The 66,173-nt window shown below is 27.8% G+C and overlaps 5 protein-coding genes, 1 long non-coding RNA gene and 1 pseudogene across 8 annotated transcripts; 5 read left to right on the top strand and 2 right to left on the bottom strand.

Annotated features, from left to right (window-relative positions):
• Nucleotides 1-5,997: 5,997 nt before the first annotated feature.
• On the bottom strand, nucleotides 5,998-26,770 carry LOC132917027 (uncharacterized). Of its 3 annotated transcripts, none has more exons than XM_060977537.1 (10): nucleotides 26,612-26,770; nucleotides 25,320-25,573; nucleotides 14,659-14,815; nucleotides 12,166-12,331; nucleotides 10,625-10,761; nucleotides 10,327-10,486; nucleotides 9,710-9,885; nucleotides 9,341-9,493; nucleotides 7,978-8,156; nucleotides 5,998-6,842 (listed from the first exon to the last, which is right to left on the bottom strand). In XM_060977537.1, exons 2-10 carry the CDS (start codon nucleotides 25,490-25,492, stop codon nucleotides 6,653-6,655), a joined length of 1,491 nt encoding a protein of 496 aa, XP_060833520.1. In that variant the 5' UTR covers nucleotides 25,493-25,573; nucleotides 26,612-26,770; the 3' UTR covers nucleotides 5,998-6,652. The 3 variants fall into 3 exon arrangements, with proteins under 3 accessions (XP_060833520.1, XP_060833522.1, XP_060833521.1); XM_060977539.1 differs by having other exon boundaries at nucleotides 10,625-10,758; XM_060977538.1 differs by lacking the exon at nucleotides 26,612-26,770 and adding an exon at nucleotides 26,422-26,572.
• A 3,760-nt stretch (nucleotides 26,771-30,530) lies between these two features.
• Nucleotides 30,531-31,520, top strand: LOC132918086 (uncharacterized). The gene has a single exon (XM_060979170.1). It carries the CDS (start codon nucleotides 31,017-31,019, stop codon nucleotides 31,434-31,436), a length of 420 nt encoding a protein of 139 aa, XP_060835153.1. The 5' UTR covers nucleotides 30,531-31,016; the 3' UTR covers nucleotides 31,437-31,520.
• A 1,849-nt stretch (nucleotides 31,521-33,369) lies between these two features.
• LOC132917986 (uncharacterized) lies at nucleotides 33,370-34,204 on the top strand. The gene has a single exon (XM_060979018.1). It carries the CDS (start codon nucleotides 33,529-33,531, stop codon nucleotides 33,949-33,951), a length of 423 nt encoding a protein of 140 aa, XP_060835001.1. The 5' UTR covers nucleotides 33,370-33,528; the 3' UTR covers nucleotides 33,952-34,204.
• Nucleotides 34,205-35,830: 1,626 nt separating this feature from the next.
• Nucleotides 35,831-38,316, top strand: LOC132917616 (uncharacterized; annotated as a pseudogene).
• A 2,246-nt stretch (nucleotides 38,317-40,562) lies between these two features.
• On the top strand, nucleotides 40,563-42,025 carry LOC132923669 (uncharacterized). The gene is made up of 2 exons (XR_009661238.1): nucleotides 40,563-40,829; nucleotides 41,627-42,025. It is a non-coding gene; the product is annotated as an uncharacterized LOC132923669 (long non-coding RNA).
• Nucleotides 41,859-44,018, bottom strand: LOC132923653 (uncharacterized). Its single transcript, XM_060987588.1, has 2 exons — nucleotides 43,284-44,018; nucleotides 41,859-43,224 (listed from the first exon to the last, which is right to left on the bottom strand). The coding sequence occupies exons 1-2, from the start codon at nucleotides 43,402-43,404 to the stop codon at nucleotides 42,899-42,901; spliced, it is 447 nt and encodes a 148-aa protein (XP_060843571.1). The 5' UTR covers nucleotides 43,405-44,018; the 3' UTR covers nucleotides 41,859-42,898.
• Nucleotides 44,019-45,076: 1,058 nt separating this feature from the next.
• Nucleotides 45,077-45,985, top strand: LOC132923637 (uncharacterized). The gene has a single exon (XM_060987587.1). The coding sequence runs from the start codon at nucleotides 45,360-45,362 to the stop codon at nucleotides 45,903-45,905; it is 546 nt and encodes a 181-aa protein (XP_060843570.1). The 5' UTR covers nucleotides 45,077-45,359; the 3' UTR covers nucleotides 45,906-45,985.
• The last annotated feature ends 20,188 nt before the right edge of the window (nucleotides 45,986-66,173 follow it).

Genomic DNA, 66,173 nt, shown 5'->3' with positions numbered 1-66,173 from the left:
GTGGTAGGGCGATATAAAATTTCTTATTTATGGAAAGTATTGAACACAAATAGTATTAATAATAGTTATTTAATTAAATTCATTTAATACATATATAATGATAATGAAATAATAAAATAATAATTGATTACGATGAGTTACGACGGCAAAATGTAAATAATAAACACACGCAAGTTCGGAATCCGTGCACATCGGGGCATCGGGCGATTAAAATCATCGCACTGGCGGCAGTGTTATTATTGTGTTCCCCCTTCTTAGTTTTTGTATTCCGATCATAGTTATGACGGGCGACTTTTAACATCGCCCAAGATCGCATTCGCTGCTCGCGGATTTCGGCAAATTGTTATTGGTAACCGTTTCTCAGAAATTGTAAACTCCCATTATCTGATAATGTTTTCATAATATTTATTAGTGTAAATATAGGAAAATTAATTTTTATTTTTGACTAATATTATACTACAATATAAATTTGAAATTTTATATCAAACTTATAAATTAGTAATAAATAATAGTTTTAGAAGGGGGACGACTGCCCCGTCGCCCCTATCTATGAGCCGCCACTGATTTTATACCAATGGTACGTGTGAGACAATTTTGACGGGGTTCCATGCGTCGGTTAGTTACTCATCGGTTATCATCGTCACGGGTTTTTTCCCGTCACGGATCTTAAGTAAATTGGACAAAATAATAATATTATGTACGTTGTACGTATATATTAGAACTGTATAAGTGTGTGATCTTATGACCGTCGTAACGGTTTTGTCGTTATTTATAACGATGAACTTATTCCACAACTGTACACAAAGGATCCTAGACTTCAAAGAAACATCGAACTTTATTTAAAAAAAATAAAATGATAATGTATAGTTTCCTTCGGTAATCCTCGTAAACGCGGTCGTTTCGATTTTTCCGTCCCACACAATGGGACAAACGACACAATATCTTGCGAAAAGTACGTCGTACACTCGTATTCTTATAGTTTTGAACACAATGAAAAAATAAATAAATAATAGCAGCACTATATATACATATAATATATTATATACGTATACAGGCGCGTCGGTTCTCAAAGGAAAGCGATTCTTCTTCGTATTTTTTCTTTGACTTAATTAAATTCCGTATAACCAACCTTTTTGCCGTAATTGTTGTACAATCGTATTTCGGACAACAATTGCGGTTTCGAATCGTAAAATGTCTCGAACGCCTACTCCCCGCGCTGCTACTACCACTGCGCTACGACCTTTGTCGGCTTTAAACTTTAAGCAGCTTTACTTCATAAACCGCTCGCGTTCAAAGGAAGATTATGTTTAGCCTATTAAAAGTTTCATCGTGATGGGTGGTTTTTAAAAATCGTCTTTCGACATACTTTTAGTAACCATTATTATTATTATCATCATTGCAACTTCAATAGTATTATTGCCAATAACCATATTGGGGAACGTAAAATTCACAAGATTACTACAACGTACTTATATTATTTTCTTGTTTTTATATTATTTTATATTGAGTTAAGCAAATAGGATCGTCAGGTTCGGCGTACAATTTCCTATAAAAATCCCGACCGATGATCGAACGCTATAGTGGTAGGTACATATAACATAATATTAAGCAGTCACGATGGCAGTTAATATGCGGATATAATATTATAATACATATTATTTGATGTTATAGGATATAGACATACACTATTGGCTAGTGTTTGTTTGGCCCAAGGGTCGAGAAAATCTTATTTTTGCAACAAACCGATATGTTTGACGTAGTGTTTTAGTTTATATGGACGATTCGGCGCATTTGCCATTTAGTCGTTCAACTGATTAAGTTTCGCATCAACGGTAACTAGTGACACAGACATGACGTACCTATACAACTCTTCCGGAGAAAATTACCTTCATGTATATTACTATATATTAGTGTTTACGGTGTATGGATCTTACCCTTAACAGGCTTAACATGAAATAGATAAATAAACATTATATTACGATTCTTTTCGTAAATCCTGCATAGTAAATAATAATATTAATAACACTCCTGTTCAGCGTTGGGTTAAATTTTTTTTTTTTTTAATAATATTAACGATACACTTGCGTCAAGAATTAATAAATCGATTAACAACTTTTAATTAAATTCCCCGCAACAATGTTGAACGGAATTTATGTTGGTCTTCTTCCGAGGTATGTGATATAATATTTAGTTATATGATTTAAATATAAATTTTATATATACGAGTGTCGAGTATAAACGAATATGACAGATGACATATGTTTAATCGCAGCAGCTGTAAGTATAGAACCACTGTTTGATTATTAGTATGGCATATAGTGAGTAATATTATAATATTGTGTATACTTATGTATGTGTAACCGTATATTTTTGTAAACCGTTGTCAATCTCACAGAATGTGCTGAATAAGTCTTACCGGGTCGCCTGCAGGCCTGGTCGTTCTGCATGAATAACGCGAGGGGCAGTTTGGTGTAAGTTCACACATTTCTTTTGGTCTTAAACTATTTTGGAATTTGGGTTATTTATAGAATTTCGAACTTTTTGTTTGAGTTAAGTTCGGTTTGATTTTTGATCAAGTACCTAAGTATGGTAATTGAAATGAAAAAAGTCTGAATTTTTAAAACTTCAAGAATTTTTGTTGAATAGGAAAATGATAAAAATGTAACTCAGTTGTAATGAATAAGTAGACAATAAAAGTAATAATAAAATATTAATGAGAGAGATCTGATATCACATCCAAGTGGTATAACGATTTGAATAATCGTTAAAAAAAACGTCGGCGTAAACAGTCCCAAATGTCTATATTTTTTAACGTTTCTCCAAAACTATTATAGCTAAAAAAATGGTTGATAGCTCATTAAAAAGGGATTATCAAGTAGATATAAAATGTGAGATTAAAAGATTTCAAAAAAAATTATTTAATTTTTCACAGTTAAAAAAATAGTTATTTTTTGCTAGATTTTTATTTAGCGTTGTAGATTACCTAAACTGGAGAACGAATTTTGTTATTTGGGGTCATGTTAGATTCACATTGGCTAGGAGAAATGCTGTGAAGATTTTCAGAACTTTATCTTCAATCATTTACTCACTACAAAGCTATAAAGCTGAAAACATAAAAAACGCCCAATAAAATGTGTTTAATGTTAATAATGTTTAATTTTTTTTATGCTCTGTAGTGAATTAACTATAAAAGATAAAGTTCTGAAAATCTTCAATGCACTTCTCCTAGCCAAAGTTAATCTACAAGACCCCAAACAACAAAATCCGCTCTCCGGTTTCAGAGATCTATCTCACTAAATGAAAATGAAAATAAAATACATTATACATACATATTGCATACAAATTCTTTAATTCTATACACATTTCTAAAAATTGAAAATCAAGAAAGTTTACATGCCGATCTCTGACTTGGCAAGCGTTTTTAAAACTGGATTCGATTCTTGAACTCGAATCAAACACTGAAAACTCAGTAAATATGTATGGATGTACTGGAAGATCTGTCCTTTTCAATGCAAATATAATATATAAAAAAAATGTATAAATAAATGTATCGATGATACTTTGATAATGTAGTGTGTATCTTATACCTTTGTATTATTACCATTTGTATATTGAATCCCGTCTTGGAATTATGCCAGCATTGTGTATAATATTATGTGGCACGTTTTCTCGGAACTTAAGAACCGTATACTGTATTAGCCTATTGTCTATATATTGAAGCAATATTCACAGCAAGTACAGGAAGTCGAACGAGACGACTAACCGGAATTCTTCAAAAATCAAGCAAAACGCAAGAAAAACCTTGTAAAAATTATACGTTTTTATATATTCCACTTACACGGACAATTTTAACTAAAAACAAAAATTTGACATCAAATATCTAAACGATAAATACATTTTTGAATAAATAAAATAAGTTTATTTAATAACAATGTTTACAGGCATAATCATGTCTGAAAAGAAAATATTAAAACTTTCAATGTAGGAAAAAATTTACATCATTAAAAATGTAATTTTTGAACTTTCCAATAATAATAATTATTTTTGTCCGTTACTTATAAATTAATTAAATCGTATGCTTGTATTATAAATTCTTAATTTTCGTCTAAATATTTGTTATGTTGTTTGCCTTCCTTATGAATGTTGTCATACTTTAAATGTGTTATTTAGTTGTTATTTTGTTCATAGTTAAAAAAATAATAATTAAAAAATTATTTTAAAAAATAATTCGAAACTTATTAAAGAATAATATATAGAATTTAAAAAAAGTGTATTAAAAATATTGTTATAAACTTATGAATTATTATGAGTTACCGGATAATGGCATGTACCTGATTTGCCTATCCATATTGCCGTGTTAACATTTTACGTTTTAACGGTTTATTTTATCAGCTACTCGTATACATCCTTTGAGATATCAGAAAAATGATGCTAATGATTAATTCCTAATAGTAGTGTATAAATTATACAACTGTAAGAATTTAAGGCACCACGAAAGCATGCAGTGATTACTTAAATATGGCTGTCGTGAAATCATTCATACATACCTTTCATTGTGGTTTATATTATTATAATATTAGTAAATACATGTATGGGTATACTCACTTATAAAGTATCACGGTATTAATATCTTAAGTTAATTTTTTGAATTTTAGCTTTAAATTGGAGTACAGGTAAATAATTTAAAATTACACTTAAGTCCATTTTTATTTAAATTTAATGAATTTACCAACTAAATCTACATTGCAAGTGCAAGTTCATACTTTCTATCTTCCCTACTAAATGGCCTAGACCTATGCATATTAACCTCCACTATAGAAATCAGTATAGTTCTTATTCATAATTAGTATGGTTAAATTCAAAATTAAATATTTAATAACGTGATATATTATTAAATATTAAACATAATATTTATTTTAAGGTATATTTTAAAAATAATACCAAAAATCAGTTTTTATTATGATTATTAATATAAAAAAAAACTTTTAGAAAAACGATTATCGTAAAATATTCAAGCCAAAACAGCTATGCATGCATTTCTAATCGATAATCTACTTTTATTTAATACTGGTATAAATGTACATCAAGGCCAAAGAGGTGACTACATTGATCGAATACCTAAAATATAAAAATAAATTACTAGAAAAATGAGGAATAACGATCATCAATACTACCTATAATATTATGAATTTACATAGAATTTGTGAGTTTTAAGAAAATAAATGAGACAAGTTTAATTTTCAGCAGTATTATGACGATGGCGAATATTCAGATAGCGCATAATGCATTTTATACACATTTTGTTATTGTATACGCATGAATTCAAAATAAGGATGTGGTTAATATTATACCCGCGTATACTTTCCAATACATCACTAACACACGCCTACATTATATTATTGTTATATTATTATGATAAAAATAAATTAAACATAATAACAATAACATATATTATGTTCACTACATGGCGAAATGATTTGTTTGGACGTCGTCGTCGTCGCAATACACGGAGCAAACTCAAAGAAATGCAAAATGACAGGTGATTTATTATTTAATTTGAATATACTTAAACGAGGGTTCGCGTCCCATGTCAGAGATTGCAAGTCTATAGTGCACACTTAAGGCGTTCGGGTTTAAGTATTCAATCTTACGGTCTGAAGGCTCCAAGACGGGCGAGAAATCCCTCTCAAAAGCGTAACAATATTTGCGAACGCATTTTCACAGAGTTCGTTAATGTACATGATGGCAAGAAAGGTTGACCTCTACTATACGGTTCGCATCAGTGGACGATCAGCGTTTTTTTTTTATCAAGTCGAAATTGTAATTCCAATATACCTATATCGTATTTTGTCGTGTCATAGTTTATCATTGCTATCTATGATATTATTTTGATATACGGCTTTAATAATATGCGTTTAAAAACGCGTAGTGATTGCATGTACTGACTACTGCTGGTATACGTACTACGAGAGCCGTGTGAGAGAGATTATAAAAAAATACTCTTTTGTAAAACTTGTTGTATTTATGCCTCATTTTTTACGCTATAATACATAGGTACTTATAGTAACTTTACATATATTTAAACAGTGTTCAAAGCGCGTAAAACTTTTAAAAATGTTTCCAGACATTCTGCATGGGGGTGGGTTCAGCCTACTTTACCAATCTTATATATTATGCTTCCAAGTTATATGAATACATATTGTATACGTTTGAGAACTACATAGTTTAACTAGTAAATCATAAAATATTGTATAATATATAATTAATGTTACTGGCTATCGATCGTTATATTTTCAAATGTTTATAGAACGGTGAGGGGAATCGGATGGAAAGAAATCATCGAATTGGCGGAGAAAACTTGGACGGAGAGACCTGCAGTGTGCTGAGGGTGAGAAATAAATTTGTCAGGAAATTAGATTGGGATGTAGTACATGTTAAGGTACAATAATATACTATCTGAATTATTAAGTAGTTATAATATTATATAATAGATACGTCTCCGTGATGATTTAATATTACAATGTTTTTTCATTTGAAGACGTAATTTTTATTTAATTTTTGATCTGTTAGCTCTTCTGATTTAGTATAATATTAAAACATGTATTATACAGTTGTCAATATCTGGTGGATAAAAACGCCCAAGCAGGTATGTTCATTTCGACGAAGAGACGGGTGTGAACACTTCGTAATCGGCCACGGTAAAATTGTAGTCGCCCATTAGCGAGTTGGTTGACGCGTTTTCACCGTCGTACGAGTGCGGCAGATTGCTGTAGCTGTCCATATTCGCGTTACAATTATTGGCGATCAGCAAGTCGGCGCCGGCCCCGAATATCGGACCTATTCTGTAAGCGTACGTGGTTTATTGAAATAAAATTATTATTGTACCCTATATTATAATAGTATTGTCATGCATTGTGATTGGTTATGATATATATATATACACCTTCTAACATTATATATTCGTTTAATAAAAAGGAAACAGTTTTTACCTTTTTTTGAAATACTTAAAAAAGATTAATATACTGGATATTATCCGTTAATAAATTGAATACCTACTGTAATTATAAAATTGTTTTCTTTGTTTGGAGTTTAGCATCCATTTTGTTTAATAAAATGCACAGTAAACATTATATTTAATAGGTATAAAAATAAAAACTAATAAAACATATTTTGGTATTTTGGTATTTTATATTAGTCGTACAGACGGTAATAAAAATATTCATTTATTATAACAAAAAATCTCAATTATTTTAGTTTATTTATTTAAGTATTTTCAATTCGATTGGTAAATTTAACCCATGATCATTTATGAAATAATCGATATTAAAATAAGCATGATTATGTATGTATTATTTATATCGTAAAATGTATTTAAAAAAAAATCATTCAAGTGTTTGTAATTATTATTTTACGATTGTAATAAAAAATTATATTAATTAATAGTTTTTATAAGAAAAATAATATAATTTTATAAATAATTAGATGATGTTGAATTTATTGTTGTATTAGTTAATGAAATAAGATATTCAATAAAATCTCAACTAGGATAATATTTAACTGAAATTATTTTAAGTGGCGGTGATATATTGTGTGAACATGAGGAATATAATAGATAATATAATATAAAGATATGTTATAAATTATAATATAATCGGTTATAAATTATAATCGAATATTGTGTATAAATGCATGATATGATATTATACATTTTTAAAAGTTAATAATTTACCGAAACCATTGCTTACGGTATTGTACGCGGTTTGCTTTTGCATAATGTTATAGATGTTGAAGACAAATTAAATTTATTGTTCACCAACATTTTTATCACCACTTGTTTTTTTCCTTGCCACCCCTCATTTAATTTTTAATTTTTTTTTATCATTATAACTTTGGACAGGAAATTATAATTTTTAAAGTGTACGGTAAAGAGTTTCAAATGCAACACAACTAGTATAGAAATTAAATATGTATACTTACTCTTGATGGTAGCATATAGCGTACGGTTTTTTAACAATATCGTATTTTATCGGTGGGGTTTCGTGAGTGGTGCTGAGCGAAAATAGGAAGCTCTTGTCGGACACCATGTAAGCACCCTTGGTGTGACTCTTACCCCACGGCACGTCACTGTATCCTCCGCACAGCCAGCCGTTCACGCCCTGTATATGGAAAATAAATAAAAATCCATTTAAAACTCGTAAGGGACGATGATTCTAGGGTGCACCTATATGTGTGAACATTTAAGACTGTACAATATATATGTATATTTACAATTTCTGTGTACTTTTAATACACACATCACGTGAACCACTTGGTGTCATAGATTTTAGAGACTGCAAACAACCCGAACTAATGGTCACACTATTGTATATTATACTATTATAATATATATAATATATCGAGTGTACAAAATGGGGTTAAGCGATATTCTTTAGAATTTTTTTTCCGATATACACTACAGATGACTATTAAAGAGTGGTTTTATTGAAATACAAGAATCCAAGTGACACGCACATACTTTATATAGATACCTACTATTTAAATTTTAAACTCGTACGGTTATATAATGGACCGATTATTGCTGCGGGGAAATATTGCTTTATAAAAACGAATTCCTCTCCTGCTGAACGAGTGTAGAAAGTATATTATTCTACTATAACTTACATAGAACGTAGTTAGTAGCACGGAACTTAATAATTTTACCCAGAGAACACAGATAATTAAATGTATTCCGTTGTTATTGATTTTAGCCGTACGACGCACAAAGAACGTGTTAATTATTTTCAGAGAAAAAAAATACTTTATGTTATTGATATTTTTATTTAATTGATAAATTTTAATTCTCCATTGTTTGTTTTAAAAAAGGAATAACGTATTTTTTGTTTTGTTTAGTTTTGTATTCTACAGATCAAACAAAAAACTAATGTGCAATGAAAACTCGTAAAAATCAAGAGACCATCAATGCATAAAGCAACGGGGTGCACCCGTTATGCGAGGGTGTAAACATTTATAGGGTGAAAAATTTAAAGTTTTTTTGTTTGTTTCTAGAAGCGTGATGACATTTATAATAACTAATAACATAATGAACACGGTCATTTGCGCGTAAAATTTGCATTTATGTAATTACCACGAACACGTTTCGACGAACTTTTATAATGATTATTTTGTTTGGTGGTGTATTAGAATAATTTATACGTGTGTAAAATTCGGAAGATATTAAATAATTTGTTTATTGTGTGAACTATAGAGCAGAACTAGAGTGAACATTTTCAAAGGGCCAATAAAAACATCATAATTAAAATGTTATTAGATTTGTAGTTGAATAATATGATATTATATTTACCAATACTAAAACGTAAGTGGGCGACACGCCATCGCAGTGCTTATGAAATGATTCAGCGGAAAACCCGTCGGTGGACGCTCTGTAGATCAACCTCCAACACTGTTTTACACTGCCATACCACTGGTTTAACACTCGTTGCAGATGGGTTTTATCCTAAACATTAAAACATACCGCATATTTTTATAATATTTATTAGTGTATAAGGAGGAGGGAAGAGTTTCACGATTTTGTATGATATATTGTATTTAAGACATGTAAAATGCCAAAAAAAATAAAAATAAAAATAAATTGTATAAACAATATTGATTCTTATAATTTTATTTTCAAAATGAAATTGCCAGCGACAGCTATTTGGTGACAAATACTAACTTGACTTAAAATATGAGACCCCGAAAAGAACTTGAGCATGACTCGCGGCTGCAGACGATGGTCGTCCGATATCTCTTTGAATTTGTTCGGTAACGCCGCGAAACGGTACCGTTCCAGAGACATTTCTATGGGCACGGCACCAGTCGGTTCCACTTCTTCGGCAAACACCTGTGAGTCTGTAAACCGTCAATAAAAACGTGAAAACAACCGCTTATAAAACAGATTTCAGCCACTAAAATGGCTGATTTTCGAAATACAAACTACGCATACAATGTATAGTATAATATAATATTTTATCGGTTTCGAGATGTTGAGAAACATGAAGTTACAATCACATTCACTGATAGTATTAAACAATACGCGAAGAATGTTTTATTTTTTATTGTATATTAACACAATACAAAATAATATGTATAATAATGATTTTAATTTTTCTTTAATAAATCACAGAGCAAAAACGACATTATTCGACGTTTTAATATTATAATGTACATCGATATCGCGTGAGTATATAATAAATGTCAGGTATCGTCGAAATTATTATTTATTATATTATTTTAATAATTAATATTTAACACGCATTATTATAATATCGTAAAACCAAATAGATATCTCACCTATCAACAATAATCTGACGTGATTGATGACTCCGGACAAATGTTGGCACACCCTGGCCCGTTCCTCTTCGGTCCAATGAGCCGTCCGTTGTACCACACCTGCGTGAAATTTCGCCCAGTTTACTACAGCTCGCCATACGTCCTCCTCTTCGAGCGCTAACTGTAAGCAGATCACACACCCATTATAATATCAGGCACTTCCAGGTGATACGCGATGGAGCGTCAGATAATATTTTATAAAAGGTTGAGAAAATATATAATAATATCGTCATAGTGTTTATAAAGTGGTTACGCTTACGCAATCTGACGAGATGAGTTTGATTAGCGATTCCTTGGGTAGATTTAGGAATGAGTTGGTTTTCACGCATTTCGCCGCGTTCTCGCCCACAAATGAAACGCATCGATCGACAAACGACTTTGCGCCTTTTCCACCTGCTAAAATTTCATCATAAGTATATGTACTACACCTTGTTTACATTATATACATCAGAGGGGGAACACCAAAAAATATGGTTTTTTTTTTAATTTTTGATAATTGTTAGTTTATTTAATTAAATTTAAAGAAATTTACTAATATTTACAAATCTAATATCAATGAAATCAAAATAATATACTCACAATTATAATATAGGTGTTAGCCTTTATTTTACAATATTATATCTAAAACTTTCAGAAATGGAGGTCATACGATATGATACCATTAAAGCTCGATCACAAAATATCAAAGGTCAATGATATTTTGTTAATTATACATGTGAAGGACTACTAATAAGTAATCAGAATCAGTGGAAGTTATATATGAACTCTGGAATGATTGTGTATATAAGCAGTTAAATAATCATGTTGTTTAGCTCGTTAACCAAATAAAGATGAAATAATTATGACCACTAAACCGAGTTCAGGTTTCTTGTAGTTAATGTCCAATGGGATTCGGGATTCGGTATCTAATTTAATATATTATCTATAGTCCTTACTACGGTTAAAGATAGTATTTATAGATGTGGTTCTTACCAACAACCATTAATCTCTTTAACCTTGTACGAAAGATGTCTGTACTTAGTATTATATAATATACATATTTGTACACTATACCTCTCATTAATATTGTTTATTTAATAATATTGCAGCACAACCCCCTCGTTATTTTAAACCAATAAGCAGCTATCGCCTATCGATATTTATACTAATGCGGTCCGCAATATAGTGAAAGTACTATAACGATCGGAACACCTTAACACTCCATCATGCCCAAATACGGCATAAAGTGTAATGCGATGCTCAGCATCACATATGAAGTACTTTCGGCGGCAAAGGCTGTCACTTTGTTTAGCGCCGTCGTATCGAAATCTACACTGTACGACACTGAACAATCATCATTCACCAGCATCCAAAAAATCAGGTGTTTCACTATTTTTTTTCAATTTGTCAAATATTCTTTGTAAACTGGTGGAACGCCAGTACCACAATAAACGTTAACAAAAAATAAAAAACTAATATATTTTTATGGCTTATAATATTAACTAATTCTCCCAACTCCACACTAGGACCGGACCATGGCCAGATTTACAGCAGAATCGTGCCTGCATCACTATCTAATCCTATTCAGTTATGAGTAACAGATGGTTGGCTATGACCACTATACTAATCAGGTTGTTGATTTATATAAATTTAGTTTTCTAAGCTATATTTTACTATATAGATTAAGTATATTCTAAGATTTAATAAACAATATCCCTATACTATTGATTGATGCATTTGCTGAAGACACAGACATTTACTATCTGTACGTGATATATAAAAGCACATGAAAAGATTTGTATAATAAATAGGTATATTTACTGGAAGCTCTGTCCTGTATGTCCATTGCCGCTGCCAAAAACGTACAAGCGTTCAACACGGACATGGTTGAAGTCACGTGCTCTTCGCAACTGTTTTGCAGGTCTTCTACACCCAGTTCTTGAGCCAACGTGAGCATTTCGAAAACCCCGCCGTCTTGTAAAACGATCTATATAAATAAACATACCGAGTATGATCAATAAACATGGAAAATAAATTGTTATTAATAAATAATAATATAATATTGTATACACAAGTAGTACAAGTCAACACTAAACACATTGCCCTGCTAGCCCTAGCAGAAATTAAGATATATTTTCGGGTTTAACGTCGGGCATGGTTAACAAATTTCGTTTATAAATTTACAGCGAGTATTTACAGCTGAGAACACTCAACACTCTACTCGAGTATGGTGAGAAAGGTATACTTGATATGATATTATAGTTTGGTTAAAAACATTTTCACGTTATTTTGTTTCGAGAAAGACCTTTAAAATTAATTTCTGCAAACATTTGACAAATCTAATCTACTTATCTATTTAAGTCACAAGGGACTAAAGTGGAGAGAAATAAACTTTAAATCTTCCATCTAAATTCGAAGCTTGTGAGGTATTTTAGTATTTATGGCAATAACATGACCAACTATAACCACGAGTGAATTCGATCGATAACACTTTCAAATTAAGGCAAACATAATAAGACTGCCACTACTGTTGTTTACTGTCAAAGTGTCAATTATAACTTATAAGTTATAGGCATTAGAAGTACATATATAGTATATACACGTTATCAAAAGTTTATACATGTATATTGTGGTGTATACAAGATGAAACTTTCAAATAGGGCTATATAAGCAATCCCACATTCATAAAATTTAGATAGAGATAAATAAGATATTTCTTATTCAATTAAATGTTAAATTCTATTACAATAAACTTGGCTCTATAGCATAATATTTATTAATGTGTTTACTAGATAAATAAATATTAATAAAAAAAAGTATAATTTTTGATAGTTAAATGAAATTTTCATACGATTACTATTAGATGTTATTGTTAGAATATTGTTAAAATTGTTTTATCGTTGAAAAATGTAGAAGTATATTCGGCTAGCACATGCGCGTACGTCTATAATACTCGTATACGAACATAAAGTATGTTTTTTATTATTTATCTCGGAATAACGAATAAAACACCAAACACACCGACACCGCTATACCGGCACCTGAACTGGCTGAACTTTCATAGCTAGAGCGACAAAAAAATGTGAATAATTTTTCATGGGTGTAAGCTTGAACTTGTTATACTGTACCACGTGGCCGTAAATCACTATGGTACCGGAATAATAATTATGAGGGTTAAGCATACTTTTTGGGGCCCTGGTAGTTCCACTACAACGTAATAAATAAACACGATTATAATTTTAATGAAAGTATAAATTTATTACTCTTTTGGGTGACTATATATGCGTACATTATATACGTCCGTTTTTCGTAAATAAATATTGAGTTGGTAAATATTAGACTACGTTCTCCGCATACCAATCGGACAAAAATAAATAATATTTAAATTTAAAAATTTTAACAAGTTTTCCACGCAAAAAGTCTGTAGAACAGAATTAAGTTAAAACCCAAGTTTTGAATTTTGAATTATTTTACACACACCTGCGTGTGTACGTTTTGCAAAGGAAGAAATAATAATCTCCATTTCGAACTGATGGTTGGTGAAGTACATTCGGAAATTTAAAAATAATTACCCAGAGCTGGAAGCTTCTATCTGGAAATACTTTTTCCTCTTCCTGTGATAAAAGTCGACACTTCTGGGTGGAGGGGTCCTTATAAAAACCGGATATATAATCCTGGCGTAGATTCTTTAAAGCAAACAATTTTCTGGGGCAAATTTTTTTTTTAAATTTATAATTATTTTTATAATTACTAAGATTGCGCCTTTTACTAATGAATACTTTTAAATTTTAACTTTTTAGTGCTTTGTGGTGGAATAGTTTAATAAGTACACAAAACTTATAATATAAATGAAAAAGAAATGAAAAATATTGCAAATGTCTATAATAAGCGATAGACCAAATGGTATATCTTATTTATTTAGACACATAATAATAATAGAAATATCAATAAAACAATTTAGAGTTATTGATAATCATAACATTTTTATCGAAAGGGTTTCGCAACTTTTAGTAGCTAGGTAATAATGTGTAATAAATAAAATTGGTTTAGGAATTATATATCTAGATACAAGTGATTTTTTCACATTTAAAACAGAATACTACCTATATTATATAAAAAGAAGAATTCGTTTTCAGACAAAAATATTACTAGAACGTTTTTTGAACAATTTAATGATACAGATGCACGCATTTAGATGATATTTAAAAATGTCTATCTCAATTTTTACAATTTTTGTTATTACAGGTATACAGTGTAGTGGCATTAAACATTATGCAAAACGCAGTTACATTTATATTTTCACATTACACTTACCTTGCCCGTGTATACGTAATTGATGAACTGTTTGAAAGTTTCACCCTGGAACTGTGGTAACCGGATGGGGGTCGGCGTCCCGGGGGCTGACGGTGATACGGAACAACCGGGTATGCGACATATCTCACTTCGCTTCACCGATTGGAAACTTTTGCACCTGTAATAGCATATTTGTTATTATTTTTTTAAAAGGAAAATGAGTGGGTACATTAGGTGTCTAGTAATTCATTATTATGGGTGTGTTAAATTTTAATTTAATAATTTTTTCTTGGATAATGTAGTATTTAATAATTCTTATAAAAATATAAAATTATACCATATTATAAAAATGTATTTAACTTGAAATTTATTTTTATTTTTCTGTAAATACCGTGAAAGAGCAAAAATAGATTATATTTTAAAATAAATAAAAAATATCTTTGCTTATAGTAAAATTCATAATAATATACTATACGTAAAAGTTCCGTACCCTGAGCTTCTGTTTCCATTAGTAATGTTTTTATATTATAACAAAACTATTAATATCATTATTTATCGTTTGAATAAGTAATTTTGTCTATATTTTAACATATTATAAAATGCTTATAAAAAATAATTGTCTTTTACATTTTTTAGATTTTATGGTTTTACGGTAAATAAACTATTTATGAAGAATCATGTATTATATTTTTAAAACTTAAAAAAAATTAAAAATTATAAAAATGTAGTAAAAATTCTGAATTCAAATTCAAATTCTAACTTCAAAAAATTGGCCGTTTATATTTTTAGTATTTTTAAATAGATATAAGATTAATGTACGGGGAACTTGCATTAAATTTTCAAGAATTTTGACTCGGAAAAAAATTGAAAATTTATCATACCTATAAATAACTCAAAAAGAGTTTAACATTTTAAATTTTTTATTATGTAATGAAAATGATAATATAAACGTTGTGTGAAAATTTCAAAAATTAACGGTTTATAATTCGTTTTTGAATTACAACAAAATATAAAAATAGTTTAAAAAAAAATACGGAAATACAGATGAATACTAAATGTAGTGAAAACTTGAGTTTTTTAAATTAACCGGAAATTTTTAATTTTTACCTCTTTAAAATATAAACAAAATGCAATTTTCATATCAAAACCACCCTTCAAATTGAAAGTTTAATCATTTTATCGACAATATATTGTAAACAAATACACACATTATTATAAAATCAACACATTCATTACTCCACTCAGGAACTAAAATTACACAAGTCTAAATTACATACGAGTACAATAGGATTGATTGTAAATAATAATATGATAATTATTAAATAAATCAATAATTTCAACGTAGAAAACAGTTTCGCGTAAATCAAAATGCAATATTCAAAAGTGCACATATATCAGCCTAATCCATTTTTCTTTATTGTGAATTTTCTTCACATTATAAAAATACAAAATTGTAAGTTTATAAAATAATGTATTTTAGGTATACAAAATAAGAATATTATTTATTTTTCTTTATAATACATTTAGTACAAATAAAATAAATACTATATACTAAATAAGTAAGTTAACTAAATATTTAGAATAAATGTATTAAAATTTACTTATAAAGTATTCCAATTACGTATTTATTTTAATTACATGGCATTTCCGCAACAAATGAATACCAAAAAAACATAAGTTAAAAAAACGTTTATACAATAATGTATATTATGTACCTAACACAAGGATCTAACATATGAAATCATTAAAAAAAAAATAACATTTTATGGAGCAAAACTTATTTAATAAGCTGGATAATATCATAAATATAAATATATTAATATAATATTATAATAAAATAATAATCAGAACTTACTGTTATAGTATATTTCTACAACCATTTTAAAATTTATTAGGTTATATATTAAATGGTTATAACAAAAAAAAAAAAACCAAGATAATGCAAAACACTTATTATGTTCTCCATCCAATTAAAAAATATAATGCCAATAAGTAAAACAAGTAACTTTATAAGAGTTAAAAAAAAAAAAAACAATTGTGTTAGAATACGAAGAAATGAATAATTTAAGATTTTAATTATTAATAGGTTACCGTTTTGAAAAACATGACTATGAAAAATACATATTTTTTCAATTGGACAATGCATTTGTATAAGAATATTGTTATTTATTTGCATTATTTTGTAATTTAAAAACAATTTTTACTATATTTCAGTTTCAATGAAGGCGAATAAACAACATGGAAAATAAACGGTACTACGGTAGTAAAATTTATAAATCTGTAGATTGACGACTGTTTACTTAAAAAAAAAACGGTTTGGGCTATAGTGACTTTTAAACAATGTGTGTATAAAAATATATCAATCATAAATTCATAACATATCATTAATATTTTAATTACGTGATCAAACAAATGCTTTAATCAGTACTTTATTAATATTACCATTATCGTTGAGTTGTAGGTTAGGTTCAAAGTAATAATATAGGTATCTACCTATTTACTTATGCCAACTTCACCATACCTTTATACGGATTCTAAATAATCGGAATTAATAGTGAATCGAACGAGAACGGATCGACGAAATATATGGAAGATAGGAGTATAGATAAAGGAATTATTTTTCATTATCTTATACGTCGCTGTACACGCACACACAGACGTCTTACTCTCTTACTTATTATTGTTGAGGTATATGGACACTCGTAGAGGCGTAAAGGCGTAAAAATTAACCCAGGCGGTCTATATACGTATGCGAACAAGTATAGTGGCGCGCGCGTGTGTGTGTAAGAGCGAGCGGAAACTCACCGAGCTTGAAGAACCCGAGTGGTAAATGAATGGCTTTTTGCATTGTGCGTTGTGTTTCACTAAAAGCAATATTTCACAGGCTTATACACACACACACACACACACACACACACATATATATCTACATTCGTGCGTACGGGCGCGTGTTGGCTTGTCCTTATACTGTGGTATATACACCATATATATGTATATAATATATACGGCTGGGTCGGGTCGGGACCATTCATCATTTAAAACGCTCCAAGTACACGACCGTAATCCGGCTAGAAGCTCCAGCAGCACCGAGGACACGCTGGCCCGGAGCCCGCGAACACTTCGGCAAATGTTCGCTTCTAACCCTTTCCTCGGCGCGGCACACACATACGCGCCCGCCCACTTGCCCGTCTCGTGTACGCGTACCGCTAAACCGACGACGAAGACGAGGTGGCTACTACCGCATGCTCATCTGTCTTCGGGGTTAGGAGTTGTTATTATTACTATATGTTTATATATACATGTTATAATATTATTATTATTGTTATCACGAGTACAAGCGTATTCCGGGGCGTTATATTTATGGCGGTTTTTCGTTACGCGATCGCGTTTTATATTCTTTATATTACGATTTATACACACTTTTCGCGACGCCAAGAAAGTAGAATGAAAACGAATGCTCTACTCGGGAAAAGAGGAAAATACAATTTTCGATGAAATTAGAGCTCTTGATTTTCGAAAAGCGCGTTCACCCATACAGCCACGTTATAAACAATACATGTATATACGTGTGTATGATGTGTATACATTATAATACATACGGTGACTTAAACTACTAAGCTATTATTATGTCCGTATATACACATAGGAATTTGACGTGTATGATATAATGCATAATACTCGTATATACATATTATGCATCATATGTGTAAAATGGGAAAACAGAAATATACTTGTATGTAATGCGTGTATATACATATAAAATATTATATATTGTGTATAAAATGTCGTTTTTTTTTGCGCGTAACACAGCATCAGTGCTCTACTTTACATAAACACATTCGTACACACACGCGTGTTCGCATAATGCCGACGGCCCGTGCGTTTTTTTTCTTTACGATCTAAGTAGCAGGTCGAAGGGGTTGTCGTGTGTGCGTGTGTGAGCGCGCGTGCCCAGGCGTGTATGCCCGAGAACAAAAAGATCCTTATTATAACTTATTCCTTTGACTTTGACGGGAGCCGCGTCATTATCATTGAAAAGAGGTATTAAAAAACTTGGGATTTTTTACAAGAGCCCCGAGGGAAATATATACATATATATATAATATATACACATAAATATCTGCGTGTACGTGTGTGCGTGTAATGATACTCTGCGGAGCTTTTGTTCCCCGCCCTTTGCGCAAAATTCTTTTGATCTATCAAAGGTGACAGTGCACTTCGCCCCGGCCGGGCGCGTATTTCGAAAATAATCAGACTTGGTTCAATTAGCCGGCGGTCTTGAAATTGCTACCAACAACGTTAATTATTGTATATAGACGTCGCATAAAAATAAAAATAAATGCATGAAACGACGCACAACCCTTTTGTGCGAGCGGTACACTTTGTTGACGCTGGTATTGTAAGTAGGCGCGTTTGTCTCCGTTTGATTCTAAAGTAGGTTTTTCAATCTTTTTTTCTATGTCGCTTTTGTACGCACTTGTGTCATATATAATATATGTCACATATTGTTACAATATATCAAACAAACTAATCTACTAGTAAAATGTGTATAACCTTTGGCGGACATTTTAAAAAATATAACAAATCCATTGTTTTGGGTTATTATAATTTTAGATACTGAGCTCAAGTGAGATGGGAAATTATTTATTTTATAGCGACGTGTGCATTTTTTCAGTCGGTACGTAGATCATTAATTTTTATCAGTATATTAAGTTCATTTTAAAGTATTATGTAACTATAGGAGATTTCTTTGGATTGAAAATTTAGCACGGTTTATGTATTTTTAGAAATCACTACTAGAGTTTTAGAACATCCAAATTAAATAACTTGTATTGTTTGTTTGTTTTTTTTTTTTGAATTAAATATTTTCAAAATAATGATGATTTGTTAAGTGAAAATTTACATTTTTACATTTTAAAACTATAGTTTATAGTGAATTGTATTGGTTCGGTTATATTCATTTGGAATGCTGACCACAATAGTAAACATTTTAAAGTTTTTTTACTAAATTGTTATTGTTTTATATGGACATAAAGTTTGAATGTTATTCTTAGATTTATTTTAATTGTTTTTATACCTTTGAGTATTGAGATTTCACATTACACTGCAAGGCTAATTATTGTTTTATAAAAAATCTTTAAATAAAAAATATTGTTTCATAGTCCCACAATACCTGTACTTTTTATGCATATAACATGCACTAAATTATTTTATATATTATTTTAACGTCAATGTTAACTATTTATGTTTAATGTTTCATATTATATTATTCTAGAACACCAGAATTGCAACCAATAATGTATTTAGAAATACGATTTCCTTTCGACATCCCCTTAGTTGGATGTGTGCCGAGAAAATTAAACTCGATAGTTGAATTATTAGACGCACCGCGTTTACGATTGAAAAAACATCATATTCGTTGATTAAACACTCGCTGTTGATGTTTTGAATTACGCTCGTATTTTATTCAACGCCGGTAATCTAAATCCTTGTAGTCGAAGTACACTGGTGGCGGTGGTGGCACAGCGGAAAGGTAAACTTCACTAATCACTTTTTATTGCCGTTCGGTGGGTTTATTTATTTTAATCAAATCATTTGTCACACTCGCTTCTGCAGAGCAGTGTCGCTGCTACGGTAGTGCTGCGAGCGTTACGTTACGGTGCATAGAGACTATATAAACTACCTGTCCGTTTTCTCTTATTGTCTCGGATTTATCATTGTCGAAATAAAAGAGGATCGAGTACAAAAGAGAAGCAGAAATTGTAAACGAGTTTGATAGCTACGATTTTTTTTCCGGTTACATGGTGTATATATAAATATTTCCATTGTTTATCATTTGGCACTGTTGGTTTGTACGAACGTTGAAAAGACAAATAAATACCTACTCGCAGTTATACGGTTTCCGATAATCGTACGCACACGATTCCTGATCAGTTTATAGAACTCAACGTGGATAAAAAAGTGGAACGCTCATTCGTATCAGTTATGAGTCATTTCTTATGACTTAGACTTATGATATTAAATATTAAATAAGCTTTTCATAAGTTGTTAATTTCTCAATTAAAAAATATCGAAAATCTATAGTCAAAATATTTTTTTTTTTAAGCATCTAAAGTTAGAATTTCGACAAAATGTATTAAAATCGCGAAAATTATTAATTATTTTGTAACTATAACTTCAGATTTTTTTGTAATTATACTTAAGATTTAAAAATTTAATACAAGATTCTTTGTTGGTTTTAAACCTATACATGAAAAAAAAAATTCTGCTGGAAAGCCAAATATATTTTTTTATGAGCATTTCAAGTTCAAATGTTTACGACATTCAATATTTCGATATTCATCTGTAAAATAATTATTTCTCCTTAAACAATTTTTGATATTTTATTGTATTGAAAAAAAATAATAGATAATTGAAATTTTCAAAAATGTTTATATCATAATTTTCAAAATTTTCAATTCTTTTTTAGTTATTTATAGGTATGAGACATTTTAAACTTTTTTTTGGTTTTTATTTTATAATGTAAGTTAAAAATTATTTACTGGGTAAAAATGGTTGAACATTTAATACAAGATCCGACAAAAAATTTTCTTATATTTGTATAAAAATTTTGAATAATATATATTGTTACATTTTTTATATGTATTTAAAGTTAACATTTTCTCATGGTTTGTCAAAATCGAAAAAAATTTCCAAAAATTTTGTAGATAACAATTCATAAAAACTTACGATAGGTTAGGTTTTTACGATAGCAATCACATTAAATTTAATACTTATTGCAATTCATTGTAAAGTATTACTTTTATATTTTACTGAGGATACATTACATCAATTATCAACACTATTATTAATTAGAATATTATGTATTTACGTATATTACTTTATAATATGTTATTATGTTTTAGTTTTACTACCATTCAAATAAATAAATCCAGAGTGGATCTGCATATTGCAAACAAAAATAAATAAGTATACTGCAAATAATAAAATAAAATTCTAAGAAAAGCTTTAATGCTTTAAAAGTCATTGGGCTTATGTGTAATAAGCAACACCATAAAGAAACCGGGAATATCGTACTTGTCCGATTGAATCAAAGAACAGTTCAATTAATTCTATAGAAATTTCAACTCAACAGAAGGAACTTTATATAAACAAATTGAAAAAATAGTCTACTGAAACCACTCTTCTACCTCAAGATGAATTACATTCATTACCATCATTATTAGACTCTGAAGATATTAATTAAATATAACTAATTTAATATTACTTATTTAGGTATAATAAAATGTAATGTATAATTTTAATTGTATTGTAAAAACATTTAATGTTATAGTTAAACAATTACCTGAATAAATAATAATAAACAAATTAAATAGATGACGCGTGATCATACTTTACGAATTCGTGGTATCAATATGCATATAAATAAAATATATTAAAATATATAATAAAATATGTCCTTGCTAAGCAAATAATTGCAATACAGTGGGAAATTTGTTTAATGTTATTTAGTTCGATACATTTATGGCGCTAGAATAAGTCACAAGTATGTTTTTATGTTGTTATTAGTAATATTTTATGCTTGTTTTTATGTGAACAAATAAGCAATGTTTTTTGGTATGATTCATATAAACCTCACTAGACTAGTGTTCGATCTAATTAATGGCAAAAGCGTAATAAATTACGACAAGCGGTTAAAGATTGTAAACATGGTTAGGTTAGCAGCTTGATAAAGGGTATCCTGTCAAAATATCGGTAAAAATATCACGGAAAAAATGTCGCGATAAAAATGTCAACTAAATAAAAATGCCATACGTAGTAAGATATCGTCGAAATTGCCGATATAGCTCGCACAATTCTAGTTTTTGTTCGTTGAATAGTATATTTGTATCAAACCTCCGATAAAAAAAAAAAAAAATACAAAGGTTCTGCGATAAGGCTTAAAGTTATACATCTAAGTTGACTATGAAAATAGAACAATTGTTGACTATAGCATAGCTTTTAATATCAAATATAAACATTTAATTTATTATTTATTTTGTTCATTACTTTATTTTAGATTCTGAGCGGTGCGATCAATGTTTTGATTTTACAACGATATGTGTTTAATTTTTGTTATTTTTATACAAAGTTCTTCATAAGTTTTTATTAATAGAAATTAAACAAAAAGTTAGGCGTAAATCTACAAAAACATTTTATATGCGTTTGAAGTTTTTCGACAGCGTATATACACGATACACATGATTTTTAAATGATATAGTTACCTATAGATTATTATTATCATGGACGATTTATTAATGCATTCGTTTATTTTATAGACTAATGCTTAAAATCTGAGGAATGTAACATTAAATACATTGACTAGATTTGAAAATATAAAAATCAGTATCTGCAATCTCGATGTGAGGTATATTTTTGTGTTCACATTTATGGACTTTCCTCGTATTTGCTCAAATAGAAGGAAATTATAAATTTCCCTGAGTGTAAATATTGAATCGCGACTCGTTCCGACGGAAAAATATTTTTTCCACGAGCGCGTGCAGAACACATACACACAATTTATTCGACGTGTTTGCTTTTACGCTGCAGCAAGGGTTGGATTTGTCAACCCTCTAGCAAGTGAAGTATATACAATATTATAGTCGATGGGGCAAATGGGTTTTCTGCCGTAGACGTTGTTGCCGGTGATTTGATTTTTTCTTATTTTATTCTGCCGGCAGAAAACCCCCGGAAATGAGTATGTCATCTTGAACGGAAATCGGTCTTCCACAGGAAAAAAAACCAATTTGGTCTGACCGTATATTATATTACGTACACGGGTTACACCCGGTAATGCGCAGTAATGGAAAACTGCGAAGTACGTATTGTGTAGACTGTAGATGTATAACGGTTTTGACGACAGTCTTATTTTTCAAGGTGCACACAACATGTACAACACTATGAAATTCAGAAGTTCAACAAGTCGATAAAATATATTATTATATTCTACATGATGTGTACCTACCCTAATTATGTTTTATTAATATGGTGCATGGATTTTTTTTTTGACAAAAACGTTTGAACTGTGTGGAAGTTTGAAGTAATACATAAGCAAGACACGCTGTGTAATATAGATAACGGCATTAAAGATACACATAACGTAACATATAAAAATATAGTATATGATATAAGAAAAGCGTAAAAAACTAACTAATAATGACATTTCCTATTAAATTGTTATTGAAACTATACGATAGATAAAACATAATACTAATATGTTATTAAACACCCGTTATAAATATTTAAATGATAAAACACATACATACCTACTAAACCCAACTTATATTACTAATTTACTATAGATTTATTAATCTTTAATTTGTTATTTTAATATTCTTTTTTATTATTTCATCCTATAAACATTAATTTAAATAAGATACTCCATCTACATATTTACTTATTATTAAATAATAAAAATAATGATATTTGTCATTATGCATTGAAAATTATTTTTTTTTTTTTATATAAATTTAGATATTATAACTTATGGAAGAATCAGTATTATAATTTTTTAATAAAATAATATACATCTACTTAAATATATTAACAATTAATATCTAACATACTAATTAAAGTATATACATTTTGATTAAAATATATCTACTCAAATCCTAAAATATAAATTTAAATAAACTTTAATATAAAAAAGATGGGTATAAATGTATAGCAACTAGGTACCGAGTATATTAAGTCCATATTAGTTACAGGTGCGTCATACACTCATAACTTGTATAATATTATAACCTCCGTCTTTGAATGGCATTGAGTCAAGTGATATTACGTTGATTAAAAAAGTGCAATGCGTAATTTTGATTAAGTGTCAGTTTTTTTAAAATTTTAAATAAAAAAGTGTACAATTAATGCAATAAGTAAATATAACGAAAAAATCAGGTGTGAGTGGGGAAGTCGCACAATGGTAGTACTCCAGAAAGTATAAGTTATAACATGAATAATACGAGTGACTGAGAGATAATGTACAAAAAATAATATTATTTACATCATCTCATTTGGAAAATCGCCACGATAAATATTCTTCAGGTAAGTCAGTAACCCAAAGTAATGCATACAAGATTTTTTTGGGGGCCTTATGCTTAAATTATATTTTTCGACATTGCATAGGTATTATCGTAACTAGAGAAGAAGAGCTTTTTGTAGAAATACATTTGCACAAAGGAAATCATTTTTGGGGAAGGAAGAGTTGTTAATAAACCCTCTATAATGATATAGAGCTCTCTAGGCAGTATCGGCATTTTGAGAATCACTCAATTAAATACAAATCATAACACAATATTCACAAATGAGGTAAATTAAGATATTTTTTATTCATTTTATATTTTTTATTGTACAATTAGTTCATACTTTATTGAGCAATAAGTGAATACGATGATATATGTATATGAATAAAGACACGATTCATAGAATATTGAATCTAATTACGAATTTACAACTAACGTTAGTTTTGAAAATATAACAGTATTATACAGACACACATTTTGTTTCTGTTAAATAAATCAATCATTTTAAGTTTAAATAATTTATAAATAAATATAATTTAATAAATAGCATTCACTTGTAATTCGTATTGACTTTACTACCAATGTTGGATTTAAATGCTTGTTTTTTGTTATAGATAATATACTAACCTTGTCATTAAGATTATTCGATGGGCATAAACGGGTACTTCTTCTCGACCAATAAGGAACACGATATCGGCTGATTCATGATCGTCGGCCAATTTTTGAAGATCTTCTAGCAGCTGTGGCACCCCAACAAACGTCTTGTCCGAGAAATGCGCTGCTGCCACTCTTGTGCCCATATTACCGTGTTTTTGGTTATTCCGCTATAATACCCCGCTAAGTCTGTTTCGACGCCATTCGATCGTTCAACTCAGTGAATACTAAAAAACCCATTAATATTAGGTATAAGATTTTTTTTTAACACAACGCAGAGGGGTTCCTTACAAATAAGTAAATCTGAAAAATGCATTAAACCTTTTTCGGATCGTTAAAATACGTGTAAAATATTTCAGAATTCGGTTAAAATGTTTTCTGGAATAGTGTAATGTAAGTTTTAAATCAAAACCATTCAGTAACAACAATATAATAATATAATCTTAAGTTTTCTGAATTGTGTTTGAGATTTTACATCGTAGTGATACGAAATCAGAATAGCTACATACATAACACAGAGAAAAATATTAAAAATATGATTTTGAAAACCTATCCAAAAAACGATGTTGTGTATAATACTCCGCACTTATTCGTTTAACCAAAACACCACTTTCAACTCGTCGGCTGCTAGCTGAATAAACGGCGACGGATAATACGTGATGGTGATTAAGTTTCACGAAACTCAGCTCTACAGAAGTATGCGTATGACAAAACGACAATATATAGAACGTCGTTGACAAGTTAATCTGTTAACGATTTGAAAATCCGATAGAATTCGTAAAAATATAGGTAACCAGAAGAATAGGAACAGTCAAACAGACTTGGAATTTTAAACCCGAAGTAGTGAAAACGAAATATTTACAACAAAATCCCCTGAGCACCGTTCACCACCAATTAACTCGTGTATAAATCGACGACTATAAAATAAATTGTTATAACACCTACAATGTTTGTATAACGCTCAGCATATAATCGTATATCGTGGGGCGCGTTACGTGATGATGGTTTTAGCCTTTTAGGGTATCGAAACTTTAAAGCGTTTTCGTCGTTATTAGTATTTATTACTTATTATTACTTCATAATATAGCTATATAGATATTGTCGCTTCTATAATCGTCTATCTCGTCTACAACGTCGCCATTTTGCGTCAAATTGCGCGCTTAGAAAACATCTCTTAACGTTTTATAAAACAATAAACGCAGTGTAGTTTCCGTTCATACGCGTAAAAATATTATATTTTTAATACTGTAATAGGTATTGCTCACCAGAAGAGGAGAATACCGCGCACGCGGTGGATTAGACGGCACGTGAAGGTGAAAAACTGTTCGTCTTGTGCGACGACACGCGCGGTACGAGAGTCTCGGTTTTACTGCCTGCTCCGGCGTCGGATCGGATCCGAAAAAATAACGTAACATTTCTTCTTTTCCTCACTATTATTATTATTATTATTAAATCTTCCAACCGGTCTTACAGTGTAGCCTTACGACGGGGCCGCTGCCGGTCACACGATTTTCGAAAACACCGTACACCTTACGGAATACCTACGGACCGCAACGGCGCCGAATCCGAAAACTCTACGCCATACAACTACTCCCATTCAATATAACGATAATAACGCGTTACAGCATGCGCCGAGATGAACACCGTGCTCTTTGAACACGTGATATTTACTCGTACATTATCGCAACAATATTATTAGTATTGTGGTCAATTGGCAGTCTGCAAAAACGTACGAAAGAACGTTGTTCGGGATTTGCGAACACACCCGACCGGTGGACATGACTGTGCGCGGTGTGGTGGGGGCACAATCCGGTTTTGCTGTCGTCCGCCGCCGGAACAAAAAAAAACGCAGCCCCGGGGAGAAGGATGATGATGGTAATAATAATAATAATATAAGCCATTAACCGTCATTGGAATGTTCGGGTCTCTCAGCCGCGTAATGCATATAATATAACTTATATAGTTACATATATACGTGTGTGTGTGTGTGTGTGTGTGTGTGTGTGTGTGTGTGTGTGTGTGTGTGTGTGTGTGTGTGTGTGTGTGTGTGTGTGTGTGTGTGTGCTGTGTATGCATATATGTATAATATATATTGTATGTAATATGTACCTAGTCAAACGCAACGGCGAAGATTTTATTAGAATAATAATAAATAACACGTGTGCGTGTAAAATATATGTATATTATATTATGTTTTAAATACACAGGAAGACCTAGTTATTTTCACTGGAATATAAGGGATAGTCCATATTATGTAATAATTGACCTACGTCCTACACTAATTTTCCTAGTTTTCAAAGTTATAAGTTATGTTTTACAGTTTTGTATATTTTTTAAGTTTTTTAATATCTTTAACTAGCCATAATTTTATTTCCAGAGGCAAAATATAAATATTTAATAATTAAAAGCCATTCTGATCGATATTGGATATTTAGTTTGTGTAATTTGAGGAAATTAATCTGCTTCTGATTATGAAAATAAAAAGGTTGTAATTAAAACAGTTTTTAACAGTAATAAATCTTGAAAACCAATTTGATAAAAATAATAAAAATTGTAAAAGACGAGGAAGATAGGAAGCCAATCTGCTGTACACAGTAGGTAATAAGTGTACATTGTTATGGAATAATTAGTTACTGTAATTTGAATTCAATAATAAATCATTGTACAAGAAAAATTGAGTTAAGATAGTCTGTCAGCCTATAATAGATAATTAATTATATTTTATAAATATTTAAGTATTCATATTGCAATTGTAGTAATTTATTTTACCATAAGTTATACGGTTGGTTAAATTAATTTTTGACGAAAACGTTATTTATATTATTCAATTACATTTTTTGTTGTTATTCGCGTTTGAGTCATTAATGGGTGGCTTCATACTCATGTTAGAAGTTTCTCACTCACTCGTGTCTGTAATTCAACATTATCACATAAACATTATATTTATAGCGCTAATTTTTGCAGATTTCTTTTCAATTAAATAACCATATAACTGTCATTACATCGACCAACGGACCATGTGCATGGATATATATAAATATCAAAGTGTTAAATGTACGTATGTATGCACTATGTATATGTGAATAATATATAGTATAATGCTATAATAAAGTTGTTTGTCGTTTATACACGAGGGCTGGTGTGTAGGTATATAATATTTCGGGTCCCCGAGACGACGGCGACTGTACCGGAAACTGCACCGGACCGGTCGTACTGAATAAAGTTTAAGCGGAAGCTTCCACCCATGCCTTTCCACAGCAGGCCTCGGGATTAATAATACTTCGGTATGGTGTATATATATATATATTTATCCAAAAACGGTCGGTGGGGTTTTCCGCCGTTCCAGTTTACTAAAATTAGACGGACAAAGTTCTACGCTAAGGTCCCCGTATAGTATATATGTATACATCAAAACGCCCCCGTTCGTAGATTTATGTTCGGCTCATAAAACTTCCTTCGCCATCCCAGCACCTCGTCGCTACCCCCTATTGGGATGGCAGTGTAGGACACGGCTACACAAAAGACCCTTTTGCGCGACTTCAGATCATCCTCGTCAAAATTGCAGTCTTAATACACGGTTTGTTTTCGTTCACAGTTGGAAGATTTTCGATAATATTAAATTATCATTATTATAATTAACTGCCACTATATTGCATGTTATTATACATATGATTGGCTGGTGGGAATATAACAATCGATGAGGAAAAAATGAGGAAATCGCTTTAATGCATAGCATATTTCGAGTAAATGGCATGATTTAATAGGAGGTGCCTATGTGAAGGTATTATAATTTATAATTGCTCACTTCAGTAGAAAATATATTGCGTGAGAATCAACAACGATAAGTGACAATACATTATAAATTATAATGAGAAAAAAATATTTTGTTTTGTTTTTAATAATTGCTTTGCAAGTTATTTTGTTTACTTTGGTACTCGTTTGGTAAAAAATGTTATTTTATGCATAGGCATGAAACTAAATGGTTGATACTATAGTGAATACATATTTTATATATTAATATAATAAAATGATATATCCGGTTTTTTAATATCGAAGCCTGAAAGTTTACCCGTGACGATTTTAATATTGTAGGGGTTACTCATTAATCATTTTCAAAAACCTTAGAATGTACAGAATTTATAGCTTTTGACAATTATCGCAATCAAGATGAAAATCATTGGTTTTATACTTTTATACAAGGTATTATTTTACTATTTTATCACGAAAACAATAATATTTCATATTTTTAATAATTATGTAAAATACTTATTATTATTTATACATTTTTCAATTTTTAAGTGTATAAACTATTTATAAATTTATAACATTTCTACGTATCTTATAGGTACATTTATACTTTTTATTAAAATTGTTTAGCCATGTTATATTACATTAATTAGGTTTAAATACATTTAGATCTGAGTTCTATAATAATCAATAACGACTAATGATTGATATCGTTTGAAAAAATTTAATTTAATTTTGTTATTTATATGTATTAAAGTAGATTTTCATTAGTACATATGATGAACGGGTTAGCTTTACAACAATATTTTATTATCAATTGCTATTATCGCTATTCGCTACGACGGTGCACATGAAAATTGTGGTTTACTATTTAATCAGTTTAATATGCATATACCTCTAATGGAAATTGTGCATGATAAAATCGTTCATATATTGGTCATATACTCATATTGGTATTTAGTACTATTAACACAATAAAAATATTAAACATTTTTATTTTCGACAATATTCATCAACTATAAATTAAAATTTAAAACATTGATCGTTCATTACTCCACACTAACACAATTTTATATAGACGCATAGATAGACCTCCTAACTATAATCATTTCACGCATTAGTAAAGTATTGCATTTACGTAGTAATAAAATTCTAGCTCCATCATCATAATAAATAATCATACATAGTTTGAAATTTCTATTTATATACATTCATAAAAACAAAAAATGAAAATGAAAATAATTGTTATTCTTATGTTTATTGCCTATTATTTCTAATTTATTATGTTATTGTATATTTTATAATCTTTATATTTAATTAATATTATAACATAAGATGAAATAATTATTATCAAAAATAATATTCACTTCTCACAAAAGAATATAAAATTAAATGTGTTGTGGGGGGGAGGATTTTGTTTTATGTGAATTAACAAAGACGAGAATATATATTTAGGAATTACAACGTTGGCAGTTGGCAGTGGTTTTTTGTTATGCGTTTATGTGAACATGTATGAAAAAAATACATTTTAATATTTGAATTGTATTTGATTGGAGAAAAAAGTGAAAACCGTTCTAAATCTAGTACAACGCATTAACAATACAATTGTAAGTTAAGATTTAACGAGTAGTAAGGTGGCATACAATATACACGTTGGTAAATAAATAATGTAATTAACATTTTTTAACTATTAGTGATAAGATGGTAATATATTTTTATTGAGTGGAAAAAGAGGGGTATTAAATTAGCTGGTTACACATTTTATAATATTATTATTGTAATCCAAGATTGGTGTTTTATTAGTAATCAGTTATAACTCTGACGGCTTTAGTAAATTTTATTTATGAGATTGTTTGCTAATATATTTTATGTTGTTTATAAATTAATATAACGCATTATATTAGATATATTACGTACTTCATTATGAATTTTTTGTTATTGTTGTTGACTGTTTCCGTAGCTATGACAGTATATGGAAGAGATATGATTCGAACTTCGCCTAATCATCGTCAAAGCATATCACCTACTCAAATTACAATAGAATCTGAAAGTAAATATACTACCAATAATGTTTTGTATTCAGGAAAAAACAATGTTGCAACATATGATCCCAATACTGTGAATAAAATGTTGATTCGGAATATATTTTCTGCGCGGAAAGTTAAGGTTTCCGATAAGATTAATCAGAATGGCTTAATCATTGGTAAATATAACACTACTACAATAAAGGTCATTCCAAAGCAAAACTTCCAAATGAAATTGATACAACCCAAGTTGAGACAGTGTCTAGAAGGAATGGTTCAAGACACTAAAGGAGAATGCACTTATGGATTTGAGGACTGAAAATATTGTTTCTTCATATTAATAAATTTTAAATGGAGAATTGTAAAAAAATTAATAAATTAATATCTGTCTTATTGTACAAAACCAATTTTTTTTTTTTGTAAACTGTTTGTTTGAAACGCTAACATGTCTAATAAGTAGGAACCCATACGTTTATTATAAAACCGTTTATACTATGGACATTTTTTGATATCTACTATTTATATTGACTGATTGAGTGATGAATATAAATTGTTGATATGACAAATTAATTGGCAATATATTTCTTAACAAATTGAAGATTGATGTTTACTTAAAATATGGTATACAAAAATCTTACATATTTTGATTTTAATTCGTAAATAAGAATTAGTACCTAGGTTTATAATAATTTAAATTGTTTTAATATCTAACACATAGAAAGATAATATTATTTTTACTTTATTTTAACACAAATACTTAATAGCCAACAGGTTGGATTCACTAGAGCTTCCAACAATGAATGTGTTGAAGTGTTTCCCGAAGATAATCTTTCATATAAACTCAGAGAAATATAGCTTACATAATATAACTATCATTGGTATACAACAATATCAATTTGTCTGTAGTCGTTGAAAATATTCATACATTGTTTAATAATTATATTACATATTTTTTGCATTGAAAGAATATAATATATCTTATATGATTATTTTAAAATTTAAATAAAATAATCGTAATGCACTTTGATAATTTGTGTATTTGGTAATTGTATTATTGATAACGTGCATATACTATGTAGGAATGTTTTAAGAGGAGCAACCCCTAGGCCCTTATTGAGGCTCGGGTTTATAAAGGGTCAAGTGTTGTCATCTGATTATTATATAAAGTAATAGTCATTTGTATTATTTTTATTTAAAAAATATTCCATGTTTAGACAAACAAAGAAAAAAAAATATAATACATAATATTGTAAAATCTGATTTAACGGATACTTTTTTTTCCTTGTGGTATTTGTTAATATATTGAATACTTTTCTTATTTTACCCTTATATTCAAATATTTAGTTTTATAAATTTTAAGCATACTTAAAAATCATATTTATTGGTACCTACTAACTTATATTTTACACTATTTAAGGAGTGTCCTGTGGCGATATAAACTTATTATTTTTAAATGGGGGTAAATTTTTTTTACTATAAATTATAAAGCAAATGATTACATAGAATTATTAATAATATTTATCAACTATAAATTAAAACATTGATTGTTCATTACTCCACACTAACACAATTATAGACCTCCTAACTATCATCATTTCACGCATTAGTAAAGTATTGCATTTGCGTAGTAATAAAATTCAAGATCCATCATCATAATAAATAATCATACATAGCTTGTAATTTCTATTTATATACATTCATAAAAACAAAAAATGAAAAAGAAAATAATTGTTATTCTTATGTTTATTGCCTATTATTTCTAATTTATTATGTTATTGTATATTTTATAATCTTTATATTTAATTAATATTATAACATAAGATGAAATAATTATTATCAAAAATAATATTCACTTCTCACAAAAGAATATAAAATTAAATGTGTTGTGGGGGGGGGGAGGATTTTGTTTTATGTGAATTAACAAAGACGAGAATATATATTTAGGAATTACAACGTTGGCAGTTGGCAGTGGTTTTTTGTTATGCGTTTATGTGAACATGTATGAAAAAAATACATTTTAATATTTGAATTGTATTTGATTGGAGAAAAAAGTGAAAACCGTTCTAAATCTAGTACAACGCATTAACAATACAATTATAAGTTAAGATTTAACGAGTAGTAAGGTGGCATACAATATACACGTTGGTAATAAATAATGTGATTAACATCTTTTAACTATTAGTGATAAGATGGTAATATATTTTTATTGAGTGGAAAAAGAGGGGTATTAAATTAGCTGGTTACACATTTTATAATATTATTATTGTAATCCAAGATTGGTGTTTTATTAGTAATCAGTTATAACTCTGACGGCTTTAGTGAATTTTATTTATGAGATTGTTTGCTAATATATTTTATGTTGTTTATAAATTAATATAACGCATTATATTAGGTATATTACGTACTTCATTATGAATTTTTTGTTATTGTTGTTGACTGTTTGCGTAGCTATGACAGTATATGGAAGAGATATGATTCGAACTTCGCCTAATCATCGGCAAAGGATATCACCTACTCAAATTACAATAGAATCTGAAAGTAAATATACTACCAATAGTGTTTTGTATTCAGGAAAAAACAATGTTGCAACATATGATCCCAATACTGTGAATAAAATGTGGATACGGAATATATTTTCTGCGCGGAAAGATAAGGTTTCCGATAAGATTAATCAGAATGGCTTAATCACTGGTAAATATAACTCTACTACAATAAAGGCCATTCCAATGCGAGACATCCGCCAAAATTCATTGATACGACCCAAGTTGAGACAGTGTTTAGAAGGAATGGTTCAAGATACTAAAGGAGAATGCACTTATGTATTTAAGGACTGAAAATATTGTTTCTTCGTATTAATAAATTTTAAATGGAGAATTGTAAAAAAATTAATTAATTTACTCTGTCATATTGTAAAAAACCAATTTTACCATTTTTTTGTTAACTGTTTGTTTATAATGTTAACATGTCTAATAAGTAGGAACACATATGTTTATTATAAAACCATTTATACTATGGACATTTTTTGATATCTACTATTTATATTGACTGATTGAGTGATGAATATAAATTGTTGATATGACAAATTAATTGGCAATATATTTCTTAACAAATTGAAGATTGATGTTTACTTAAAAATATGGTATACAAAAATCTTACATATTAGTACCTAGGTTTATAATAATTTAAATTGTTTTAATATCTAACACATAGAAAGATAATATTATTTTTACTTTATTTTAACACAAATACTTAATAGCCAACAGGTTGGATTCACTAGAGCTTCCAACAATGAATGTGTTGAAGTGTTTCCCGAAGATAATATTTCATATAAACTCAGAGAAATATAGCTTACATCAGCGTTTCTCAAAGTGTGGGTCGCGGCCCACTGGTGGGTCGTCAGTCAATTTTTAGTGGGTCGTAAACAATTTTTTGAATTATGATGTCAATGCTGTTATTAACCATAACAGAAAACAAGCACATATTTCGCATACACCTCATTATTAAAAGTACATTTATAAAAATAAATTGGTTATAAACCTATAAAATACTAAATATATATTACAAATTTATACATATTTATATAATACAAATTTTGTTTTTTATAACTACTTTTTGAAAAGTCAAACCATGTGGGTCGCGAAAGATTTTTCAGGGTAAATTTTGGCCGCGGTACTAAAAAGATTGAGAACCACTGGCTTACATAATATAACTATCATTGGTATACAACAATATCAATTTGTCTGTAGTCGTTGAAAATATTCATACATTGTTTAATAATTATTTATACATATTTTTTGCATTAAAAGAATATAATATATCTTACATGGTTGTTTTAAAATTTAAATAAAATAATCGTAACGCACTTTGATAATTTGTGTATTTGGTAATTGTATTATTGATAACGTGCATATACTATGTAGGAATGTTTTAAGAGGAGCAACCCCTAGGCCCTTATTGAGGCTCGGGTTTATAAAGGGTCAAGTGTTGTCATCTGATTATTATATAAAGTAATAGTCATTTGTATTATATGTATTTAAAAAATATTCCATGTTTAGACAAACAAAGAAAAAAAAATATAATACATAATATTGTAAAATCTGACTTAACGGATACTTTTTTTTTCATTGTGGTATTTGTTAATATATTGAATACTTTTCTTAATTTTCCCTTATATTCAAATACTTAGTTTTAGAAATTTTAAGCATACTTAAAAATCATATTTATTGGTACCTACTAACTTATATTTTACACCAATTAAGGAGTGTTCTGTGGCGATATAAACTTATTATTTTAAAATGGGGGTAAATTATTTTTACTTTAAATTATAAAGCAAATGATTACATAGAATTATTTGATTTTAAGACAGATTAAAATTATATAAAAGTATTAAGAATAATAATAGTCCTTTATAAATCGTTTTACCGAACTATAAAATATATCTCATTTTTAATCTAGTACTTATTATACACAGACAATTTTTGAACTGATGTAACAACTCGCCGTATTTATAACATTGCAAATTGATAAAATGAAAAATTGAATTTCATATATTTATAGAACGTACATCAATAAACAAATCAACATAATATAATAATAATTTTATTATTATACCGAAGATGCGTCATGAATTTATGATGCGTAGTATAATTTATAATAGACTGCAAAAACGGTCAATTATTTCCTCACGAAAATGCACGTTTAACAGTTGTGCGGAGTAAATTTTGAATACAAGGTTAAATTAATAGATTGTATACATACCACCAAAGTTGGTGATTAACTACGTAGTTATATTTTGAAGCTAGTATACGATGTGAATCTAAAGTGTACAAGTTTATTGTTCTTGACTGACATTACGATAATGTAACGGGCACATTAACATTTTCCATTTGTTGTATTACTTATTATTAAAATCTCGTCATTTATTCGGCAATAATTTATTATCACGTGCAATAAATATTATTGAAATACGATGGGAATTCGATTTAATCTTGTGACTTTGATCATAGTTTCTATCGTTGTCGTTGTGTCTTCGGTGAACGCAAAGAGAGGCATTCTCAAAATCTATTGGCCTATTAATCAGTCGATGCCGGTCAAACTCAGTGCGAAACATACGTCTGGTAAAATACATTTTCCCATATCTTATATTGACACCGCAGAAAAGTCCATAACCGACGCTTCCGTTAAGGTATCTAATATGATTAACGAGAACGACTTAAACATAAAACATATCGTAAAAAGGGCCCAACTAAGCATTATCAATCCTAAGTTGCTGAAATGTCCGGAAAAAATGGTTAGACACGTTAATGGAACATGCGTTACAGAATTTTTGAGTAATTGAAAATATAATTTCAGCATTTTAATAAATTCTAAATGAAAAATTGTAATAAGTTTACAACTCTATAATTATACAAAACTATTATTTTTTTTTATATAATTTTTTCGTTTAAAATGCTAATATGTATGTTTTATAGCGATAATAATATTACTGAACTAAATTTTAGTTTATTTATCCAAATTTTCGATTATATGTTTTCAATGGAATGTTCGATAAGTCAAAACATTTTTTCAAAGTAAATTAAGTTTAAATACAATTATTTTTATTTCTATGGTTGTGGTCATATACTCATGTAAAACGGTGTAGTTGTCTTTTTCTATTCACAATCTAGATATTTGCACTGTCTGAAGTCATAATAATATTATAATACTATTGTAGTATTATACATTGACTTTGAACAGTGGAAATTGAACGAAATGGCTACAGATAATATGAAATAATTAGGTACGTTGGTAATATAACTAAATACTTATCTGTTGTAATCACGGTACCGCTATAATATAAATTATTATTGTTTAATATTCTATATCAATTAATTACGAAAGGAAGGGGCAGCTTTTATTCTATGTACCTAGTACATACATGCTGCAGTTCAAATACGTATAATATGCATTATACGCGCACATTGGCGATAATTTGAAATCAGTCTTGTTTGATTCTCACTCGGTGAATCATTTCAAAAGTAGCTGATGATAAAACGTCACATTTTACAAGGCGCCACACATTATAACGATGAAATTATCAGTTTTGTTGTTGACTTTTGTAGTCACAACATTATACGCCAGCCACGTGCATCAAACGTCGACAAATAAAAGTTCCAATTGCAAACATCAAATTCGGATCAACGGTACAATAAAATGCAATACTACCACGTCGATCACTCCCATAGGACGAAATTCCAAACAGTTTCCTGTGATTACTACAACGAAAAAATATAGAAGATTAGACAGTACTGTCACAAAAACCGAAAAGCTACATACAACGCAAAAGTATACTAAGTTAAACAACACTGTCACCGAGAGAGTTGTGATCGTGGATGACCAGAAAACTACCGAATCGAGTCTTATGCAGACGAGATTTTTCATAGCTCCTCCTATAAAGAAATGCAATGATGGATTAACCCGAGACATTAACGGAGACTGTGTTCTTAATTTCCCAGATGACTAAAATGGTATTATCTATCTATATTATTTAAATACATTTACTGGAAGGAATAAGATATATATATTTACAGTATTATCATTTAAATATATTTTTTCTAATAATTTTAATTATAAAATTAGGTACAATATTATGATTTATAAAAGCCAAGAAATACTTTAATGTTATTGGTAATTATTTTTTCTAATTTTCTAAATAAATAGTTATAATAAAGTAATCTTATATTATTTATAGTATACCCAATTTTGTTTAGAATGTTAGATATTAGTATTATTTGTTTTGAATACAATCTGCTTATGTATTCCTATAAATGGGTAAACATAATTTAAATCTATTGTTATATTTTTTTTTTCAATTAAGTTGTTTAGTTTTTAATAACAAAGGTATGTATAACTAATAACTAATATGTCTATATAAATATAGTCATTGAGGAAATTCAATATATTATGTAGGTACATTATATTGTTTCACATTTCTATACTTTTACGTAGAACAATACATTCAAAATATAAGATTGATTAAATAAAATTGGTATGTGATATTATTTGTATGTTTTTAAATTAAAAATTCAAACCTGCGAATCAATATACTTAAGTGGTCATATAATTATAATAATTGTATCATTTATATTGTGTAATTTTTGTATATACTTTTATTTAAAAAAAAAAAAGTTTAAGATCAATAAACGTTGGCAGCAGTTTAATATGTTTTCGATTTTATTTATTACATACAATATGCTACAAAGAAGATAACATAATATAATTTAGTGGTTCTAGATCTTTCAGGTATGTATATATTAAATTTCGCACATATAATGGTACTTTAACTATAGTAACATAGTAATTAACTAGGTAAATCTGAATCTTCGGAAATTAAACAAAAATAGTTCACAATAGTTACCGTAGCTTAATAAGCCTTATTAAATAAGGTAAAACGTACAGTGATCTACATAGTATTTTGATTGTTCTGTACAAACTTAAATAAATTCTTTTTACAGATTATAGATTTGAATTTCATAACGTTGTTACAGATCACGACGAGGAAGGGTCCTTCTGTTCGTTACAATATTGAATCTTTAAATAAGTACCTGATATTATTATTAATTTAATGTAAATTTATCATTTTTGATACTCATTTTTAAAATCATAACTCGATCCAGTATTCCAGTACCTACTTTTTTTAGAATTTAAATTGTATAATAATTATAATGACAAAATTGCTGATTATAGGACTTTCTATAAATAATGGAATTAATTATATGTTCTTTGGGATTTACATAGTCATAAATTCATAATACATATGATAATAATATCTTATGTATATTTTATATATATTATACACTATAATAATATATATATTATATAATATTAATTTTCTTTTCTTAATGCTTACACATTAAATAACGAAATAGGTACCTATATACAAAGGAAAAAGCTATTAACTTAATACATTTTAATAAAAAAAAAATTATTAACTATAGTAAAAAGTATAATAAAACACGAGGAGTAGTTAGATATTAAAGAAATTTAACCAAGTACTCTGTGTAATAACGGTTTTTTATACATTAATAAAATAACTAGGTATAAATTATATTACATTTAAGTTATTTAAATTGATTCATCATGATTAACATATTTAAATAGATTTCAAAACTTGATATTTTTTTTGTGCTTAAAAAATTAAATTCGGGATAAAATAATATCATTGTACAGTGAATACATTTCTCACTTATTTTAGCTGGAAGTATAAAGATAAAGTATTATTTATCTGAATGGACTTTATGCTATTGGCTTTATGCAGTGATCGACAACCTTTTTGGACCCCATGGGCCACGTAACAAATTAAAAAGAGTTCACGGACAGACAAAAATACAAATTTTATATTCTTAAATTATTTACTATAAAAAAATTACTGTCTAGAATTTTAAAATAATATAATGTATATATTTGTTACGGTAAATGACGAAAAATAATAATTTACGTAATTTACCGGTAAATATCGTTAATATCCATTTTTAATTTATATGAGTAGATTTTTATGTCAATTACCGGGAATTTACGATAAAAAATTATACAAATGGTTATTGTTGTATTTATATCATATTATATAATTAACTATTTATTTTCACATATTAATATGATCCACGACATTTTGAATTACAAAGTTTACCTGAAGAACGACAAGCACATTTATTATTTTTACATTTAGTTTTGCAGTGACATCGTTGGTACCCTTGAGTGCCTGAAATACTGCTCAAACCAGCTGCCTCTCGAAGAGTTAGCTGTTTTTCTTTGATAGATTTGCGCAAAAACATATTTATAGATAGTAGATACTAGAAATCTACCTAATGTAAAACCGTGCAGCAGAAAAACATAAAAGTTGTGTTATAGTCAAATTTTAGTATTATATACAACATTTACCAATTTGTTTGGTGAATATCGCAATTAACCGGTAAATATCGAAAATCTCCATTTTGTATATATTTTTACGATAATTCCCGGTTAATTACGTAATTTTCATGTGTTACATCATTTACCGTAACATATATATATATAAAATTGTTATTCAAGAATTTAAGCAGACCGTATAATTTATACAATAGCCGCGTGGGCAGCCGATTGCCGACCACTGGCTTAATGCAATCACGGTGAATTCGAAACGGTAATGTAGACTTTGATCAGTGAACACCGATCAAAAATAATAATAAAATCAACATAATAGTTACTAGATAGGCAGTGTGTTAAGTTTAGAATAATAACAGAGATACGAATTTCATATAATGATTAGTAATATGAAAATACAACTGTTAATAATAAGAGTAGGATTGGTGTGATATAATTTAGATAAAAAATCTTGAGAGATAAGACACGTATTTTAATTAAGATTTATTAATTAAGAAGCTTCTGATTATCAAAACCAGTACACAGTAATCGTACCTAGTGAGAATTTTTTAACAATCTTTTGTTCGATAATAATTGTAATCGTTACATCTGAAATTTATTTGAAAAAAATTAAATTATTACTGTATGCGGAACGATAAATTTTTTAATTTGCGTTTTGTTGTTAGTCTCTATAATTGTTATAATGGTGTACCTGAACGTAAAACAGACGAAAGTGAATTGACAACGAATATTTTGATGAATACACTAAATGATTTAGAATCAAATATCAACTTTGAAATTAGTAACAATAGTACTTTGATTAGATATGACTAAGGTTGGTATCTTAATTTACATTGCATTTTTTTAGATGTAGCTACACGTCGTAGGTTTTGGCACGAATCTGTTTTGTTTCTTATTGAATAGATAGCCCAAATTTGATTGACCATTTTTATGATTTTAGGGAATTTTTTCCTTAGATTAAAATTTTAAAATGTTTTATTTTATATTATGCATTAATTTTATATTTATATAATATGAATTATGTATATTTTAAACAATCAAATTCATCTAATCTTGCATTTGTGAAACTATGTAATTCCATAAAATGCAAAAGTGTAATTAATATAACTTATAAAATCAAAACAGACAATTCAATATAGATATAACATAAAATATTTTTTAATAGCGTCGTAGCTATCTTAAGGGTAACAGAGGCAATTGCCTCAGGGTGAAAAATGTTTTAAATATTCTATTTAAAATATTTAAACGAAAAATTAATTTTATTGTAAATTATGAGCAGAGTATTTTTTTGAATGTCTGATGTTATGATGTGTTAAAAATATTAGAACGAGTAGTCTCTAAGTTATCAAAATATACAAAGATATTAGGAATAATATTATTACTTTATAAGTAATTTTAGAGAATCTTAAAATATATATCATATTTACTCTAATAAATATTATACTCAGATATTTTTTAAACTGATGTATAAACTAACTGTGTTTATATCATAATATTGCAAATTGTTGGAATGAAAACATTATATTTCGTATATTTAAAAAACGTGCATGAATAAACCAATCAAATTGAATATTGTAATAAAATGCAAAGTGTATGTTTTTTTTGTCGTAGATATTTTTAAAGGGAGATAATATACCAACAATGCGTACATGATGCTTATTTAATCAACTGCTAAAATGGTCAGATATTTCTTTGTAGAATGTTGGGCGTAAAGTATAACACATTTCCACCAAAAGTCTACCATTCTGTTTTCCACTAATAGGTACACGTTTCTACCAAAACCATATTTATATAATTAACAGATGGGATAAAGTAAGTTTATTTAAAAACTAAATGCACATAATATCGAAAAACAATATATAGTATTATAAATGTTCATACAATCATTTTTATATAATTATATTGTAAGAATAATTAAGGAATAACAATAATAATAATAACAATGAGCATGCATGTACGAATACAAATTCAAAAAAAATAATTGGTTTTCTTAAAATATAAAATTAATAATTATACAATGTTGAATTTTCTTAATTAATATTAAAGCAAAATAAGTAATATGTATTAAAATTTAATGTATGTATTGTATTTATAATTATTTTTTGAAGAAAAACAATATATAACTATCAATTTACAGAAGCACTTACATTTCTAATAGTCTTTTAACTTTTTAAAGATGTATGTTTTTTTTGTCTGTGTAAACAATAAACGTCGAAAAAAGATTCAATTTTAATAATATTTTTATTCAAACAAAGATTTTTAGAAATTTTAAGGTGACTTAAAAATCATATTTTTAGTTATCTATTTATATTTTACACCGTTTAAGGAACGTTTTGTGGCGATACAAACATATTATTTTCAAAAGAAAATCAATTTTTTTTTTCTGAAAATTATGAAGAAGATGATTATTTAGAATAATCTCATGGTAAGATAGAACAAAATGATTGTAACTATTAGTTTTTGAATTATGAAAAATAATATAAAGTTATCAAGGATAATAATAGTCCTTTAAAAATCGTTTACCTGAACTATAAAATAAATGTAATATTTAATATTTCCAGATAATTTTTGAACAGACGTACAACTCACTGTAATAATTATAGTATAACATTTCAAATAATTGATTAAATGAAAAATTTAATTTCACATATAACTGTGTTTAACACGTTTAAGTTTAATTAAAAATTGAATTTTATAATAATTTACTATTTTCTCAATATTCATAAAATCATATCAATGAAACGAATTCAAAAAAGTTTATATCTCTAATAATTATTGTAACATACAAGATACCACACAAACATATAATATTTATTTAATAAATAATATTAAATATTATTTTAAGTTTAGAAGTCATTGAATGTAAGAAATCAGGAAATGTTGTTACACATCTTTAGTGTATTCATCCGGAAAAGTAAAATGAGTAGGAAATATTTCGTCTATAACACTATCTATCGGGTCGGATGTGGTGGTTGAATAAACATTTTCAGTTATCTGGCCTATGCTTACCATTTCTACGTTAACTATTGTTGTGGCCTGCACTATGTTAGTTTTTTCGGAAGATGTGTAGGCGGTGGTGTCATTGTCTGTATCCTCAGCAAATGTCGTCGCGTTGTTACTGCCGGTACTGGACGTAGTTTTTTCGGTAGCGGTGTTCGATGGTGACATGATCAAAGTGGTATTCGCGGTGCCGTCGATCTTGGAATTTTCTATGGTGTCAATATGAGAATAAATATGGGTAAATTTATATTAAACGACTGTTTCATACTTGGTTCGGTAGGCCTCGACTGATTATCGGGATCCTGAGAGACAGGCTTTGCATTCACAGAATAAACGACAAAAGAAATGGTGACGACGGCCGACATTGTGAGATTAAACCGAATTTTCATCGTGTATAAGCGTATTAATTATTGCACGTGATAATAAATTTAGTAGTAACAGACGGGACTTAAATATGTAAAATGATAGATGGAAAACTTTAATACGCCCGTAAAATTATCGTTTAATTATCGTTTTATAGTTTTTTTTTTTTTTTATCAGAAAGACGCCCAATAAACGTGCACACTATAGAGATGCAAATTGAATACTGACATAAAAAAAAGACTAGCGAAATATACTAGTTTTGATATAAAGTCTGCTAATTTAAACCTTGAATTGAAAATTACTTCGCCCTACTATCAAACGCATGTATTCACAAATAATTATCTCACCATTCTAGCTGCTCATTAAACACGCATCATATATGCAACAATGGAATAATATGTACCTTTATCTACGACAAATAAAACATAAGATTTTCATTTTACGTTGATTTGTTGATTGATGTACAACATAAATACATCAAATGTAATGTTTTCATTTTTACAAATTGTAGCGTTATAATAAAAATGCAGTGAGTTGCTACATTAGTTTGAATGTTTCGTATAATAATTTCATAGTAGTGTATATTATAATAAGTACTAGATTACTTGAAACGATAACTATTATTACTGTTGTACCTACTATTTTCACACAAGAATTAGCGTTTTTAGCGTTGATAATTTTCATTTATACGTATAATATGATGTGTTAAAGTATACACATTAAGAATGGATTACTTTCGGTATTTGTTATTATAATAATACTGCAAATTAAGTATGTACACATTTCAATAATTCAATTTTATGATATAACATATTTTTTAATTAATATATTTATATTATATATAAATGAGTTTATATTTATGCATTTATATCACTGAATGCGCATTTAATATAATATTTATAATTCTAATAACATACAAAATATAAAATAAATAAAAATATAGGTAGTGTCACATTCGTTAAACACTATATATTATATGTATTTATATTTTATTATATAATAAACACACTATGTGATTGACTAATATAAAATATACAAACTAAACATTTTTTGATGCCTCCGAATTATGACTTAATATATTCAAATAACTCATGGCATTAACTGTCAACCTGAACAAACTCAGCAGTACAATAATTAACGACCATCTTTCAAAACAGTGAAGTATTATTTTAAATATGATAATAATTATAGATTTATAAACAAAACGTGTCTTATTATTGATAGAAAGCTAATACACAGTGCTTTAATCTCCAGCTACTGAAAACTTACTCATAAGGAATAGAATACCTTCTCAGCATAACTAATATCGTAAGAAAGTTCTACCGACCACGTTACAGCGGAAATTAAAAAAAAACACTGCTGTATATTTTATATCGAGTGGTTTAACGAATGTGTTAAAATTTGATTTCAATGATATATTATTGTATACGAAAAACGGTCCTGAGCTGTGACACACTGTCAGCTTAAATAACTAAGTATAGATTTCATGATACATTTTTTTAATATTGCTAAAAAATATTTAAATTTATTATTAGAATTAGGTTAGGTTATAATGAAAACATTAAATTTCATATATTTATAAAACATCACTGAAATAATCAACATTATAATACTATGATAAAATTATCAAATCACACGTTTTATTTTGCCGTAAATATTATTTTAGTGATACGTATTTAATGGACTGCTAAAACAGTTAGGTATTTCATTGTGGAAATACACGTTTAGTAGTGGGGTGAAGTAATTTTCAATTCAATGTTAAAATTAGCAAACCGGATACTAAAGCTGGTATGTTTAACTAGTTATGATTCGAAGTCAGTATTCGAGTGCATCTTTAGTGTACACGTTTATCGGGTGTCTTTCTGATATTACGATAGTTTTACGCGCATATTGAAGTTTCAATTTTAGTATATCGCATATTATAGTCTTGGACGTTACTAGACAATTTGTTATCACGTACAATAAATACTCTTGTAACACGATGAAAATTCGATTTAATTTCTCGATTTCGGTAGTTGTAGCTATAGTAGTGTCTTCGGTGAACGCAAGGTATGTCTCTGAGAATCCCGTTGCCGATAAACATTTGAGGACGGGCAAACCCAGTGCCAAACAGTTGTCTAATACAAGTTTTCCTATATCCCATATTAACGCCGTAGTAAAGTCCACGACCGATACCATCGCGAATACCTCATTGGTAATGTCTCCAGTAAATACCACTTTGGTCACGTCTCCTGGGAATATCACTACGAAAACGTCTACATCTAATAACATTACTGAGACAACGTTCATCGAGGAAACAGTAAAGGGCACCACTGCCTCTACGCCTATCGAGGAAATACACATGGCGCAGGCAACAACAATAGCTAGCTTAGAAACGGTAACCGAAAACCAGACATCCACAAATCAGACAACAACCGAAAGTGGACTTTTGACAACCAGATATATGATAAATCCGAATCGTATAAAGTGTTCAAGTGACCAGATACCAAATGCATACGGAATATGTGTACCAATATTTAATAATTAATTTAACCATTCCCGAAATTGGAATAATATTTATTATAAAGTACTTAAAATAAATGTAATTTATTAAATATTTTATTTATATGTGTTATGTGTGTATTGTCTGTTATACTCGTAAGTAATAGTTGTAATTTTTTTTAAGACTACGGAGAAATTTATATCATTGGTATGATTGTATGAATATTGGGTAAATAGAAAATGATTTTGACATTCAATGATACTTCGAATATATTTAAAATGACAATAATTATATTATTACAAGATCTTTGAAACGAAATATTATTTATAGAAATAGGTAGGTTCAAAGTAGATTCAACAGATAAGTTAAACGTGTTAATATATAAGTCATACGTGACATAATAGTAGGTAGACCTATACAGTATATGACAAAAAATGTAATTATTATAGTTTGTTGATTATTATAATATATAATCAGTATAATAAATCAAAACCACCTTTGTAACTCTGTACGGAGTATTTTCGTGTTTGTAATTTCTAGGTTCAGGATCTAACATTATTATTCAATCATAATTTATTTATAAACAAAAAAAATGTTATCATTTTATAAAAAGAAAGGTAAACAAGTGGATGCCAGTCTGCTAAAAATAAGTTTGTCGATAGGGTCATTGTATTGGATGTGTTAAGTTTGAATTAAATTATATATCATTTTATACTAAAAACGATTCTGAGCGGTTACAGTCTGTCAAATTATATCATTAAGTATATTTCATGATATACTAATAGTATTTTATTTTACTTTTAGTATAACATAAGGTTATATTAATTAATTTATAAATTAGCAAAATATAAATTACTGAAAAAATAATCATAATAACATAATAAAATCTTACTCGTATGATTTTTTTGTCGTAAATATTTTTAAAGCTAGATAATACTTCAATGATGCATAAATAATGCTTATTTAATCAAATTATAAGACATTATTTGGATATTTCCTTGTGTTGAATTGTGGCGTAAGGTATAATACATTTCCATCAAAAGTGTACCTTTCCCTTTTTTCCACTAAAACTCATTTCTACCAAAACAGCTTTACTAAAGTAGGTTTATTTAAAAAATTGGTCTACATAATATTTAAAAAAAAAATTGTATTAATGCATTATAAATGTTCAAACAATCATTTTATTTAATTACTCTATAAGAATAATGAAGCAATAATAGTTATAATAATAATAGGGCGTATATTGATCCAATGCAATTAAAAACAAAATCATAAAAATAATTGGTTTTCTTAAAATATAAAATTAATAATTATACAATGTTGAATTTTCTTAATTAACATTAAAGGAAAATAAGTAATATGTATTAAAATGTAATGTGTGTATTGTATTTATAATTATTTTTTGAAGAAAAACAATATATAACTATCGATTTACGGAAGCACTTACATTTCTAATAGTCTTAACTTTTTAAAGATGTATGTTTTTTTTTGTCTGTGTACACAATAAACGTCGAAAAAAGATTCAATTTTCGACTTTGATGGTGGTTTTGGATAGAAAATTGTATCTAGTTATTGTACTTTAGAGATGCCAAGGAATTAATAAACTTTTTAATATAATTGGAAAAACGGGAATTTTTACACGAATCAAATAATTGTTTTTATAACCATGATAACCTTAAAACTTTTACGTATATTATTAATTATACAAAATTAAATTAAAATGTAGATTTATTTGAAGGTATTGTACATTTATATATATTTATACCATAACCGTATACACACTGTTTTTTTATACTATGTGATATTATAAATACAATTATGCAATCAAATAATATAGTATAAAGCTTAATACTAAAGTTATCATATAATTATTGTGACAAGAATTTGAATTATTTATAAATTTATTGTATGTCTAAATTTTGTTCTTTTAATAAAAAAAAAAGCTAAAGAGGTATTTTTAAATTATAAAAGGTACAATGAATGTATTGAAATTAAAATGATATATTTTGTCTGTGGGTGTATACACGATAAGTAGTCGATAAAATACGTCGATTTTCAATTTTTTGGGTAGTTTTGGATATAAAAATAGATCTACTTTGCACTTTGGAGCGGTCAGAGCTTGCTTTAGATGAGATGACATGTGTGACGGCACTAGGTGCCAAATTCAGAAGGGGGTACGAGAGGTGTCAAAATTAGAATTTCATAAGATCAATTTTTTTTTACCTTTAAATGAATAATTCTGTATAAATATTATATATGTCCATAATAAATTATATTACTAAAATTTCATTCAGGTTAAAATTATCAGTTAAATTATATAGGTATGTAATACACATAAATACAGAGTGATTAAACAAGCATGCTCTATGCTGAACACCATTAATTCTTTTAATAATATTTTTATTCAAACAAAGATTTTTAGAAATTTTAAGGTGACTTAAAAATCATATTTTTAGTTATCTATTTATATTTTACACCGTTTAAGGAATGTTTTGTGGCGATACAAACGTATTATTTTCAAAAGAAAATCAATTTTTTTTTTCTGAAAATTATGAAGAAGATGATTATTTAGAATAATGTCATGGTAAGATAGAACAAAATGATTGAAACTATTAGTTTTGAATTATGAAAAATAATATAAAGTTATCAAGGATAATAATAGCCCTTTAAAAATCGTTTTACTGAACTATAAAATAAATGTAATATTTAATATTTCCAGATAATTTTTGAACAGACGTACAACTCACTGTAATAATTATAGTATAACATTTCAAATAATTGATTAAATGAAAAATTTAATTTCACATATAACTGTGTTTAACACGCTTAAGTTTAATTAAAAATTGAATTTTATAATAATTTACTATTTTCTCAATATTCATAAAATCATATCAATGAAACGAATTCAAAAAAGTTTATATCTCTAATAATTATTGTAACATACAAGATACCACACAAACATATAATATTTATTTAATAAATAATATTAAATATTATTTTAAGTTTAGAAGTCATTGAATGTTAGAAATCAGGAAATGTTGTTACACATCTTTAGTGTATTCATCCGGAAAAGTAAAATGAGTAGGAAATATTTCGTCTATAACACTATCTATCGGGTCGGATGTGGTGGTTGAATAAACATTTTCAGTTATCTGGCCTATGCTTACCATTTCTACGTTAACTATTGTTGTGGCCTGCACTATGTTAGTTTTTTCGGAAGATGTGTAGGCGGTGGTGTCATTGTACGTATAAATGAAAATTATCAACGCTAAAAACGCTAATTCTTGTGTGAAAATAGTAGGTACAACAGTAATAATATTTATCGTTTCAAGTAATCTAGTACTTATTATAATATACTCTACTATGAAATTATTATACTAAACATTCAAACTAATGTAGCAACTCACTGCATTTTTATTATAAAGCTACAATTTGTAAAAATGAAAACATTACATTTGATGTATTTGTGTTGTACATCAAATTTGCATCTCTATAGTGTGCACGTTTATTGGGCGTCTTTCTGGTATAACGATAATTTCACGGGTATATTTAAGTTTTCCATTTATTTTTTTACATATTCAAGTCCCATCTGTTATTACTAAATTTATTATCACGTGCAATAATTAATACGCTTATACACGATGAAAATTCGGTTTAATCTCAACATTTCGGCCGTCGTCGCCATTTTTTTTATCGTTTATTCTGTGAATGCAAAGCCTGTCTCTCAGGATCCCGATAATCAGTCGAGGCCGACCGAACCAAGTGTGAAACAGTCGTCTGATATAAATTTACTCATATCTCATATTTCATCAAATATCTCGAATTCCACGACCGAAGCCTCCACGAATATCACTTCGGTCATGTCACCATCAAACGCCACTACCGAAACGTCTACGTCCAATATCAGCGCGAAAACGTTCGTCGAGGAAACAGAAAATGACACCACCGCCTACACTTTTTCCAAACAAACGGACATGGTGCAAGCCACAACAACAGCCAGCGTAGAAACAATAACTGAAAATCGGACATCCACAACTGAGCCAACCAAAAGAAAACACTATCGTAGCGAGCGCCATCTGTACGTTATATGACACAAAACAACTATTGTAGATCCTTTTTGTCCTGATGGATAAACTGTAATTTTATTTCAACCGGAGAGTGTAAACCAATATTTTTAGATTAATCTATCCTCTAATTAGCTTTGAGTTTAGAATAATATTTATAATTTATTAATAAATGTATACACTTTTTATGTATTATATAATTATATCTCACATATAGCAGACACATATTTATTAGTCTAAATAATTAAAAGGTATTATTATTATTATTTTCTAATTTGGTCATAAATCATTAATTATAAGTATATTTTTTATGTTATTTTAAATATATAGTAAATCATTGTATTATATAAAGTATAATTAATTTAAAATAAATAATTTTTTCAGTACAAGACAATTTATTGTTGACGGAAAAGGTACGAAGACAAAATCAGAGAAATACCTTACAATATTTTCTGGTAATTTTAAAAATAATAATAATGTAACATAAATAGATAGAAATTAAAAAACTATGGGGAAGAGCTTAAAGTTACGAGTTTCATTGGCTACACAACACATATTTGATATCAAGTGGTTTAACGAATGTGTTAAAATTTGATTTCAATGATATATTATTGTATACGAAAAACGGTCCTGAGCTGTGACACACTGTCAGCTTAAATAACTAAGTATAGATTTCATGATACATTTTTTTAATATTGCTAAAAAATATTTAAATTTATTATTAGAATTAGGTTAGGTTATAATGAAAACATTAAATTTCATATATTTATAAAACATCACTGAAATAATCAACATTATAATACTATGATAAAATTATCAAATCATATGTTTTATTTTGTCATAAATATTATTTTAATGATACGTATTCAATGGACTGCTAAAACGGTTAGGTATTTCATTGTGGGAATACACGCTTAATAGTGGGGTGAAGTAATTTTCATTTCAATGTTAAAATTAGCAAACCGGATACTAAAGCTGGTATGTTTAACTAGTTATGATTCGAAGACAGTATTTAAGTGCACCTTTAGTCTGCACGTTTATTGGGCGTTTTTCTGATGTACCGATAATTTTACGCACATATTAAAGTTTCAAATTAATTACATTACATATTAAAGTCTCTGACGTTACTAGACAATTTGTTATTACGTACAATAAATACTCTTGTAACACGATAGTTGTAGTTATATCTATTGTTGTTGTGGAGTCTTTGGTGAACGCAAAGTCGGTCTCTCAGAATCCTTTTGCGATAAACAGTTGAAGACAGGCAAAAATTAATATAAGTCATATGTGACATAATAGTAGGTAGGTATACAGTACATGGCAATAGATGTAATTATTATGGTTTCTTGTTTATTATAATATATTATCAGTAATAAATCAAAACCAGCTGTGTAACTCTGTACGGTGTATTTTTGTGTTTGTAATTTCTAGGTTCATAATCCAACAATATTATCTAATCATCATTTATTTATAAACAAAAATGATGTTATCCTTTTAATGAAGAGAAAGGTAAACAAGTGGATGTCAGTCTGCTGAACACGAGTTGTCGATTGGGTCACTGTAATGGATGTGTTATGTTTGAATTCAATTATATATCATTGTATACTAAAAACAGTAAAAACGATTCTGAACGGTAACAGTCTGTCGGCTTATATATTTAAGTATATCTAATGATATACTAATTTAAATGTTTTATTTTACTTTTAATATAACATTTTAGGTTATATTAATTAATGAAAACATAACAATTCATAAATTACTAAACAAATTATCATAACATCATAATAAAATCCAACTCGTATGTTTTTTTTTTGCATTGTTAATTTTAAAGGTAGGTATTATTCCAATGATGTGGTGTACGAGATGCGTATTTAATGGAATCCTAAAACGATTAAATATTTCATCGCGGAAATACACGTTTAATAGTGGGGGAGGCAATTTTTAATGCAAGGTTAAAATTAGCTGTCCGGATATCAAAGCCGTAGGTTCTACTAGTCATATCGCGAAGTTAGTATTCGATTTGCATCAGTTGTGTGCACGTTTATTGGGCGTCTTTCTGATGTTATGATAATTTTACGGGAATATAAAAGTTTTAAATTCATTTTATTTAATATTGTCCGTTACTAGACATTTCAATATCGCGTACAATAAATACCATTTAACACGATGAAAGTTCTGTTTAATCTCACGATTTCGGCCGCTGTTGCTATTGTCGTCGTCGTGTCCTCGGTGAACGCAAAGAATGTCCCCCTGAATCCCGTTTCCGATAATCAGTCGAGGCCGGTCAAACCCAGTGCCAAACAGGTGTCTAATATAAGTTTTCCTATATCTCATATTGACGTCGAAGTAAAATCCACGACGATGGCATCCATCGCGAATAATACCACTTTGGTCATGTCTCCATCGAAGAATACCACTTTGGTCATGTCTCCATCGAAGAATACCACTACGGTTACGTCTTCTGGGAATATCACTGCGGAAACGTCAAAATCCAATAACATCACCACGATAACGTTCGGTGAAGAAACAGCCAAGCCCACCGCCGTTTACACGAAGACTGTCGAGAAAACTACTTTGGTACAGTCGACGACAATAGCTAGTGTAGAAACGGTAACAGAAAACACGACATCCGCCAATCAGACAACAACGGCAAGTGTAGAATTGAGCACAAGAAACATTATTGTTGGGAAAATTTTTACTCAGCCTACTAATTGTAAGAGTGACGAGGTTGAAGATCCAGAAAAAAATTGTAGACCTACAGAAACTAACCTCGAATGAGTCTAACATGTTCAAAAAACATTCCCGAGATTGGTATAATATTTATTATTATGTACTTAATAAATGGAAGGTAATAATGTAATATGTTTATATTTTGTATGCTACAAGTTATAGGTATAATTTTTAAGACTACTGCAAAGTTTGTTTTATTTGTATAATTTTATGAATATTAAGTGAATAGAAAATTATTATAAAATTAAGTAATGTTTCAAAAATATTTAAAGTGGGTCGGGTAGACTGGTTGTTGATCGCGATAAACGTCAAATACCACGATGAGTTTCGTTGTATACTTGCGATAAAGATATCATAATTTGTGTATAATGTATTATCTCATTTTATACTAACAAATAGTGTTAACAATTTTATTGATTTTGACCTAATTTATTCAGTTAATATGTATCACTCATCCAATACATCAGAATCAGAATAATCTTTGCTACACAGGCCACAGTCTGTTGGTTTAGTACAAATAATGAACATCATTATTCATATTTGATGTCGAAAAGCTTTTAATTGTAATTGCCGAATATACTTAGGAGAAAAATAATGTCAACATCACTTTATCTTATCTCATTATCAATTTACAAAAGCAGTCACATGTCTTAGTTTTCATACTTTAATTGTATAAAGTATTTTTTTTTTTTTTTTTTTTTAATTTGTTTTAATATAATAATTATTATAAGTTTTGTTTGTGTATTTTTAAATATAGTCACCTAAATAAAAGTCGAATTTTATATTATACATAAATTACTGTAAATGATTACACCTAATATTGTTTCAGTATTAGGACATATTTGTATACCACGATTGCTTCTTGCCGTATATTTATACATTTACAAGTGAAATATACATTCGTTATGCGTAACGTTTAAGCATAATGTTTCATTTTAATTAATAAATATTGTTTTTTTATTTTAGTTGAATATATCATTTAAGAAAATAATGGTCATCCTGAACATTTTCGTGTAAGAGCCAAAGAGTTTAGAGTTTGAAATACGAATTCATTATATAGTAACAATAATATATATATATATATCAGAATCGTTGTATACAGTTATAGTTTGTAACTACATTTTATTCAAATATACATAAATTCAAAACTTTGCTACAAAATATAATAATTTAAAATAGTTACCGTACATAAATATTTAAAGCTTTAAGCTAAGCTTCTAAAAATCACAAAATTTCACAAAAACAATATTAGCTTAGGGATTGTATCATATTATTGAAATGATGCTAATTTTTTAATCTTAGTCAAAATGATTGAAGCATTGACATTAATTCTAATTAGTGATGTAAATAAATGATCTGGTAATTGAATAAATTGGAAATTTGTCATTTTTCTCAAAATATTTCTATATAGTAACTATTGAATTTTTAATTATTATATTTTGTAGAAATATAGCATAAAAGCATATTTGAATAAAATGTATGATTATAAAATATAATGTTATATAATTATATATATATATACTGTTATATTATTGTCATAGCTCATAGGTTTATGTGAAAGTAAAAGAATTGAATTTATATAGTTCGTGCTTAAACGGCATCGTTTAAACAGCTGCGTCACTTTGTCCCTGTTCGATAATATGTACCATAATAAATAAGTGCACTTGAGGGAAAAATCGTTTAAAAATAGTCATAAGTGGGATATCGTGTGATCGAAATATACAGTTTACTATGAATCTGAAAATGTATCGTTTGATTAAATTTTGGACCACATGTATAAAATAGTTGTAGTATTAATGCATTAGCATAAAAAATATGTAGATACCTATACCTCCTAATTTTCGAATACACGAAATTCCCATTGTGGTTTAAATGACGAATTGTACACAGCTCGTGAGATAAAATGTTGTTACCTTTATTATATCTTAACCAGAAAACAAAAAACATTGCCAACAAAACTTATCACAGGCCGCTCGCAATAAAGCAAGATTCAGTTACGTCTGTTGAAAGTCGCTACTTGAACTCGGGAAATTGGATAGGTGGAGCGAAAAAGTTATTCAATTTGTAAACTTTCTAACATATACTTTATGTTTAAAAATTAATTAAAGGTTTACTTGTAATTTCAAAAATCACGAGGCAGATTTCATCTAAACCAATATATGAACAAGTAACAACAAACTGTTACAATTGCAATGTATACTGAGTAATATTATTTTAAGGCATTTAACAAGTTTGTAACGAAATATTACGTATTTAAGTAATTAGGTTTAACGGTACTGGCAAATAAAAATCATGAATATAGGTGTATTCATTAATTATTAAGGTACAGTATAGTGCAATAGACGCTATTATTATTTATTATTTATTAATTATTATATATTACAGAAATAAATCAAAACCAGTTTTGTAAATGTGTAAGTTGTATCTCCATGTTAGTAATTTTTAGGTTCAGAATCTAACAACGTTTTTGAATAATAATTTATTTAAACACAATTATTAATTGTTATTATTTTATAAAAAATAGTAAAAATTTAAAATATATTTTGTTTTAATGCCTTTATAACCCCTATAGCTACTATGGGAAATTTGTAGTATCATTAATAAATATTTTTTATTACCTATTATAATTTTGTTATTAGATAATTAATATTGCAAATTGGTGGTAATAAAGTTTACAACATAAAGATGTGTTATGATATTATGATTTTAAATTTTTATATATTTTACCAACAATTTAATTTAGATTTAATTAATTTTTTTTTTTTTTGAGAAAACTAAAAATTAATATTTCAGCAAAAAAAAAAATAGCGTTTGTCAGCATTTTAAGTTAGTTAAGGTGTCAAAAATGAGTTATTTAACAACCACAAAAATAAACATATTTTGTTGAAATCAGCTAGTTTTAAATAAATTGTTATGTCACTTTATTGGTTGGGTGATTTTAAAAATAATATATCTATATAGCATAGTTCATATGGCTTCAAATATTTTTATAATAGTTTCACTTTTCCAGCACGGGAATTAATTTTTGTGAGCAATTATTTTTAGAATAACGACAGTTTGAAACATCTCCTTATAAGTTATCCGTTAAAATTATTATCGGATTCAATCGCAAAATAATGTAATTAATGCCGATTTGAATAGTGCCGAAAGACATTAAAATATGTATATTAAATCTCTAGACTTATATGTGCAGGTACATAACATGAATTAATTTATGCTTGTGCTGTCAAATATCACATTGTACATTAATGCGATTTAATATGCTCCACGCTCTACGAAACATTATTAACCACGGCTACGAATTCCGAGGAACAATTGGTGGAAAATGTACTCAGTCTCAACTTTGCTTAAGTGATCATTACATGCATGTGGAAAATTTAAGTTGTCTCGTAAGTCATATTTCTGAAATTCAATATCACTTTTGAATTTTGATAGAATTTATAATTCAACCATGAAGATACATTTTTATTTTAGTTGGTTTTTTCACCTTATAATTATAACTAATAGGTAGTTTTTTGACCTTTTTATTGATGTAGTGATGTGTTTAAAATTCTTAATTTTTTGTTCTTTAAAAAATAAAGAGGAGAATTATAAACAGTTGTTATTATGCACATGGTACATTAACCTTTAAACCCCACAAGAAATATTTGGTTTTCTATGTATACATAAAAATAACACTGTGTGTATGTGTTTATAAAATTATTTTAAATTACAATACTAGGTAACAACAATTAAAAAAAAAAAAGTGCTCTTGATAAATTTTATTATTGCATCGCTAAGATTTTAATTTTTAATTAAATAAAAATTATTAAAAATTCAATTAAACTATAATCTATAATCTAATATAAAATGTTATGGATCTAAAAATTGTTTATAAACCGATAACTAAATTCAAAGATAATTATAGAAAATGTAGGAAATGATTTGAATGGCCATGAAACGTTCAATTTAAAAACCTGTCCGATGACATACAGTTATTCGGGCGGACTACTTTGAGATAGTAAAATTATACAATATACGGCATACGTATTTAAATACAAAACGATAAATCGTCTCTTTCAGAAAATTATTCTCATCAAAGCATTAGTTAATATTTTAATATAGCTAATTTATCATAGTATTTATATAGTATTGTTGTTTGTTATTGACATAATTATATACACAAATAATTTTACCAATAAAAAAATATCAAAGTATAGTTTTATATGCTATCGTAATAACTTTTATGATTAATGATTAATATATTACATAGTATTCAGAGAATATTTAAAAAAATATGTACCTTTATTCAGTATACATGGAAGTTATTATTTCAAGTTTTCTGAGCACTAAGCACAAAGCATGTTAAGTATATATTAATGTACCTAATATCTATTTATATACTTTTTTTTTAGATCCTGAGCGGAGCGATGAATGTATTTATCTTACAATGATACTTATTACTATTTTTTTTGGAGGGGCCGAAGACACTTTTTATAGTAGAAAAAAATTATCTTTGAGGGTGATTTATATTAGGAAATTTGATTTAGTTGATACACTGCGAAACGGGTATGTAACTTTTAGTTCTTATTTAACAAAATAACCAGGATAAATAAAAAAATAAGAAAAAAACCGAATTTTTCGCTAAGCAAGTTTTTTATTTATGTATGTTACAATTTTTGTTTTTGGATATAAAAGCTGTACAATTTAATACAAGGTTTTTTTATAAGATTTTCATATACCAATTTAAAAAACCAATGCTAACTTAATTTTTTTTTTTATAAGCATTTAAGTTAAAATTTTGTCAAAATCATAAAAATTGTAAATTATTTTGTAGCTAAAATTAGTAGTCAATTTTTTTAACCAATATTTGAAAATATAATACAATAAGTTTTCTTGTATGTACATCTAAAAAATGTATAATTATAGTATTTTATTTTTTTAAAGATCAAATTTATGTAAAATTGGATATTTAAACAAAGAATAAAGATTTTATTTATTTTATTGTACTTCAAAAATATTTGTGGGGACTTAAGACTTAAAGTTTATTATTATATTTTATCATATGTAATGCTATTTTTAAAATACGTGTAGATGAATTTCAAGCTATCGCATATTTATGGTTTGAACATATTGTATAATAATAATTACTATAATAGCAATATATATATATATATAATATAATAATATATATGATAAAATATACTTAATAATATAAGCTGATAGACAATATTTACTCAGAATCGTTTAACTTTAACATATTATGCAATGATTTATTATTGAATTCAAATACAATACAATTATCTACTCGATAACAACACTAAAACGACACTCGACTCCCTTTGTATAGCAAAAAAGCTAACCACTTTTTACATATTCATAGTTATTATGACTTACTAGAATAACTGACGGTTATAGACTTTTATTTTATCCAATCGTATTATGATTTAAGTCTTTAGTCATTATATATATATACACTACACCAAGGGTCACAAAATGGCGGTCCGCGAACAAATGTTATCCGGCCGGCGGACAAAGAATAAATAACAAATATTACAACAATATTTCTAATATTCTAATTGCATCCAATTTTAAAATAATACCTATTGTCCTATTATATGTTAAAAATATGCACTTAATTTTGATGGCCCGTGAAAAATTTTCAGATCTCTAATGTGACCCTTCAAAAATATTAATTTGTGATCCCTGCACTACACGGTTACAAATTCAAATACCCAACGACATAAATCAACGCATGATTGATGCTTTTAAAGTTTTTGGCGTTTAGATGTTTTCGTAATGAAAAGGTTAAATCGGTGGAATTGTGGATGGAATAATAATTCATAAAAAGGGGGCAAAATTCTAATTTGAATAATCAAACTTACAAAGTCGAAACAAATTACACGATATTTCTGTTGTTCATTAAGTATTCAAATGATTCACCGTTGGTCATTAGATAAACATTTTCATCAACTTTTAAGCTGAGCAATGTATCTTTCTTTGTGTTCACTTGTACATATACATATTTTAATAAATATATTAAAGTGTGCCCACAGCCACAAACAAGGAATAAAAAAGCAAAAAGAAATAAGAAGACAAAAACAGGTACCTATAAATTGTTATCCGACCACTGTACAGTTACAACCGTTAGGCAATCAGCCAACTATTGGAGTAGGGTTAATATACAGAGCGATTCACAAGGATGTTCATCCCCATATTTAATTTTTAATAATGAGCTTATCCACATTCCAATTTTTTGTATTCTTAAGTATACTTAAGGACAATACTTTAAATACTTAAACTTTTATACCTTTTATGAATTGTACTGTGAAAATAAAATATTATTTTTTTTCTAGATAAGAACCTGCATTATTTAATTTATGTTTTTATCGAGAATGTTTAGATAATATATAAATTGATATTCAAATAATAATTTTCATGATAATAGGTTTAGAAGATAAAAAAGGGTTATAATAATTTCAAAATCTATTAATATTAATTTATAAAAATAATGTATTTTGTAAACATTTTAAAACTATATAAATTCAATATTTTTTTAAATCTATTATTATTAAGCATTATTGTTCTTAAATTATAAATGTTATCAACTAAAAACTACCAATATTCATTTGAATAAATGGTTCTTGTACAAAAAAAAAAATAATAAGTTTGTACCGCTGCAGAACAATCATTACATTTTAGGTTAATCTGAATAGTATTTAAAAACATATTTTTAGGGTATAATTATAAATTCTAAAATCATAATTAAAATAAATGAATTATTAAAAATAAAAAGGGGTGAGCATGCTTGGTTATCTCTCTGTATATTCGCACACTCGCATTTATCAAACATTTTTTTCTGATCGTCCTACAAAATTACCAAGTGAACTCGGTACATTGAGCCAAGTTTTATACTTTATTCCACGAGTATGTTTATGCTATGTATTTATGTGTAAAAAAATATTATATTAAATATCCTATTACTTGTTTGGCCGTTTATCGTAATAATATCCGTATGGTAAATAATACATATATTATGCGTGTCTGTTAAAATATTTCATCACGTTTATAATAATTGTACGTATAATATTTATTTCAATTTTATTTAATATTTTAATATTTTAAGTAACGAATAATAATTTATATAAGTCTTGTATCTAAATAAATAATGCAATACAAACAATCAAATAATTTATAGGTATTATACGGGTATAACATTCAGTATTATTAATCCTTTAATAACGGTTGGTATAGCTGTTGGTTTAGTTCTATATCACGATTTTTACACTTATCGTGTGATAACGAACTCGGTAATAAAAATGTTTTAAACACTTGTTTTTTTTATTAAACTTTCTACATTATGATTTCAACAGCAATTAATAATATCACAGACTTCAAGGATTATATTTTAAAGTATTTCTGGAACATGATATTATACGATGGAATTCTTTTAAATGTAATAAATGCTTATTGTCTCGAAGAGTATTAACTATTTTGGAAATATATGTTTGTTTTACATAGTTGAAATTAAAAAATTTTATTTTTATTTTTATTATTTTATAAATTTTTACTTGTTTGAATAATCTTACAGAATACATTAATAATTTCATATTATAAATAAGAATATTTTTTAGAAAAATTCAATATTAAAAAAAAGAATTTTAAACTAGAGATTTATGATCTGTAATATGTATTTTAAACGTGAACGAAATTTTATTTTTGTACGTAGGGTAATTTACCAAGCATATCATCAATTTTTTTTATTTAATAATGCATTTATTCAAACATAGATTTTTAGAATTTTTAAGTATACTGAAAGACCATATTTAAAAGTTCTTGACATTTTTTGTACATAGTGTCCTATATTGATACAAGTTTCGTGTTTATAAACGAGAATCCTATTTTTTACTTTAAATTATTCAAAGGACAATTTTATTTTAAATTGTCGAAGTACTAAATTCAAAATATGAACCAGTAGTTTTTCAGTTTTTCAGTTATTAAAATGTTTATATTAAGTAAAATAAATCGTAAAGATAATTTTACAAAAATATAAAATTGATGTTTAATATTGAATTTGGTGTTTTTAAAAAATCTGCTAAATAGTTTACAGTAGAAAAGGAGGATTCTAGTTTGAAAATAAGAACATTGTGTTTTCAAAACACCCTTTAAATGGTAAAAAAAAAATATAATTCACATCCCGTATGTTGTTTGAAAAGGAAAATATAATATTATGCATAATAGTGATGGCATTGTCTGTGAAAATATCTAGTTAATTTATATAAATTTATATACGTTTTACAGAAAAAAAAAACAACACAAATGTAAAGTATCATATGGCAATATCAATTATATTTAAATTTGACGCGCTATTCATAACGTGATTAAAATGCGAGCGAGATTTTAATTGAATGACATCAAAACCAGCTAACGTCGCTGTACATTTAAAAGTAACATAGCACCGGAATCGATTCGACGTTAATAAGATTATTACTGCAAATGGTATCTAAAAATTCGTTTGTAAATCATATTATAATACGCTACACGCAGTATATTATCAAAGTAATATAATATATTTTATATTTTTGTTCTCTCGCAATAATGTACAAATATTAAATAATATTATTAAGTGACGGTATTAAATGATAATATTTTATAAGTTGGTTTATACCTTTATTCCTGTATGTACCGATATGAGTAGACATATTTATAATTAATAATCGATGTATATATTTTATTTGTTGAGGTGTATAAAATACAAGGAAATAAAATTCCACGCTAAAACATTAGAAAAAAAATTGAATCGTAAATAAACTTTAAGACATAATTACGACTTAATTTATTTTCAGATATTTTATTGCATCATTATGATCATGCAATAGGTACAATTCGATTGAAACGGTTGATAAAAAATCATCACAGAGCCAATGTTTAGCGAAAAATCGTATTTGAATCAAGTGCGACGGTACTCGTGTAGGGTATATGGATATTATTTTGCATATGATTTTTACTCCCGCACATACACACCCACGCATGCGCAAATAACAGCACATTTCTGAGTTCTCCGTCCTTTTTGCAGAAACATTATATTGAAATAATTGAATTTTCATCAAAATTGCCTATATTAAACCCCTTGAATAGCGTCACTCTTGCGCACGCTTACGCTATAGAGAATAATAATATCATAATATTATAATTTATAATTTTATTAATTAATATGTATGAAACAACTTAAAATTGTGTAGTTGCACATAAAGAGGTGTGAGTTTGTATTGCCACCCCTTATCGAATAAGCACTTAAGGCTTTTTCAATGAATTAAATTTTATTCGTATAATACATAAACGTAAATTAATTATTTTATTTTAGAATTATATCGGTACAGAATTATTTGATTTACTCGGTTCAGAATTTCAATTCTGATATAATATTATACTTATTTTCGATAAATATTTTTTCTTTTACTTATAAAAAATAATATATTAATATAGTAACCGGTATACATTTCGTTTTTACTACTGTAATAATGCACCTAATCGCTTATACTTACCTAGATATACGTATAAAATATAATCATGTTCCTAAATAATATGATATTGTTACTTTTACTTATATTATTACTGCATATTTAAGGGATATTTAATCTTCCGATAATATGAACACAATAGTTTAAATTCAGTAGTCGAGTAAAAGAAAAAAAATGATAGGGTAACTCGGTACATAGTAAATCAATTATTTCTAAGTGAATAGGTGATTTAAAATAAATCTATCTTATATGAGATTAAACTCATAATATTAACTTAGGCTGCTACTGTTTACAGATTAGGAAATGCATAATATTACTTTTAAATTATAGTGTCGGATTGTACCCAATTATAGTGAATAATATAAATTGTATTATTATTATTATTATTATTATTATTTTTTTAAATTAATATACATTCATGGCAGCTACGGACTACCATTAAAGATATACAGTAATAAGCTTAAAATTAAAATAGTAAATTAAATTTTTGTTTTATAGTGCTTGGTAGATTTGTAGATATTGGTCATTTTGACGTATTTAAATAGATTATAGCAGTGCGGTTTGGGATGAGAATTATTCGAAGATGTGTAGTGGAGAGGGCGTCTTCTTGTTTTTTTGGGAGTTGAGACATTCGGTAACTGTATGTTTTGCTGTGAGCTGTACAGCTTGAGATGTTACGTGTGGACAGGATTTTCTCTTTACATACTTAAGGCTTAGTAGGTGAGTGCTGTGTTTCCTATTTTTAGCTGAACGATGATCGTTCCTTGTGTTCTGAAAAGGTCGTTGTAGATGGCCGAGAATGTGATTGTTTTTTAAGTATTATTTTTTGTATTTTTTTTTTAATATACAGGTACGAGAAGCTTGGTACATGTATAACTATAAAGGAAGCGTGGGCATGTTTTATCGATTAGTCAGTTCTATTATAACCACATGAAATTTCTGTGCGAGGGAATCTACATAAAAGTGATGTGTTTTCATTGGATTAAGCTATGTAACAGTTGTTATGATTATTTCTTGCAATATCGGTCTGGTTTTGAGAATTTTTGAAATGAGGGAGAGGTGGATTTGGATCGTGTTTGTGCCTAAAAGCCGCATTTGCGCTTAATAAAATTAAATATTGTTAAAATACTTGTTTGCACTTTGTAACATTGAAAATAAATAAATTTGGCAACAGAGCAGTGAAACTTAAATACACCGTCCCACGTTTTCTAGACTTCAAACAGTTCAAACTGACAAACAGAATGAAATATGTTATAATATTATTTTAGTTAGGTTAAAAATTAATTGATATAGCTATTCAAGTATTTTATTTTACGATTACTATTCCAGTTAGTTAATTTTTTTTTTAAATATTACATTTCTTATATTATGAATATTTAATTGTATACATTGTTTAGTTCAAAATACTCGTAGTCTACGAGTCATAGATTGTAAGTTATATGATTCTTACAAATTGTATAAACATTTAAGCTTCAAATGCATACAAAAAAAAAAATTGTGCCTATGTATGTTTATAGTTTTGTACAGATATAATATTAACAAAACATCTGTGCTATCTTGTTTTGCATTTAAAAAATCCAGAGAATAATTTTTCATTCAAATTTATTTATTTAGCCTAATTTCCTCAAAAACAATCAAAATATTTTTTAAATTATATCATGTATAAAAAAATATTGTATACACACGGTGAAAATGCAGATATCTACGATTATTTATTTAAATTATAATAAAATAAATACATTTTGTCAATAACTGGGTTAGAAATCACTCTCAAAGTTGAAAATCAAATCATTTTTACTGTCCTAAAAGGTAATAACAGATAGAAAGAGAAAAAACAGGCATTATTGTAAAATCAATATATTCATTTGCTCAGATTTTAAAAATATGTACATAACATAATATTCAAATTTACAATATTTCAGTATAATTAAATTTTGTACATAGTTTTTATAATTTATTATAAGTACTCAAAATCGTCAATTATAATTATAAAAACATAAGTACAATGTGAAATAATACATTTATATTAATCATTTTTTTATACAAGTATTTTGTTAATATTAGATAAAAATGTAAAATGAGAAATAAAATTAACTTATATTAATATTAATAAACTTACTTTAAAATTGTACATATTTTTTGATTATGAAATGACAATCATACGATTTGTTTGGAAAATAATTCTAACAAAGGCGCATTTAAAATATAATGTATATAAAAACAATTAACAATGCTAATTTACAAAGCATACTCCATACAACACTATATGTTTTCTTACATCATCAACAATTTTATTCAATAATATAAAAACATAGCACCTTCAATATTTATATACTATACAATTGTATATTTATTTTAAACAATTTTGTTTTAAGAGAACAAAATATAATTATTGTTCTAATACTCGTCGTGAATGATTATCAATTAAGATAACAAAATACAATTTATATAATTAAATTATTTCATATTATTTAAGAACATGTTTTCTTTATGTTATAATAATTGAATGTCAATGGTAAATTGTATCGGTGACAAATTATTATTAACCAGTCCTAAATACTGATAAGCACTTCCTTAATTATGTTAATGATATTCAAGATAGAGGAATAAAAATAACACTTGACAAAATAATTATACACAAATTGTTGTTGTAAAAAATAAATATTATTTGTCGTCAATCTGTCATAATGTTTTGCGCTTTAACACATTCTTTTCTTTTTATTGAGCATTAAAATGTAAAATATTTTATCTGCGATTGTTAGCTGCTCTTTTATTTACATTAAGATTGTTTTGGTTATAATACGTATAGGTAATTAAAAATAAACCGAATAAACTTTCCAAACTCAACTACACTATAACCTTGTGGTTCTAATAATTATCAATCACGTTACAGAGTTATCTGCCGATTCCTATAATTAATCTTAAATGTTAAATGACATATTATTATATTAGCCACAATTAATCAAATCTCAGGCGTACATATTTCATTGCATTTGTCACTTGTATTAGTTGTCTGAAACAATGATTTGGAATACAAAGAAATACAGTGCTAATAAATAAAATCAAAGTAGACATACATACCTAAATGATGAATGTATCGAATTGGTTGCGTCACAAATATTACTATAACTCTTTATTGTTTCATGTTTGGCGCGTATATTATGATATATAGTTATTTGTGTAAAATATGCTTTAACAATAATTTTAAATATTACGTCTTATAATTACAATTTATTTAAGTTTTTGTTACAGATATTACCAAACACTAGTTTATATCTGTATTTTTTTTTCTTAATTTTTTATTCGATTGAAAGTAAATATATAATTTAGACTTAGTACCTATTCATTTAAATGAAAGCATATGGTATTTACTAATTATCGTACGTTTGTGCTACGTTAATCTTGAAAAAAATATTTAAAACAAACTTAAGAAAGTACAATTTTAATAATAATATAATATAGTGTGTTTAATGATGTTACATTATGTTCGAAGAGTTCGTATGATGAGGAATCTTGGTACACCTATACGTGTTATACGTGTTTTGTTTTTGTTTTTTATGAGATTATAAATTGATAAATATTACACGGCCGTCACAGATCGTATTAGTACAAAGATGTATAGATGCGTCGCAGACATATTTGTGCGCATGTACATTAGAAGATATAGGTAAAAAAAAACCAATAACTGTAGAACACTGCCAGTGAACCGACTATATTATATTTCTGCAGACCATCGTATTATAAGAGTACTAAAAAAAATAATAATATAAATTTTTGTTTAAACTAATTTATTATTGTTAATTATTATTACCTACTACTACAATTCGTATTGAAAAATAGATACGATTCATTGCTTGATACCGTTACTGTAATAGGGCGTTTAGGAGGGGGGGTGGTGTTCCTGACCCAATATCGGCCCTCATTGTTTTGTTCCAATCGAACATAATATTTTGCAGGAGTTTCAAGTTTGAACATGTTTATTAATCATGTCGCGTGTTATCGTATATAAAATTATAAAA

The sequence above is a fragment of the Rhopalosiphum padi genome, chromosome 1 (assembly GCF_020882245.1).
Source record: "Rhopalosiphum padi isolate XX-2018 chromosome 1, ASM2088224v1, whole genome shotgun sequence".
NCBI classification, from domain to species: domain Eukaryota; kingdom Metazoa; phylum Arthropoda; class Insecta; order Hemiptera; family Aphididae; genus Rhopalosiphum; species Rhopalosiphum padi.
The sequence above is the reverse complement of the archived record's forward strand: the minus strand, read 5'-3'. Positions and strand labels throughout refer to the sequence as shown.

Bases quoted from the DNA above. Each gene is read 5' to 3' on its own strand.
- LOC132917027 (XM_060977537.1), bottom strand. From the start codon at position 25,492: ATGGGCACAAGAGTGGCAGCAGCGCATTTCTCGGACAAGACGTTTGTT. The intron at 9,886-10,326 runs GTGAGATATCTA...GACGGTTTACAG, and splicing joins CGTCAGATTATTGTTGATAG to ACTCACAGGTGTTTGCCGAA. The intron at 9,494-9,709 runs GTTAGTATTTGT...TTTAATGTTTAG, and splicing joins GGTCTCATATTTTAAGTCAA to GATAAAACCCATCTGCAACG.
- LOC132918086 (XM_060979170.1), top strand. From the start codon at position 31,017: ATGAATTTTTTGTTATTGTTGTTGACTGTTTCCGTAGCTATGACAGTA.
- LOC132917986 (XM_060979018.1), top strand. From the start codon at position 33,529: ATGAATTTTTTGTTATTGTTGTTGACTGTTTGCGTAGCTATGACAGTA.
- LOC132923653 (XM_060987588.1), bottom strand. From the start codon at position 43,404: ATGAAAATTCGGTTTAATCTCACAATGTCGGCCGTCGTCACCATTTCT. The intron at 43,225-43,283 runs GTATGAAACAGT...TTGACACCATAG, and splicing joins GTCGAGGCCTACCGAACCAA to AAAATTCCAAGATCGACGGC.
- LOC132923637 (XM_060987587.1), top strand. From the start codon at position 45,360: ATGAAAATTCGATTTAATTTCTCGATTTCGGTAGTTGTAGCTATAGTA.